Source organism: Microcaecilia unicolor, chromosome 12 (genome assembly GCF_901765095.1).
Source record: "Microcaecilia unicolor chromosome 12, aMicUni1.1, whole genome shotgun sequence".
Lineage (NCBI taxonomy): Eukaryota > Metazoa > Chordata > Amphibia > Gymnophiona > Siphonopidae > Microcaecilia > Microcaecilia unicolor.
In genome coordinates this window covers 3,990,435-4,047,715 of record NC_044042.1, presented here as the reverse complement: position 1 = coordinate 4,047,715, position 57,281 = coordinate 3,990,435, and the positions used below count along the sequence as shown (strand labels likewise).

General features: G+C 44.6%; 1 protein-coding gene across 1 annotated transcript; it reads right to left on the bottom strand.

The window, feature by feature from the left end:
* Positions 1 to 9,912: 9,912 nt before the first annotated feature.
* CNTN2 (contactin 2) lies at positions 9,913 to 51,976 on the bottom strand. Its single transcript, XM_030221013.1, has 22 exons — positions 51,847 to 51,976; positions 48,712 to 48,856; positions 41,926 to 42,098; positions 38,688 to 38,783; positions 37,785 to 37,994; positions 35,487 to 35,589; positions 34,982 to 35,157; positions 34,376 to 34,512; positions 32,855 to 32,984; positions 32,485 to 32,635; positions 32,088 to 32,215; positions 23,220 to 23,395; positions 22,779 to 22,899; positions 18,260 to 18,418; positions 18,016 to 18,165; positions 16,921 to 16,991; positions 14,212 to 14,446; positions 12,530 to 12,645; positions 11,768 to 11,954; positions 11,408 to 11,520; positions 10,874 to 11,042; positions 9,913 to 10,007 (listed from the first exon to the last, which is right to left on the bottom strand). The coding sequence occupies exons 1-22, from the start codon at positions 51,974 to 51,976 to the stop codon at positions 9,913 to 9,915; spliced, it is 3,171 nt and encodes a 1,056-aa protein (XP_030076873.1).
* Between the last annotated feature and the right edge of the window lie 5,305 nt (positions 51,977 to 57,281).

The following is a 57,281-nucleotide window of genomic DNA, read 5'->3' as shown; positions in this document are numbered from 1 at the left end:
ATGAGAGAGAGCCAATATTTATTTATTTATTGCACTTGTATCCCACATTTTCTCACCTATTTGCAGGCTCAATGTGGCTTACAGAAACCTGTTATGGAGTCACCATACAGGGTACATGATACAACTGGAGTTACAATGAGATCAAGGGATGACAAGAAGAATTATTCAAGTGATTATAGAAAGAAGACATTCAGAGTAAGGGCGGAGTGGAGGAGTGTTATAGTCAGGTTATGAGTTCTCGTGGTAGGCCTTGATGAAGAGAGAGGTTTTTAGTGATTTGCGAAAGTTTGCTATTTCGTTAATTGTTTTCAAGTTAGTTGGCAGGGAAATCTTGCCTCATCAACCTACTGTGGTAGATTATACCATGTAAAATGAATTTATCTTGTTGGGCAGACTGGATGGACCATACAGGTCTTTATCTGCCGCCATTTACTATGTTAAAGACTCACAAGGGCAGTCACATGAGTGGCGGTCATTTTCAACATTTAGTTTTACTAAAAGCAAAGTGGCTTGAATTGTAACAGAATAATGGCATTGTTGGGATAAAAATGCTAACAATAGTTGCATGGAGTGGAGGAGTGGCCTAGTGGTTAGGCTGGTGGACTTTGGTCCTGGGGAACTGAGGAACTGAGTTCGATTCCTGGCACAGGCAGCTCCTTGTGACTCTGGGCAAGTCACTTAACCCTCCATTGCCCGCCGCATTGAGCCTGCCATGAGTGGGAAAGCGCGGGGTACAAATGTAACAAAAATAAATAAATAAATTCACTGTAGTTACGGTACTCTGACCTTTTACTCAACAAGTGTTATATTAGGCAGTAACTTTTTTACTTAAGTAAACCAACACTGCTACCAACTGCCAGGGATGTGCATTTGTTGGAATGGGAACATTTCATATTTTTTCCCCTCTAAACAGTAACAATAAACCAAAAATGTATAGAGTTTTTTTTTAATGACATTAGTGGTGCATGTTTTTTGGAAAGATGGTGTTAGTCTTGCCCGGTAGTGAGCAAACCAATATGTAGACTTGAATAGAGCACACATCACACAATATCCGAACCGGTGTGCACTCATTGTGAAAAGTGTTCTGAAGATTGCACACTTAGTAATATTAATCCCATAATTAAAAAGAAAAAGCCCCTAACAAAACTTAAATTCCCAAAAATGACATGAAAAACAATACACACCCCTAGTTCATACTATGTAGAGAGATTTTATTTTTTTATTTTTTATTTGTATTTATTAACTGCCTTTATGAAGAGATTCACCCAAGATGGTGTACATATTGACAAATCAGCCTGTTAGTTCCTCCCTCCTTTCCCTACAGAAATGCTACAGTTACATCTCTCCCTCCCCTTCCCAGGAAAAATATTCACCTGCCCATTGTTGATTTTCAGGGGGTAGAACTTGTTCGGATACTTTGTAAACTCGGTGTCATGCCAGGCGTTACCGGTCTTCTCCTCGTACAGATTTAAAAAGTGATCGATTGCTTCCTTCTTGGAGGGCATCGTCTCTCGTTTGTTACTGCCAGTGTCTCTGCCAACATAGCCCCAGGATTGACTAACCCCATTATCTGTTCTCTTTGGGGGTTTTTTTTTTGTCAATTTCCCTTCTTAATTCATCCTGGACTGCTCTACAGTCCTATATCTGGGCTTGGGTTTCCTTGTGTTTGAAGTAGAGAGGTGTGGTAGCCGTGTTAGTCCACTCTTAAAGGTTATCAATAGAAATCAATCAAAAAATAAAACATGGAAAAGAAAATAAGATGATACCTTTTTTATTGGACATAACTTAATACATTTCTTGATTAGCTTTCGAAAGAAGGGCAACCTTCGAAAGCTAATCAAGAAATGTATTAAGTTATGTCCAATAAAAAAGGTATCATCTTATTTTCTTTTCCATGTTTTATTTTGTTTGATTTCTATTGATAACCTTGTCATTGAAAAAAATGTGCTTTTTATTAAAGGTCTTTTTGGTATTCATGTAAAATACCTTTTTATGCCACTAAGTACAGTAGTAAAGCATTCATTATTGAACTATCTCGTTTTTTTGTTTTTTTTGTAAGTTCTGGGGTGCGGGGGGGTGGGGGGGATGATTTTTCACAGAGCTCGGGGAGCAACTGTCTTTTGAAATCAGTCATCTACACTTTAACAGGCACAAGTCCCAGAACCCTGATTCCAGCTACTAGACTGATCTGCCACCCCCCCCCCCCCCACCAAGATAAAGTCCAGAAACTTGGAGGTGTATGGGGCTGGCTGCCTGCCTGCCTGCAAGCTAGAAGCAGCTGGCCCTGGGGGTTACATGTGGAAAGAGGGTTTTAGCTCCTGAGATCTGGTCAAGAAACTTTTTTAGATTAGTCCAATAAAAAGAGACATATAGTAGATGACGGCAGAAAAAGACCTGCATGGTCCATCCAGTCTGCCCAAGACAAACTCATATGTGTATACCTTACCTTGAATTTGTACCTGTCCTTTTCAGGGCACAGACCATATAAGTCTGCCCAGCAGTATTTCCCGCCTCCCAACCACCAGTCCCGCCTCCCATCAGCGGCTCTGGTACAGACCGTATAAGTCTGCCCTCCCCTATTCTCGCCTCCCAACCACCACCCCCTCTTCCCCCCAACTGCTCCGCCACCCAATTTCAGCTAAGCTTCTGAGGATCCATTCCTGCTGCACTGGATTCCTCTATGCATATCCCACGCATGGTTGAACTCCGTTACCGTTTTCATCTCCACCACCTCCCGCGGGAGGGCATTCCAAGCGTCTTGGGCCTTGTTTACTAAGGTGAGCTAGCATTTTTGGTGTGTGCTAAAAATGAGTGCATCTAACACTACAGACACCCATAGGAATATATAAGAAACTCAATCAGATCATCACATTCTTATTTAAATCTCTGCCACCCTAGTTGCAAAGGACTCAAATATAAATCAGTTCATGGATCCAGCTTCTCATATATAAGTATACAACTCTGGAATGCACTCCCAAAAACTGTGAAAATTATGTATGACCAACTCAACTTCCGGAAATCACTAAAGACTTACCTGTTCGAAAAGGCATATCCTAATGATCCAAATCACCTGAATCCCACGACTCAAGTAACCCAGGCTTGTTTTGATCTTAGTGAACTTTACATAACTTCCCTCTCTCCGTTTCCTAATGTGTCTGTACATATATATTTCATTTGTAATACATTGCTCTATATTTGTTTATTGACCGGAGGAGGCTTTCGCCCCACGGCGCTATGTAAGCCACATTGAGCCTGCAAATAGGTGGGAAAATGTGGGGTACAAATGTAACAAACGAATAGATAAGTGTGTTTAGCATTAGCGTGTGCTAAAACCGTTAGTAAACAGGACCCCTTATTTTTTTGTTAATTCTTATTCCTGTCCATTCAAGAGCATGACATCTGTGGTACTTTACCCAAGAAGACTCATCTACTATAATTTATATTCACCCTTCCTCATAATTTCTGGGGGTGGGTTTCTTAGCCTTCTCAGTTCATAGGTTAAACACAAACAGTGCAGTTAAGCCCAGCAGTAAATGTTAACTGGCGGTGCAGGTGTTGGTGATGGTTAGAGAACTAAGTTGCCTCACTGTATGTAGGTAATTGTATTTTTGCGTGATCTGCAGCGAGGTGTTTCCAGGTGTTTTGTAAAATGTGCACATAAGGACATTCTTCACCTGCTCCCCAGCAGGGCTAAATGAGGCTGTTTGTAAAGACACGTAGGTCCCTCCAAAATTCATGCCTGTTTGCACTTCTTCTATCTCTGTGACATGTTGTAAATTATCCTCTTAGAAAGGGAAAGGTGGTTTGATATACTGCTTCCAATCAAAGCGCTAACTTTATTTTGTACCTGGGGCAATAGAGGGTTAAGTGATTTGTCCAGAAGTTCTCAGGCCGCTGCACTAACCATTAGCCTAGTCCTCTCCAAGAAGTCACGGAGCCAACCAGTAAGCTGAAAAGGATAAGAACAGAGCTATCCAGTTACTACAGTGTTATACCTGCAACCAGGCGGCTGCTTGAGGGAGGGAGGTTGGATCTCTCTGTTACAGTGCTGGGGGCTGGGATGTATCCGATGCAACCGGTTCAAGCTCAGAAAGCTGTCATCCATCCTAACTTCCTTTGCTAATGCACTTGTCAGCATTCTGCTGGGTGCAGAGGGGGTGAGAAATGCAAGAAACAGAGCATGTGCCTGCTCTGAGCCTTCTGGAGTTTTTTTTTTGTTTTGTTACATTTGTACCCCGCGCTTTCCCACTCATGGCAGGCTCAATGCGGCTTACATGGGGCAATGAAGGGTTCCCTTGCACTCCGCTCCATGGATAAATCCTTCTCATCTGTTCCCTTCTCCACTACTGCCAACTCCAGACTTCGCGCCTTCTGTCTCGCTGCACCCTACGCCTGGAATAAACTTCCTGAGCCCCTACGTCTTGCCCCATCCTTGGCCACTTTTAAATCTAGACTGAAAGCCCACCTCTTTAACATTGCTTTTGACTCCTAACCACTTGCCTCCACCTACCCTCCTCCTTCCTGTACACATTAATTGATTTGATTACTTTATTTTCTATTAGATTGTAAGCTCTTTGAGCAGGGACTGTCTTTCTTCTATGTTTGTGCAGCGCTGCGTACACCTTGTAGCGCTATAGAAATGCTAAATAGTAGTAGTAGTAGTAGTAAGTGACTTGCCCAGAGTCACAAGGAGCTGCCTGTGCCTGAAGTGGGAATCGAACTCAGTTCCCCAGGACCAAAGTCCACCACCCTAACCACTAGGCCACTCCTCCACTGTTGCTACTATTTGAGATTCTACATGGAATGTTGCTATTCCACTAGCAACATTCCATGTAGAAGTCGGCCCTTGCAGATCACCAATGTGGCCGCGCAGGCTTCTGCTTCTGTACGTGCAGGACGTCAGACTCACAGAAACAGAAGCCTGCGCAGCCTTCTACATGGAATGTTGCAACATTCCATGTAGAATCTCCAATAGTAGCAACATTCCATGTAGAACCTCCAATAGTAGCAACATTCCATGTAGAATCTCCAATAGTATCTATTTTATTTTTGTTACATTTGTACCCCGCACTTCCCCACTCATGGCAGGCTCAATGCGGCTTACATGGGGCAATGGAGGGTTAAGTGACTTGCCCAGAGTCACAAGGAGCTGCCTGTGCTTGAAGTGCCTGAAGTGGGAATCAAACTCAGTTCCCCAGGACCAAAGTCCACCACCCTAAACACTAGGCCACTCCTCCACTCCTGCAAAATGTGTAGAAGTAATAAATCCTATTGTCTTCAAACTTCCAGTTTTCAGGGGTCTATAAGACAACAGTTATATGGTAAAGAGGGCGGGAGGAGGAAAATCCACAACTGTTCCTGTGCCATGATGTGAATCTTGGCTACTTCTCTTTGGCACTGGCTCAGCATATGTGAATCAGCGCTTTACTTTTCCTGGCACGCGTTTGTCTGGAATCCTCTCGATGTACCGTGTTCAGCTGTTCTGTCTTGTTTGTTGTGGAATGCTTTGCCCTGTTCTCTAAGGAGCAGAGTCGGTCGAGCCCACTTGAAAGTGGTCTAAAAACAGATTTATTCACTCGGGCATTTGGGGAGCTGTGATGCAGATGGTAGGGCTGGCTGGGGCTCTTTATTTATTTCTCTCTGTTTTTACTGGTGTAGCATGATGCAGTGGTATGTAAGTAAACGAATTCCTTCCCCCACAGCTCAGTGTTCAGGGACCAGGGCTGTCTGTCTGCCTCCATCTTTCCCTGAGTACCGTGTGCTGCCTGTTTTTTTTTTCTCTTGCAGAAGTTTTTCAGTCATTTGTTCCCTTTGGATAATTTCCGGGCTCACTCTTGTCCGATGGTCTCAATGTAATAATGTAGCATTGCTGGGCTGTGCAATAACAGGATAAAGGAAGGAGTTCTGTAGGCCTTAGACCAGTAGTTCTCAATCCAGCCCTTGGGACACAGCCATCCAGTCCAGTTTTCAGCATAGTCACAGTGAATGTGCCTGAGAGAGATTTGCATACACTGCTTCCTTGGTTATGTAAATCTCTCTCATGCATATTCATTGTGGATATCCTGAAAACCTGGGTTGAGACTCACAGAGAGAGAGAGAGCAGTGGTTGCTCGAAAGACTTGGGCCAGTGGAGAGGAGTTGATGGTGGTCTAATAATGGGAATTTTAATAATTTATTGTACTCAGCCAGCTGAAGTGGTAGAAAGCAGGGCAGACTCTATCAACCAGCTGGTCCTTGTCTTGGATTATTATGTTCAGTGCCCTCCCAGTGCTGGTTGGCTCTTTCAGTTCTCCCAGCTTTATACTTGCAATAATCAGAAACAGCAGGAGATGAATGGACAGCTCAGCTTTTTTTTTATGATAAATTTTTTTAACTGGGGCTGCTTCCTGCAGGTTATCTGTATCAGTGGCTGGTTCAGCTGCAGCTGTGTCGCCTCTCTCTGCCTGTTGACTAATATTCTCCCTTCTTTGCAGTGGCATACCAAGGGGGGCGGTGGGGGTGGTCTACCCCGGTTGCACGCCGATGAAGGGGTGCTGCACGCCGGTCAGCTTCGTTAGTTTCCATGCGCCCTCTGCCCCGGAACAGGAAGTAACCTGTTCCGGGGCAGAGGGAGCATGGAAACGAACGAAGCTGACCGGCGCACAGCACCCCCCCAGCGGCGTGCACCCAGGGGGGGTTCTTTCGCCGGGGGGGGGGGGGGGTCGCGCTGCACCCGGGGGGGGGCGCCCCGGGTGTCAGCCCCCCTAGGAACCCCTCCCTCATTTCTTCTACTTGCTATCCCCTTCTTTGCCTCTTAACTGGTGCTGCATCTGCCCCAGGCATGTTTAAATTCTGTCCTAGTGATTACCACATCCTCGGAGGACTCCTTTTCCTTGAATGTAATTTTCTATGGACTATCTCCTTTCCAAACGGAGAGGTTTCCATAAATATTTGAGTATTTGTATTCTAGCCTCACCCATTCTCTTCTTCTGTTTGTGACATTCAGGCAGCAGGTCTCTGTAGACCTATTCTAACTTGCTTTCATCCTCTGTATCCTTAGACAGTACCACCTCCAGCCCTAAACACACAGCTCAAGATGTGATTCTCACTGGTAACCAGTACAGAGGCAGTATTACCTCTTTGTTTTCCTACTGATTCCAGCTCTGTCTGCAGTGGTTATTGCCTTCCCTCTAGTAATCAGCGGAGCCGAAGTTTTCCAGCCTCACCCCATGCCCCCCGGAAGGTTCTGATTAATGTTTCGGATCAGGGCCATGGCAGCAATGGAGGTTAAAGGACACGGGCCCTATCCTGTGCTTCCAGAGATATAACGGGGCAAGGCTGGATCAATCTTTTAGGATTAGCTTGGATCAGGTGCCAGCTTTAGTTGTGATCCAGTCTTGGGTTCTAACTCGCAATTGGGTGTTAACAGAAAATCTGTTGGGCTGATATTTAACCGCAGTGGTAAGTGTTTAGGAAAAATACTGGCCTCCAAGGTTAAAATAAAGTTGGATATTTATGGCTGGCACTCATCTGGAAGTGCAGTCCAAGTTCTTGTTAGGAGAACCCTTTTGCTGTCCGGTAACCGCTGACTCCACCCCTGGATGGCACTGGCCAGATAGGGGCAAGGTGGGCAGAGGAAATGTTCTGTTATGTTCTTCAGATAGTATTGTTGCATCTGGCCAACTTGAGCAAGTCGCTTAGCCCTCCATTGCCCCAGGTACAATATATAACTTAGCTTTTGTGAGCCCTTTAGGGGCAGTGTAAAGTGCCTGTAACAGAAATTATAAACCACATGATCGCCTCCGTGATCAACTGCAGTATATCAAGTACTGAAAAATAAATATCTCCAGCACCTTCTCTCCCCATTGTTCTTTTGAATATTGTCTCCTTTATTTCTACTGACTACCCCCTGTAAGGCGCAGTTTCAAACCCAACGTCCCTACTAGGCCACCTTGTTCACACAAGCTTGGGATTGTGTTGTGCTTCTCATATGATAGATGAGCTCCGGAGAGGCTTTGAAACACCATCTGTCGCTCAGGAGAAACTGGATGATCCCAAATGACTCAGTTACCGGTGGAAATAATACGATGAAAAGTCTGTTAAAATCAGGTTATTGTTTATTTCTTAAGAACCTGGGTCAGACCAATGGTCCATCCAACCCAGTATCCTGTTTCCAAACAGTGGCCAAAATCCAGGTCACAAGTACCTGGAAGAAACCCAAATAGTGGCAACATTCTATGCTACAAATCCCAGTACTAGTTGTATTTGTTGAACTGAATTCAGATGTCATAAATTAGAAATACACTGCTTTTCTTCAGTCAGCCAGACCCTGACACTGTGCACAGACACCACAGGAATATACAGATGCTGACCTTTAAGTCACTGTTCTGCCCCACCCAACAGATGGGTTTAAAATATTTGGCTATGAGGCAAAGGTGTTTTCAGCACAGCCAGACTTCCAGTTCAGTTTCATAGAGAAAATTAATGTCCTGGGGCCTGAGAGTCATGTGGACAGTATGCTACGGTGGTGCCACAGGCCTGTTCGTCCGTGGCCTGGGGTGTGGTATGGAGATGGTGGTCATTACATGGACATAGAGACCCTGCAGCAGCCCTGTGTCGCAGCTTGGGTCCTTGTTTTACAGGAGGTTAATGTGCCAATAAACAAATAGGAATCTGGTGCATCCAAATTCTTTCCAGGAGCATAGCTGTCTCGTCCTCCCCCCCCCCCCCCCCCCCCCCCCCGGTGTTCACCCACTACTGCTGGCTTTCTGCTCCTTGAGCCTAAAGGATGAGAAGCTTTCTGTCTGCTTTCACCTCTTCTGTGTCCCTCAGTCGGGCTATGTGGCCCACCCAGGGACCCCTTTTCTACCTGCCCGCTGTTCTTGTCACTCTCACTCCACATGTGGCCGTCCCCTCCCTCATCCATCTGTAAGCTCCCTTTGGCCTTGCCTAAGCATGCCTGAACCCTGTCACTGTGTTGGTCCCTCTGACCTTCACTGGATTTTGTTCTTCCTTCAGATTCATCCAGGAAGACCCTGTCCAGGAGCCTTCTGTAGAAAATGCTTTTATTGAAGCTTGCTTGATATTTCAGTTTCGTATCGGATCCTGCCCTTTCTTCTAGAGTGTTCTGTTTTGCTCCGCTGTCTCTGTTTTGCTAATAGTGCAGGTGTTTAGGTGGCTCTGCTTTGATTGCCTTTAACTTTTCTATCTCCAGTCTAGAATGGGACATAATATGTCAGGAGGGGGTCTCGCTAGACGCACAAAGAGAGTTCATTCAAGTAGCTTCCTAACTGCTATGTCAGGCTGACTGACTACCTTGAGGTCATCAGAGAAAATCCTCCCCCCTCCCCCCACAATATCTCTTCCCCGCTTGGTGACCGTGAGCTGTTCCCCTCCTAAAATAATGCCTGGTCCTTGGAGTTCTCATCGTTGCTGTATCCACACTTAACGTTTTGCACTTAAATAAGTTTCTACTACCAGATTTTGAACCATTTCCTGCCCAAGCCCAGCTTCCATCTGTGCATTAACTGTTGAACTGGACTGAGCAGTCAGTGCAAAAGAAAAGAAAATATATATATATATAAAAAATTCCATCTCCACTTTAAAATTACTTTTATACATAGCTTAATAAGGCAGCTGCCTTCCCTCCTGGCCCTGGATTGTAAACATCTTACTCCACTCCTGTACTTTCCACAGAAAGTTCTTTCAGCCTTTTTTTTTTTTTTTTTTTTTTTTAAGAGTTTTGGATTTTGTAGTGATCACACCATCCGCTATGAATTCCCTATTTGCTACAAAATAAAAATGAGCCCTAGTCCATCAGAATGTTGCCATCCTTGTTGGCGCCCCCATGTGGTTTAGGAATGTAATAGCACCAATGAATGGTTCCCACAGGAGGAAGGTTTTCCTCGGGACCTTTCATGGCCTTGACCAGGGTTACAGCTCTAGGTAGCATATCAGGGCCAGCAATACCACAGCAATAGTGTCAGCTCCTAACCTCTGGGAAGAGTTTTCTACCATCATACTGGTGCCTGGAACAGAAATGACATGAAAGGGTTAGTTTGTTAATAAGCTGGAAGTACAGTGCACAGATGCAACAGGGTAAAACCAGGGCCGGCTCATCTTGTCTTCTGTGACCTGGAGCTAGCTGATAGAAATCAATCGTTAAAGACCATATAGGCCACCCAGTCTAGCTGTCCTCACCAACGGTCCAGTCTTTACGATCCCTTCCTTTCTGTGCTTATCCTATCTTGAATTCAGATACAGTCTTCATCTCCACTGGGAGACCGTTCCATGCATCCACCACCCCTTCCATATAGAAATACATCCTTAGATTACTCCCAAGACTTTTCCCCTTTCACTTTCATCCCAGAGCTGCTTTTCAATTGAAAGAGAACCAACTAGACATGAGGTATTTAAATGTCTCTTATTATACTTCCCCTCGTATTGAGATCTTTAAGTCTGTCCCCCATATGCTTTATGAAGACCCACCACCACCTGGGGCAATGGAGGGTTACAAGGAGCTGTAGTGGGAATTGAACCCAAGTCGCCAGGATCAAAGCCCTGCTGCACTAACCATTAGGCTACTCTTCCACTCCATTGACAACATGAGTGTCTAGACTGTAGAAGATTTTGGTATCATCTGCAAAAATGCAACCCTTTTCTTGATACCTTCCACAATAATACTTATAAAAAAAACATTGAAAAGAGAAATGGACTAAGAACTGATCCCTGTGGTACTCTGGTAATGCTCCTTTCCTCAGAGTGAACTTTGATATTACTGCTCAGTCACTTTTAACGTGATCTCCAACCAACCAATCAACCATATGCAGAATAATGTTAATGAAAGCAGATTAAGAATGTCCTGTTTTGGCTCTACGGGCCAGGGGTGGGGTACCTGTGTCTCTGGCTATATGAATCTCTGCAGGAATCCCATCGCCTCCCAGCCCTGTGGCTCTGATCTGCACCACCGCATGGCTGGCATCCTCAGGCATTGGGAATTCGATCTGAGTCTTGCTGGTTAAGTAGAGCGTAGGTGTAACTTGTGAATCCAAGTGGTACAGTATCTGGGAAGACATGAGGGCGACCATCAGTCATGTTCGCATGGCGCCAGAGTCCAGCAACATTTTATACCATGTAGCACCTCCCAAGCTGCATGACCTGGCAACACGCTTGTCATGAAGAGTTACATGAGGAAACCCAGAGGAGAGAGAGAACAAAATTGTAATTGTGTGCACTGTTGAAATATGCCCCAAATCCCTCCATTCTCTTTTCCCTTCATGGATGACAAGATTGAGGGATCCGTTCAAAAATGTTCTATTTATCTACCATGCCTCTTTATTATAGACCACCTTTCTATAAAAATACTCAAAACTGTGGGTTTATATGCTGCAAACTGCTCACCTATTTTCTCCCATCAGTCTGATCTTACCTTGTACCCAGTAACGGATGACTCATTCACCAGTGCCTCCACTGGGTCCCATTTAATGCCGATAGTGGTCCCAGATAACTTCCAGGAGATGTTTCCAGGAAGACGATGTGGTGCTGCAACACAAAGCAGTCAGGTAGGTTAGTGCAGTGAGAGTGACAATCTGTGCCGTGACTGAACAGTGTACCGTCAGGAGAGGTTAGAATCGAAGTTAGAATTTGCAAATAGGGCAGGCCAAGTCTAAGAAAAAAAAATGAGGAAAGGTAGGGTAATCTTCTGTCCATGGGATGGACAGCCTGGGTACAGCACCTAGACCTTACGTCTCTTGCTGTAGTATTTGTGAGTCACAGCGTAGCTACTCACGTGCTTTGGCGGTGGTCACGTTGGTGGTAGGACTGGGAGGCCCCGTCCCAGCATGGTTATATGCTCGGACTGCCACATAGTAAGTTGTATCAGGATTCAGACCCGTGACATGGGCAGAAACGTCCAGCCCTGGTGTCCTCACTCTGTCTGCTGCTGCTGCTTTATCACTGGCCCTCCAGTATCTGATCTGCTCACACAGAGAGGGGAAGTAGCTCATTACACCGACATGTAATTTATTACAGAAATAAATGAATGAGAGTCCTTCCATCTCCTTAACCATTTTGGTCGCTCTAATTCTGCTATATGTTTTTTGAGAAGTGGCGATTAGAATCACGCACAATACGCAAGCTGAGGTCACACCATGGAGCGAGACAGAGGTATTATGATATTCATTGTTTTCATAATTCCTAATATTCTCTTGTTTGGCTGCCGCCACACAGTTAGCAGAAGATTTCAATGTATTATCAATGAAGACATCTAAACTAATTCATAATGTGGAACCTATTTAATTTAATTCAGATCTTTATAGGATCATTTAGCTGTAAACTTGGGTTATTCTTTCCAGTGTGCATCACCACATTAGAAGGCCCAGTCTTCTAGTCTCCAGAGGTTCTCCGACAATTTCTCACAACCTTGAATAATTTTGTGTCTAAAATTTGATCATTTGTCTTTCCGAGTTCTCGCTCCTTGGGGCTAAAGGGGGGGGGGGGCCCTACGATGCAGTTTACAGTGGACTGCATCCGCTTCTTTTAACCGTCTTACCTCATACCCGAGGAGAACTCCACTGAGGTCTTGCTGCTGCACAGCATCCCAGGCCACCTGCACCTCTGAGGCCGACAGGGCTGTGGCTGTAATATGGGATGGAGCCAAGTGTGGTTCTGTGGAGAAAAGAGGAAACCAGCAGGACTTTGAATATTTTGTAATTACTGTAGAATGCCTCTAAGCAATGCGTCTTCCTTTCACATCCTGCCTCATCTACTGAGATTTTTAAATAAGGGATGTTATTTCCTTCTGTTCTCATGAACACTTCAAAGTGCACCTGGGACACACGGGGTCAAATAGGTATGTGAACTCCCCTTCAACACTATATCTGATCTTATCAAGGTTCTCTTATTTTACATCTGAGGAAAAAACCTTGAGCCCAATGTTCAAATCAATTTAACCAGGTAGGAGAGCCTTCCTACCTGTTAAATTGCTTGTGCCTGCCTATCTATCCACTGACGTTGAGCGGCACTTTCTTAGGACAGTCTTTTGCTATCTACTTTTATCTGCTAAGCTAACTAGGCAGTGGTCTTAATATTGTCTAATACCTACTTATATTCTGAGTAGCGGCCTGAAGGGTCTTCTGGTCCCCCTCTCTTCTGCTCTTTACCCAGCAAAATGACCACTCACTCCCTAATTTAGATGATCCCTCTCCCCCATTCAGATCTTCCTCCCTCCCTCCCTAAACCCTTACCAAGTGAAAATATGCTTAAGCCCCCCCCCCCCCCCAACTGCTGCTAGAAGTCCTGGAGGCTGCTTCTGCCTAGACTATCAGGGCCATTAAGGGTAGGCCGGGGGGGGGGGGGGGGGCTCTACAAAGGTTAGGGCAGAGGGAGAGAAATTGTTGGGCATATTTTTCAGGGTTAGAAGGATCAAAATTGGGATGGATAATGGACTCAGAGGAAGTGAGGGCACCTGCTTCCCCTTTTGGAGATTCCAGCTGAATATCGGGCATGGCCTCAGATATTCAATACTGAGGCCCAAACGTGACCCAACATTGAATATCAGAGCCTGATTCTGCCTGCGGTGGTCAGCATTAAAAATAAATGCTGACCTTGTTTAATGAAGCCCAGCGAGTTCTTACAATCTGTGTAGACTGTGAGATTTTTCAAAGGACGAGAAAAAGCTGTTGTAATCCCTTCTTCATACATACCAAAAACTCCTGGGCTACAATGGACTCCACAACCTACTAATACTCTCATGATCTCCAAGATCAGCTCCTAGACTTTAATTTATTCTTCTACCACTATGTACAGGTAAACTACGCCAAGATGGGGCATCATCTGCTCAGTGAGCCTTGCTCTTGGTGCATTCTGGAACTTGTAGTTTGGCCTTTTTAATTATAAATACAAACTCCCAAGTCCCATGGCACACTGATGTGGTGCTCATAGCCTGCTATACTTACTGCCTCTTCTTAGGTTACCTCTGTTTGGTGGTGGGGGGGGGGGGGGGCAGGGTGGTAGGTCTATTCGATGGTGCTCTCTGATCAGGACCAGGCAGAGCCAGAGCTGATTTTGCTCCATTGCAGCTTCTGTCCTGTAGTTTTCACTGTTCTTTCAGAAATTAAAACTACAAGTTCCCATGGTGCCTTGGGGGAAATACAGGACAGGCTTAGCCTGTGCCAGATGTTTTGGAGCCAACTGGTGGCCCCAGGGGATGGGGAAAGGACCGTTTCCATTTACCTTCCTCTGCTGAGTGTACCACAGTGATCAGGCTGAAGGGCCCTTCACCCTTCCGGTTATATGCTTTGATCTGCACCTCGAAGGGTGTGTAGGGTGCGATGCTCTTATTGAAGTAGACAAAGTGTGAAGACTCAGCCCCAGCTACTCTCTCCATCTGCCATGTCTTCATGCCCAGCCATCGGAATGCAAGCAGGTACCCAAAGCCATCTCCATTCTGGTACTCTCGTGTCATTGGCTGCCGTGTTATGAGGAGAAAAGCAGAGCATTTTAAGGGGATGCCCCAAAATGGTTTGTAAGCAGTGCACAAAAAGATTACAATAATTTACTGTTCCTTGGTCATCTGTCCAGTCAAATGGAGTGACAAAGCTCTTAACCCAACCACCGTGCCTGGAAGAGTTCCCTCAACACCACATATCTACTAGCATTAGGTAGATGGCCAAGTCCAGTTACAGTGGGGGAAATAAGTATTTGATCCCTTGCTGATTTTGTAAGTTTGCCCACTGACAAAGACATGAGCAGCCCATAATTGAAGGGTAGGTTATTGGTAACAGTGAGAGATAGCACATCACAAATTAAATCCGGAAAATCACATTGTGGAAAGTATATGAATTTATTTGCATTCTGCAGAGGGAAATAAGTATTTGATCCCCCACCAACCAGTAAGAGATCTGGCCCCTACAGACCAGGTAGATGCTCCAAATCAACTCGTTACCTGCATGACAGACAGCTGTCGGCAATGGTCACCTGTATGAAAGACACCTGTCCACAGACTCAGTGAATCAGTCAGACTCTAACCTCTACAAAATGGCCAAGAGCAAGGAGCTGTCTAAGGATGTCAGGGACAAGATCATACACCTGCACAAGGCTGGAATGGGCTACAAAACCATCAGTAAGACGCTGGGCGAGAAGGAGACAACTGTTGGTGCCATAGTAAGAAAATGGAAGAAGTACAAAATGACTGTCAATCGACAAAGATCTGGGGCTCCACGCAAAATCTCACCTCGTGGGGTATCCTTGATCATGAGGAAGGTTAGAAATCAGCCTACAACTACAAGGGGGGAACTTGTCAATGATCTCAAGGCAGCTGGGACCACTGTCACCACGAAAACCATTGGTAACACATTACGACATAACGGATTGCAATCCTGCAGTGCCTGCAAGGTCCCTCTGCTCCGGAAGGCACATGTGACGGCCCGTCTGAAGTTTGCCAGTGAACACCTGGATGATGCCGAGAGTGATTGGGAGAAGGTGCTGTGGTCAGATGAGACAAAAATTGAGCTCTTTGGCATGAACTCAACTCGCCGTGTTTGGAGGAAGAGAAATGCTGCCTATGACCCAAAGAACACCGTCCCCACTGTCAAGCATGGAGGTGGAAATGTTATGTTTTGGGGGTGTTTCTCTGCTAAGGGCACAGGACTACTTCACCGCATCAATGGGAGAATGGATGGGGCCATGTACCGTACAATTCTGAGTGACAACCTCCTTCCCTCCGCCAGGGCCTTAAAAATGGGTCGTGGCTGGGTCTTCCAGCACGACAATGACCCAAAACATACAGCCAAGGCAACAAAGGAGTGGCTCAGGAAGAAGCACATTAGGGTCATGGAGTGGCCTAGCCAGTCACCAGACCTTAATCCCATTGAAAACTTATGGAGGGAGCTGAAGCTGCGAGTTGCCAAGCGACAGCCCAGAACTCTTAATGATTTAGAGATGATCTGCAAAGAGGAGTGGACCAAAATTCCTCCTGACATGTGTGCAAACCTCATCATCAACTACAGAAGACGTCTGACCGCTGTGCTTGCCAACAAGGGTTTTGCCACCAAGTATTAGGTCTTGTTTGCCAGAGGGATTAAATACTTATTTCCCTCTGCAGAATGCAAATAAATTCATATACTTTCCACAATGTGATTTTCCGGATTTAATTTGTGATGTGCTATCTCTCACTGTTACCAATAACCTACCCTTCAATTATGGGCTGCTCATGTCTTTGTCAGTGGGCAAACTTACAAAATCAGCAAGGGATCAAATACTTATTTCCCCCACTGTATGTGGACAGCAAACTGGCCCCAGATGCCCATCCCATATTTTTTAGTTTTGATTTCAAAGATTTTTGTCAAGTAACTCCTGAAGCTGGAGTTGAAAATCCAGACTGACTCGGCTGTTCATTCCAACCTGGGACCTGAGGGTCCCTCACATCTTATGTTTTATAGTACTGAACAGTGGCGTAGCTACGTGGGGCCAGGGGGGCCTGGGCCCCCACAGATGTGGCCCTGGACCCCCCTGCCGACGACCCGCCCGACCCCCCCCCCTGCCGCCGCCAACCCGCCATCACCGTTGCCTGCCTTTGCTGGTGGGGGACCCCAACCCCCGCCAGCCGAGGTCCTCGTCTTCTCGCAAAAGGCTTTCTTCTGTTTCTGACGTCCTGCACGTACAACATGCAGGATGTTAGAAACACAAGGAAGCCTTTTGCGAGAAGAGGACCTCGGCTGGCGGGGGTTGGGGTCCCCCACCAGCAAAGGTAGGCGACGGCGGGTTGGCGGTGGGAGGGGGGAATCGGGTGGATCATCGGCAGGGTGGGGCAAAGTCTGCAATGGCAGGGGGGGCTAAAATGTGCCCCCTCACCTCGGGCTCTGGACCCCCCTCCCGCCGAAGTCTGGCTACGCCCTTTTTACTGAAATGATCATGTGTTCCTTTCAGCCCTGTGCCACTCACTGTCCATGTGATGATGAGCTCATTAGGGGCTCCTCCTCCTCCACTGAGTCCTGCTGGTGCTACGGTGGGGGCTGCGCACAAGAGAAGCAGATACCACTGGTTAGTAATACATGCATGAGAGATACCAACTATTACAGAAGAACGCAGAAAATTCTTACATAACTTTGGATCAGCAGAACCAGTACCATCCTAGTCTCGATTTCCTTGGGAGATGCTGAACCACAAGCCCCAGAATTCACTGGAAGCTGAATCATCTGTGAAATTCAGCACTGCCTGCTCTGCTCCTGATGATCCTGTACCTGCTGGGTGCACTGACTGTTTCTGGATCTGCACCTGCTGCAGCTCAGGTTACCTGGTGCTTGTACTCTCTTAGTACCAGAGCAGTTATCAGGCAGGCCATGAACTCAATTTGGACTCTAGATGCCAACCTCAAGAGCTGCTGGGTGGTTACTTGTATGCAGGGCTTTTTTTTGAGGGGGTACTTGGGGGTACTGAGTACCAGCACCTTTTCCATTGCTTGCTAAAATTGACCTATGGTCCCCAAGTGTTAATGAAAGATTTCAGGCTCTACAGAACAATTCTGCCTTGTCATAGATTCTGTGACTGGTTGCAGGGGGCCTGGGTATTGTAGGGTGGGTCTCTCAGTGATCACCCCATTCCTGAAGGGTGGCCTAGCATTTGAGTACCTGCACCTTTTTTGGTAGAAAAGATGCACTGGTTATTGAGAACTTATTCATAAAGAGTGGAGGTTTTTCACTCCAGTACTTTTATGAGAGATGTGGCAGCAGTTTTTGTCCTGTTTGTCTGTCCTAATTAGATCGTAAGCTCTGTCGAGCAGGGACTGTCTCTTCATGTTCAAGTGTACAGCGCTGCGTATGTCTAGTAGCGCTATAGAAATGATAAGTAGTAGTGGTAATTTGCATACTATTATTTAGATGCAGTTTATTGGGAAATGATGTATGTACAATTTACATTCCTCTAGAGCCCCAGACTATATCCTCCAAATCCTGGCCATCTTCTGCCCCTAAGTTCTGTTTCTCAGTACACTGCGGTGGTGTCCTGTGGGTTGTTTCAGTTGTATCGGGGTGTCCCTACCTGCTTCTTTAGTACGTATCTTGCTGGAAGGTACACTAGGATCTCCAGTTCCCAGGATGTTGCTGGCGAGGACCCGAAACTGGTAGTCCATCCATGGGATAAGGTTCACTACCTGCACACTCTCTGCATTCCCTTCCACAGAGGCTGGATCTACACAAAACAATAAGGGAAGGCAGCTAGAATAAAAGAGGCAGGAAAAGGTAAAGGGGAGGCAGACTGAGATGTGCTTGCTGGTGACTCTTACTGGTGCGGGCTTGCTTCCATACACTGGAAAGAAGGTTGCGTGCTTGAAAGGCGTATTTCGAAATTGGACTGTGGTTATCAAAGCCCCGGCTCCAGCTGAGCTGCACTGTTGTGTCTTTGATGTCCCTCACCACCACGCCTCCTGGGGGGCCGGGAGGACCTGTGTTAAGATAAGCATCAATATCAGAATAAGCTGGCACTCTCTCAGGGTCCATGCCTGCTGATTCTTCTGTACATCAAATAATGAAAGGTGGCTTTAGTTATATGTGAGACTGGAGAGTGCCTCTGTGCACAGCATACAATGACCTCTTCCGTTGGGATCCCAAGGGAAAGAAGATTGGCAGTCTTTTCTGGATTGCAGATATAATCCTCTCGTTTGACCTTGAGGGGGTTAGAGGAGTCCTCTCTATGTAAATATAAATAAATATTTTGCTACCATAGGGGTCCTTTTAATAAAGGGTGTTAAGCCCCAATGCATGCTTACTTTAAAACACGGTAGGTTTGCATTTTCCATGCACTATGGAAATATTTTTCGGAAGGGAATGTATCATGAGTGGGGAATGGGCAGGTCTGTGTGTTTGATTGGCATGCACTAACTAGTGGTGTAGCTATGTGGGGCCCTGGGCCTCCCCAAATTTCCTGTGGGCCCCTGGTTTTGCTGGCAGGGGTCCCCAACTCCACCAGCTGAAGCGTTGTCCAGCGCCGGTCTCCGCCACTGCCGCGTTGCCTGCCCTGCTCTGTCTTCCCCTACGTCCGGCATGCTCAATTTCACTAAAAGGAGAGTGCAGGACATAAGGGCAAGATAGATCAGGGCAGGCAACGCGGCGGCGCCGGAGACCGGCGCTGGACAACGACTCAGCTGGCGGGGATTGGGGACCCTGCCAGCCAAGGTATTTGCTGTGGCAGTGGATGGGGAGGGGCAGCAGACCAAAATGTGCCCTCCCCCCACCTCGGGCTCTGGCCCCCTCCCACTGCATGGTCTGGCTATGCCCCTGGCACTAACCGGTTAAATAGCGGTAAGTGCATCTCCCGTGTTAATTTTTTTGCAGGTCTTGTGCGCTATTTTATGGCAGCATTAAAAATGGGCTTAGCGTACAGGAAAGACTCACGTTAAAATGTACTAAGTCCATTTCTGAACACATTTTAGTGAAAGGGCCCCTTAGTTTTCTAATTAACACCTGCTTTTGATGAGGAGCAAATGAGCTATTCATCTATCTAAAACATTTATATACAGCCTTATCCAGTTTTAAAAAAATAACTGTCCAAAACAATTTACAATAACAACATTTCAAAGTTATATTTCATATATTTAAAAGCCTCTTAGAGCATCTTCTACTAAGGGTGAACATTTTGTGGTTTGTGGCATAAAGAATGCAATGAAAGAACTTCATTTCCAAACTAATCCAAGCAAAGCTGATTTAAAAAAAAATCAGATTTTATGGATTTTAATCAAATTATGCATTAGTAATTTTTCCTGAAGCACAAATGTCCAAAAATTGAAAAAAATATCCAACACTAATTAATAAATGACCTTAACATTTTGTCCACCTTTATTGCATCAAACCGGTGCCTTAAATTGACCAGTGTTTCTCTTATGTTAACTGGTGAATTAGGGTTTTCTGTAGGCATATTTCTGAATATGTTTATTTGTAGCATGTTAAACAATTTTCAATTAAAAAAAGTGACTGGTGCCAGCTACTGTCAGCCACTTAGAGGGAAATATTGATTTGAGAGAGAGAAAAAAAAGATATTTACACTGCCCTGTTTTGCAGTCCATAGTCTATATTATGGAACATTTTAACGGGACTACAGGTAACCTTTCCCATGGAGGTATCTTCTACGATGGACATATCTTCTACGAACTATTCGTGTTCTTTGGGCTTTTCCGTTGTATTCAGAAACAGTGGACCACCTTTTTGGGTGGGTTGGGGTGGGGTGGGGTGGGATAAACAAACCAGTCTCCTCTTCTAGACTCCAAACTCCCTAGTTGCAGAAGCTGTTTGAGGTAAAAAGTTGGTTGGGCTGTGACGACAACTCCTTTCCACTGCCTATGAGCATCTTGCACGGCCATGAATTGCCAAGTTAATATTGAGCTGTTCATATTTACTGTATAATTTGTGGATGTTTTGGGCCTTTTTATTTTGGGACTGTTGAAGACTCCCCAGTAGTGGCTGCTTGCATTTCTTCCGCCCTGCCTGCCAAAAGCTCTTGCTTTGGGTTGCTCCGATCAGATGTATTTCCTCAGGCTTAAGCTGATGTTTCTGTAGTTCTTTGTCAAAGCAAGGCCCTACACAGGGGTGTGCTGGTAAATTTTTAACAACAGGCTCTTTCTCCGGACGTAGCCAGCTCTGCAGTTGGAAGGGCCAAGGGTGGCCGGGGGGGGGAGGGGGGGAGCAACACTTGCCTCTCTCTCCTCCCTCCCTTCGTGCAGGCACGCTAGGCATACCTTTGCTGGCAGCCACCACTCCCAACGTCTTGCTCTGAGCAGCATGCTGGAACTTCTCTCACATGCTGGAGAAGTCCCAGCCTGCTGCCCAGAGCTGGAAACAAGGAGAGGGGAGCAGCAGTAGTCTATTTACTTGGCTGGCAGGGCTCAGCATCCCCACCAGCAGTAAAAGAGAATTCAGCAGGAGGCCCAAGCCCACATTTTGGGAGCCAGTTGTTAAAGTAGCCATGGAGGGCCCTACTTTAACAACCGGCTCCCAAAATTCTTATAAACTTAACAACCGGCTCTTGAGAGCCTGTGAGAGCCTGCTCCAGCACACCACTCGCCCTACATCTCTTGGGATTACTCCCCTGTGCAAGGATGTGCACAGGACAAACGTTTTCAGTTCATTTTGGTTCATTTGTGCCTTTTTCTACATTTCCAAACCTTTTTTTTGGGGGGGGGGGGGGGAGGGGGGTTCTTTATAATATTTAAAATGCTTGTTACAAGTTTTTGACATGGGCTAATCAACTTCTATATATTTAGTTTGTATGTTAAGAAGCATTAAATTGATTTACCACGCACTAAGTTTTATTAGGCTCACACCCATTTGCATTGGTAGCTCAAGATGAGTTATGTTCGGGTAGAATAGGTATTTTCCTGTCCCCAGAGGACTCACAATCTAACCCCCCCCCCCCTGTTTACAAAGCCACACTAGCGGTTGCCAGCGCAGTAATGCTGACTTAGTCCATTCATTGTGAATTGGCTGCTAGCGTGGATTTGTAAACTAGGGGGTAAGTTTGTACCTGAGCCAGCAGAGGGTTGAATGACTTGTCTGAGATCACATGGAGCAGCAGTGCAGTATTTGAACTGGGCTTCCCTGGGTCACTGTTCTAAACACTGATGGGTCCTTTTACTTAAGTACATAAGTAATGCCATACTGGGAAAAGACCAAGGGTCCATCGAGCCCAGCATCCTGTCCCCGACAGCGGCCAATCCAGGTCAAGGGCACCTGGCAAGCTACCCCAAACATACAAACATTTTATACGTTATTCCCAAAATTGTGGATTTTTCCCAAGTCCATTTAGTAGCAGTCTATGGACTTGTCCTTTAGGAAATCGTCCAACCCTTTTTTAAACTCTGCCAAGCTAACCACCTTCACTACGTTCTCCGGCAACAAATTCCAGAGTTTAATTACGCGTTGGGTGAAGAAAAATTTTCTCCTATTTGTTTTAAATTTACTACACTGTAGTTTCATCGCATGCCCCCTAGTCCTAGTATTTTTGGAAAGTGTGAACAGACGCTTCACATCCACCTGTTCCACTCCACTCATTATTTTATATACCTCTGTCATGTCTCCCCTAAGCTGTGTTAGGCAGTAACATGCTCCTAATGCAGCTTAAAAGGGCTTGGCGTGGGACGTGCTCAGGTGTCCTGTGGTAAGTCTGACATTTGTACGTGCAAAAGAAATGTTCTTTTTCTGGGAGGGGCTGTGTCGGGTGAAGAATGGGTGTTTTTGTGCTAATCAACGTGTGATAATGTAGATGCACTAACCGATTAGCACAGGATTAACCTATGAGACTTTTCCACCTACAAAATGGGTGGCGGTAACTGCTCTTGCAATAAGTTTTCCTAATGGTCGTACACTAAGGACAACATTCATGCATGGCCATTAATTGAGAAAATAGAATATCGGCCATTTTCTGACTGCGGGAGAAACAGCCTCAGCTTCTGCAAAACGCTCGCATACGGGCACGCTAAGGCCAACTTTTCCTGCAACGTGGTAAAAGAACTCATGAATTTTTTTAAGGCACATTAGTGAGCCAACAACCCTATTCTGTGTCCTGTGTCTTCCTCCCTTCCCTAACCGAGGCCATCGGATAGGAGCTGAGGGACCACCTCACCTTTTTAAAGAAGAAGATGAGAGAAAAACTATTTTTGGAAAATGTCGTTCCTGAGTTAGAATTCAGACTTCAAAGTAACTATGTCATGGTAAAATCTTTATGGAAAAAAACATTGTGATGGTTGAATAAGGAGAAGCTCGAGATATGAGTGGACCTTCTTGGGTATCTTCCATCATTAGAAGTGACATTACCTCTGACCACTACTGTGGCCGAAGCGGAGGTGCTGTCCACCACTGTCTGAGCTGTGCAGGTGTATCGTCCGGCATGTCGCAACTGGGCCCTGATGATAGTGAGGTCTCCCACGGCCTCCACCTCATGCAAGAGAAAGAAGATACGGCATCTTACTACAGATTGGAAATGCTAAGGGTTATTTAAACGAATAAATACAATCCATGTCTCTTAGTCCCTCATTGACCTGAATTGAAGCTCAGTTTAAGTATAGATTGTAGTTAGATTTAGGTTTTATTTTATATTTGTATATCCTACTTGTGCCTGGTTATGTTATTGTAATCCACCTTGACCCTTTGAGGTATAGACAGAAGTGAGCCAAGGATTCTTAAAGCATTTTCAGAGACGTTTGGGTGTTACTAAGTATGAAGGTAGAGTTGGTGAGCATTGGCCCTGATACTCACAGCTGACGCCCGCCGGTAATGCCCTTCTTCTTTAGCAAAGTCGATTAGCAGGCCGTTCAGTGCCCAGGTGAAAGTCAGGTCCATGCTGAGGTCATGAGTTGCCTGGCACTGCAGGGTGAGGTTGACATTGAGGTTGATGTCCGCACTGGCTGGTGCTAGTGTGATCTTGGTTGCATCTAGAACGAGATGTGGGAGAGGCTTTCTTAAAGAGAGGGTCCTGAGTCTCAAACTGAATAGAGAGCAGATTGTCAGCCCAGCAGGGACACAGAAAGTATTTGCATAGCATATGTAAATTGCTTGGCTTGTACCACAGAAAGACAGTATATGAACTAACTAACTTCTGCTAACTACCGAAGACCCAACTCTTTAACAAGGCTTATCACAAAGATCAACAAATGCGAATTCCTATACATATATCCAGAACTGTCTTACACTACTTGCTTGTTAAACTACTATCATGTTCTATCATTATCATGTTACCCAAGATCCTTCTGTAATACTAAATGTATATTTTCTTATATATCTCCATCATTCATGATGTATTGTAAGCCACATTGAGCCTGCAAAGAGGTGGGAAAATGCGGGACACAAATGCAACAAACAAACAAATAAATAAATATATCAAATCTTTATTTCTTCCCTGATCCTTTTTATCATGCTGCTCCTAAATGTCAAATATTCTCATGCTTTATTTTAATCTTTGTGTATTTTTGCACCCATCTATGTTATGATCAGTTTGACTGAGTACTTCTAAGGGAAACATCTCAATTAGATCCAGTGATAGGCTGCAGAGTACTTTGAGGAAGAATCAGGGACACAAGTGGGTGACGTCATCTGAGGGTGCCAGGATGGAACTGTTTAATAGAAAGTTGTGATCATAGAATGTGGCCCTCCCCGCTTGCAGCACTCTCCTCAGTCTCTTCAATTTGGTTTTTTCAGCTCTGCCGAACAGAAGTGAAACAAAGCTTTTCCACATTTTGTTGGTCTTTTTCTAGTTTTCATGTTCTTATTTATTTCTTTAATTTTTTTACTTACTTTTTTTTTTCTACACAAGGTGAAAAGTTTTCATACCTGGTGATTTCCGTACCTCAGTCTTGCTAGACCAGTGGGTTACACCACCCTATGGGCAGATGGAGGCAGAGACCCCGAGCTTTCCAGTTGCATCACTGGTATAAGGAGTGGTGGCAGCCTGGAACTCACCAGTATATAAATGACAAAACTGATGTGCAACAGAATTTAGAACAACTGAACCAAAAAACCCCAAGGGGAACCATCTACAATAATAAATTATCCTACCTTGCCCAGTCAAAGCGGGTAACACTGAAATGAGACTACCACACGTTGTCATCTTCCTGGGTGAAGCCTGGACTAGTCAAGGAGAATTCAAGCAAAGGAAATTATCAGGTAAGAACACATTTCACCTTCATTATCATTTTGCTAGACCAGTCCAGAATGAGGAATGTATCCAAGCTCTGGATGTGAGGAAAACATGGCCCTCTGCAAAACCACCTTCTCATAGGAGTTATCCTCCTGGCTTGGACATCAATTCTGTAATGTTTCTCAAACAAATGTAACAATGGCTAGGTTGCTGCTTTACAGATGTCCTTTGGGGCACCTGCAAGAGCTTCTGCCCAAAACGTTGATGAACAGATGGTTTTCTGGAATGATATATATATGGTCTGGCTTGAATAAAGTTGTTCCTATAAAAACACACCTTCATGCTGAAAAAGAAGGACCCATGGTATAATTATAATCTTCATCTTATGAGAAGCCAACTATGCCATCATGAACAGAGGTAGAGAAAATTACCCAAATTGTTTCATGCCTATAGAAATGTTGCTAAAGACTAAGAAAGTCTATTCAAACATCATTAAAAAAGCCCCTCACTCTGCTAGACTTTTGGGGATCATTAGATCCTTCACAAGCCCTGTACTCCTGAATCCGCCACCCGTAGTCTTAACTGCTTAGGAACTAGTCATCAGTTTTTCAGGGAAGATAGAAAATCTGCATGCCTCCTTGGATAATATCTGCTCAGCTGTATTCTTTTCCTCAAGTCAAGGAAGCCTTTTGTTATTATTGATCAGAGCTCTTCCAGGCAGTTCCCTAACAACTTTTATTTTGCTATCTACTTTCTCCCTCACTGAGGCCCCACCATTGCACCACACAATCCCATTCCCTCTACTTCAATAAAAAGATCCATCCCCTCCAGTCTCTGCTGCCTAGTCTCTGGAAAATCACTTCAATCTGCACTAGAATCTAAATCAAAATACATTGCAGAAATCAAATCTACCTTTTGTTTTGGATTATATGCGGGTTGTAAGGTCCAGCTTCTGAAAAAACTCCAGAATGCCCAGAACACAGCGGCCAGATTGATATTCAACAAAACACCTCTTCGACTGAAACTGCACTGGCTCCCTGTCATGGCCCGCATTGCCTTCAAACTTTGTACTCTGGTCCACAAGATAATCTAGGGTGCAGCCCCTGGTTATATGGTTGCCCTGATTGATCTTCCAGCCAGGAATAGTATCAGATCATCTTGTACCTATATGAATCTTCATTATCCTAATTGCATTGGTCTTAAATATAAATCGTCCTACGCGTCCAACTTCACCTACTTAAGTACTCAAATGTGGAATTCATTACCAAAAAGAGTGAAAGCGATACATGACCATCTAGAATTCTGGCGAACTTTAAAGACCTATTTATTTAGTAAGGCCTACCCTTCTGAATCTGCCTAGCTGCCTCAACCTTGCACTGATTTAAAAGACAATGTTATTTCTTATTTCCTTTGTCATTTATTGTTCCCATCTACCTCTACCTTCCCTTATCCTATTTCTGATTGTATTTAACATCGACCCAATATGGTGTCTTGTAAGCCACATTGAGCCTGCTAGCGTGTGGGAAAATGGGGGATACAAATACTGCAAATAAATAAATAAAGTAGCCGAGAACATATTATCCATTTAATTAATAAAACTTGTGTACCACATCTTCATTAGACAGGTTTTTGGATGCATTACAGTACTGAGACAAACCTCATTGGTATGACCACTTTTATTCAATCTAATCTGCACCAGGAGAATAAAATATTTACTTCATTAGACCTTTCTGCCAAATTTGACCTGATTGATTGAACTCTCCTATTGGGCAGACTAGCAGATATTGGATTATCTGGTACAGCTCTAAAATGGTTTCATTTCCTAGCTTATTAGGTCTTTTATTGTCCAATGACCAGATCTCATCTAATCTAATTGGGGTGCTTATAGTCTGCTAAATCCCATGAATGGTCCAAAGCAGTTTACAACCAAGATAATTACGGTAGCGGGATAAGAATTTTTGAAACAGGGAAGTTTTCAACAACTTGCAGAGTATCATATAGGAAGATGGCAATTTGAAAATGAGCCTCTCTATGTTCTATGCTTTGGCAGCCTGATATGAAGATGACTGTTCTAGTATTTTCTTGAATCACACCCTTTTAAACGAAGGAAAACTTAAGACTCGGCAATCTCTCTAGCCTAGTCCTCTGATCTGTTTCCTCTTCCATGTGGGTCCTCCAAGGCTCAGTATTGTCATTGATATATAATTGACTCTTTAGTAAGTCTGATCCAGACTCTGGAATCGATTTCTTTTATTGACCCTCAAAATCTGCAGCAGTGGCGTAGCCACAAGTGGGCCTGGGTGGGCCAGGGCCCATCCACTTAGGGCTCAGGCCCACCCAACAGCAGCACACGTTTAGCGGTAACTGGTGGAGATCCCAAGCGCTACCAGCTGAAGACTTCCCCCTGATGGTAATGAAAACGCTACTCTCCATGATACTGGCACCTGCGCATGTTCACTTTTCAGCGCATGCCTGCTGCAGACTGCCAAGGTGGAAAGAAGCATTTTCCTGCCAGCTGAGATGTCTTTTGGTGGTGGTGGAGGAGAACATTTGCTGCCCACCCGCTTCTTGCCTAGGCCCACCCAAAATCTGTTATCTGGCTACGCCCCTGATCTGCAGGCTATCTTGCTAATAATTCAGAAGGAAAAGGTCCTTATGATATTGCAGTGGCTGAATTCAAGTAAACCTAAACTGCACCCAGAGAAATCAAAATCATTTCTTTTCACTAGGAAAGATTAAGGTAAATCTCCCCACTGCACTCTGCGAGGCTGATAACCAAATTCCAATTGTATCAAGATTCTGGGTGTCACCATAGACAATGAATGTATTAAGCAGTGTATTAAGTAATTAAATCAAATCCAAATCAATCTGAATTTCCAGCTACACGTTTCAGATTTAAATAGGACCTGTTTTTTTCTTCTCAAATTGCTTCCTTTTTTCCGAGCGCTGTCTTATAATGCTATTCTCTTACACACTTTAAGCCGCTTGGCTTATTGTAATGCTCTTTATCAAGAGCTGTGAATAATTGATATCAGACATCTTCAAGGAATTCAGAATGTGGCCATTAAACTCCTCGAAGATGTGAAAAACTGAGCACATTACGCCAATCTTTAAAGGAAAGAAGAACATTGGTTTCCTATATTATCTCAAATCCTGTTTAAAATTCTGACAGTACATAAAGTATATTACTCAGGATTACCATGATTTCTCTCCTGATTCATTAGTCCTTATACCTTTCTCAGAACCCTTTGATCCACTTGGCAGAACTTACGATTCTTCCATCCAGACACATTCATTTAGATCACTATTTGCCAACCCAGTCCTGAAGAACATTCTTAGCCAGTCAAGTTTTCAGGATACCTACAATGAATATGCATGCGATAAAATTTGCAATCGCTGCTTCCCAGGGCTGCCGAGAGACTGAGCTGGGGCGGGTCGTCGCTGCTGCTGCTGCCACCATCACCCCCAGATCATTGCTGCCACCGCCCCCCCCCCCCCCCCCCAGGAGCACTGCCTTCCCTGCTCACCACAACTGTAAATACATAAGTATTGCCATACTGGGAAAGACCAAAGATCCATCGAGCCCAGCATCCTGTTTCCAACAGTGGCCAATCCACAGATACCCGGCAAGATCCCAAATACTTGGCTGTCAAGGATCCCAAGGCCCCACCAGCAGAAGAGTCTTCCTCCAGCACTGTTCTTCACTCTGCTGCATGGACTGCCCTTGTGGCTGCTTTTTCTCTCAGGTCCCGCATGCTCGGTTTCAAAATCGAGCATGCGCAGCCCGAGAGGAAAAGCAGCTGCTTGGCAGGCAGTGTGGCAGAATGAAGAAGACCAGCACTGGAGGAAGATCTCTTCTGCTGGAGGGGCCAGGGAGGGACCCCCGCCAGCCCTGCTGTGTTTGCTCCTCCGGGTCCTCTCCAGCCTCCAAGGGGGGCCTGGCGCTGGAGTTTTCTCTCTCCTGCTTCTGTTGGGACGTGATCACCCGGGTCCGGCAGGAGCAAGAAAGAGAGAGACGCCGGGCCCCCTTTGGAGACCCAGACCCGGGGAATTTTGCCTCCCCCCTTGGTGGCTGTGCTGCTTCCTCTGTATGCAAATCTACCTCATTCATATTCATTGTGAATATCCTGTAAATCTGACTGGCTAAACATTCCCCAAGGACTGGGTTGGGAACCCCTGGTTTAGATTCTATAAGAAACTCCATTTTTAGTGTTATGGCTACAACATTATTGAATAGGTTTACACTCTTTTGAAATTTTAAACTAGCTTAAAACATATCTTTTTACTATGGCATTTGACACCTGGGGAGATTTGGGACACTGGCTGCAGGAGGTTTTCCTCGGTTAGAAAATGTAACTTTGCCTCATTTTACTTTCTAATGGCTCTTTTTTTTTTAATTGTCCAGGTCATGGGGAATTTCCTGGCAGGATCTGGGAATTAGATACATCCCTTCCTGCTTGGGATAAACGGTGGTTTTCCCAAGTATACCTGGCTAATAATTATTTATAGACTTTTTTTTTCATTCAGGAATTTGTCCAAAGCCCATTTAAACCCAGCATCTCTGGCCGTCTTCAAATCTAAGCTAAGAGCCCACCTTTTTGATGCTGCTTTTAACTCCAAACCCTTATTCACTTGTTCAGAACCCTCATTTTATCATCCTCACTTTAATATTCCCTTATCTCTTGTTTGTCTGTCCTAATTAGATTGTAAGCTCAAGCAGGGACTGTCTCTTCATGTTCAAGTGTACAGCGTTGCGTACGTCTAGTAGCGCTATAGAAATGATAAGTAGTAGTAGTAATTGTCTGGGCCCTTGTGGAATGCATCCGAAGACCCACTGGAACATTGTTTCAATTAAAAATGTAGGCCACGCTGATCACCTCCTTGATCCACCATGCTAAGGAAGGCTTCAGAGCCGCCACACCCCTGCACAGGGCATAAAGCTGATTGGACCTTAGGAAGTTGTGATGTCTAAATAGGGCTTCAGGGCCCTACAACCATTGTTAGGATCCTAGCAACACCCGCTCTTTTTTCTCAAAAAGGCTTTAAGGGAAATTGATTTGCATAAAAAAGCAAAACGGTCTTAGGCAAAAAGGCTGGAACCTTGCACAGTGTCAACAAGTCCACTGCAAATGATAAATAAGGATGTCTGCAACTCCAACATACGCCCGGTACCGCAAGTGGCCACCAGAAGTACCACCTTCAAGCAATGTTCCTCTAAACTGTGTAGGAGTCCGCCAACCTCATTCCTGCCAGTAGTGGTGGTGGTAGTGCCTGTCTCTCACTACTAAAAATGTACTGAAACAGCGTCCCCCACTGGCAGGAGTGTAGGTGGAGGACTCCCGCACAGCTCAAAAGGAGAACCTGCCAAGGAATTCAGAACAAGGTTAAGGATCGGTGGCAGCACCGTTGGGTGAATGGCGGGTTGAAGATGCCAAACTCTCAGGAAAAGCAAGAAATGTCCAAATGCATTTCACTCTGCCCCTGCACCTTGAAGGAGCTCATTGCCAAACCATAGTTGACATCCACTTGCAAAAACACCAAAATGGTAAGAACATCTACTCTCCAGGTAGAGAGTCCTTGATCCTCACATAAGGACTCAAACATCAGGCCCAAACATATGCCAGCAAGGTGGAAGTCTTTTGGTCTTTTGCAGCATAGAATTGACTGAGGAGGGAGGTGGGGGGTTATCCCTTGCATCTCAACCGGATACTTTCAAGAACCAGACCATAAGCCAAATGGGATTTGGATCATCTGATGATCAGCCCTTGCCACAGAAGTCCCAGACATTGAGGCAACTGCAGTGGAGTCCCTAGATATTATCTGCATACCATGGCCTGCGAGGCCAATCTGGGGCTACCATGGCTATGATGTAGCTGCTGAGAGCAGGGTAAAGTCCACAGGGGAGCAGGAAGATACCCTCTATGAAATACAATGATGAGCATAGAGAAGAAGAGGGAGACACAACTCTCAGGCAGGGAGAATTCAAGTTGAGAGTTTCAACTTGAATTCTCCCTGCCTGAGAGTCATGTCTCCCTCATAAGTACATAAGTATTGCCATACTGGGACAGACCAAAGGTCCATCAAGCCCAGCATCCTGTTTCTAACAGTGGCCAATCCAGGTCACAAATACCTGGCAAGATCCCCCAAAAAGTACAAAACATTTTATACTGCTTATCCCAGAAATAAGCAGTGGATTTTCCCCAAGTCCATTTTAATAATGGTCAATGGACTTTTCCTTTAAGAAGCTGCCCAAACATTTTTTAAACCTCGCTGAGCTAACCGCCTTTACCACATTTTCTGGCAACGAATTCCAGAGCTTAATTATACATTGAGTGAAGAAAAATTTTCTCCAATTCGTTATAAATGTACTACTTTGTAGCTTCATCGCATGCCCCCTAGTCCTAGTATTTTTGGAAAGAGTAAACAGATGCTCCCTTTACTTCCTTGTGATCGTCGTAGTTGCTGAGCGGCCATGCAGGAAAATGTACAGTGGGCTGTTAGATGCAGTTACAACCTTGGCAACCCAACTCTAGCAAGCCAACCTTTCCGCAACTGAAGAACAGGGGCACCTTGGCATTCTGCTTAGATGCCATCAGACTGAACACCAGTGTGATAGGTTGAACCCCATCATCTTGAGGAGATTTGGGGGGAAATTCAAGTTCACGATCTTTATTCCTTGATATACCACCTATCAAAAATGATATCTAAGCAGTTTACAATCTAGTTACAATATTTAGTAAAGGAAATAAAAGGATAAAATTTGCTTCAATTGTGTTGCCAGGTTCGAAGTCTGTCCCCATCTTATCTAGTGCCCAAAGACTTTTTCAAACAAGTATGTTTTAAGGCCTAACTTGAATTTTTGATATGAAGCTTCTAAAGTAAGTGTAGTAGCAGCAAATTCCAATAACACTGGGCCCAAAGTTCTGAAGAGATCACATGAAAACCGAAATGGTAGGCCACCGGTCCAATTAGAGAAAAAATGTAATCTAATTTACAGACATAAAACTCAACATGACCATGTTTCGGTGGAGTCTGCTTCAGGGGTACAAACAAAAAGGAGCACCTGACAAGTATTTCCAGAATCACCCTGTGACACATACAGTCTATCCAGAAGACCTTTAGGTTGAGCTGAATCACCATGAAACTACACTTAGAAATCAAACGAACAGCTGGAAACACTGGGGAATACAGTTTCCACAGTCACTTGTCAGATATTCCTTCTTTGTTTGTACCCCTAATGCAGGCTCCGCTGATACCTGATCATGTCATGTTTTATATTTGTTTCCTTTAATTAAATTAGAGTCTAGTTTTATGCTCCGTGTACATGTTTAACACCCTTCCCCTCCCCCCTTGGAGGTCTGCTCTTTTTGGCGATCTTGTAATGCTCATATTTCAAAAAATCCTGTTCTCGTTTTAAAACCATCGTTACATTGCCCAGCCCCTGCCTTGTAATAACGAGACCCCGTATATGTGTGATGGAATCATCGTACCTCGCACAGAGAGGGTCCCTGTGCTGTTGGCTTTGCCCATGAAGTTTTCTGCAAAGCAGGTGTACTTGCCCTCATCCGAGCGGCTGATATTTTGAATGATGAGCGTGCCCTCCTCAGTGATAGTCACCCTGTAGAAGAAAGCAGCTCATTGTAACAACTTGGACTCGAAGGTCAGACATACCCAACGGCACCTCACGAACCTCAGGATCCACCGGTGCTGTTAGTAAGATTTGCAGAGAAAGTTCATTGTACTTTTCCAGATGCTGGATGTATTACTTTCTAGTTTTGAGACTGGTGGCTGCAAATGCAGGAATTCTCTACTAACTCCATTTGGGAAGTTGTTCCTGAGTAGCAGAGCTTGCTGGACAGCTGCCTAGCCCTAGGCTACTTGCTCTACCTGCTGCTGTTGGTCTGGAGTTCAGTGCCTTTGCTCCACTGAATGGTGGCTTTTGGGGCTGCTCTTGGTTGACACTGGATAAGGACCTCTCCTCCTCGTGCTGCTGGAATCCGTCGCTTCACTGGGTTCAGCCGGAAGTCTGGAGCCAGAGCTGTGGAAGGGTAAGGGAGGGAGGGGACAGATCAAAGCATCAGTAGACAGAAGGTTCTGAGGGGTAAAGGATGCCCATGTGACAGTTCCTTCTCCACTGCATCTTTCCTTTTACTAGTTCAGCAATTAGTAAGCCCATGCTCTCAGGCCTGTCCTGGTGTAACAGTAATAGGGACCCTGGCACACTCAGCTCTGTACTTGCACGGCAGTGATGGGTTACCTTGCACTATCAGCTCTGCACTGGTGTAAACTGAGCCATGTTTGTTTTCAGCAATGCACTGGTACATCCCCGAATCTTCTGCGGTTATCTTTGAGATCCTTAGCTCCCCGCTTGTGACTTCGATGCGGTCCTATGAGAGGGAAGAAGGAGCAGTGTCACAGGCAGCGGAATGGGGTGGCCGCTGGGGCCATAGCCCAGCACAGCATCAGCAACTTGGGAGCTGGGCTGAATATTTGTTTAGACTTCCAAGCAAAAAGATGTTCCGCTGCCCCTGGATTTTCTGAGTCCATTAAAATCTCTGCTGCAAGGATCTCTGGTTTCTTAGCTTTGTGTGTCTAATAAAACAGATCAGATTCGAGAAAGCCAAGTGTCCCAGGGCCCTGCACAAGCTTAGAAGGGAAGCAAACCTCAGTAGTAAGAACAGGGGAAATTTGGGGGCCAACGCAGTAACCTTGTATTACAGCTGTGCACCACAGCTCAGTGCACAACATCCAGGGCAGTAGGCAAATAATATGCAAATAGGCTTTGTGCAAAAGTGATCTGCACCAGTGCAAGAGCACACTGGGCACGTGCGCAAATAGGGCTCTGCTAGCAGCAGCTATATCTTGTGCACGCAAAAAATTGTTTTGGCACCTGGAGCTTCCTGCACACACGTCTCCAGATGTGCTGGAGTGCTGCTCTGTTCGTACGGATTTTGTAATACTGATATTTATATGAAGAATAGCATTGCAGTAACCTGCAGATGTATGTGCGTGCAACTCCGCATGCTGAGACAATTTCTCCAATATCAATTTGTCAACAGTGCAGCACTTTACTCTTTGTTCTAGCTCACCTCCCTTAGCTGGTCTCGTTTCTTTTTTAACCCTTGCTCTTCAGGAAAGCCAGAAGAAGTTGTGGGTCCCATGTGCTCGCAGTAAAATTAAGAAATGGGCATGAAATCCTGGCTAATGGTACCGCAGAGGAATGAGCTAACTTTTTACGCCTCCTGAGATTGTGCATTAAAGCACAGTGTTATAAAACTCTGCAGGCAGCCGCCTGGTCTTCTACTCCTCTGCATCTGCATTGAATAGCTAATATCGTCATTACCGCGGGATTTAAATTAGCCCTGTATTGATGTCAGGGAAAGGAATTTGAAACACTGCCTTTGGCAAGTCTTTGTACACAATTAAACTAGTGTGCAAAACTCATTTTAACATGGGATGCCCACAGCGGTGCACAAAATGATGTACCAAAGCTGAGCTAAGTTGTGTGCAAGTCTAGCACACTTGATTACATCAGTCCAGGTTACTGAAGCGACTGTCCGCTCATAGCTGCTAAGAGAGGTTTGGCTTCTGCCAGCTGTGGGGATAAGCTGCCCCTGCCAGGGTCCCCTGGGCCTGGTGGTGGTGAGGTAAGCTTTACCTCCTCCTCTCCACTTTGGGTCTGCTTCCCCTCTAGCATGTCAGTCAGTAGTGATCTAGAGACCAGCCCTCCCAGTGGGTTCCCTGTGATGCTCTTTTTCTGAGGGTGCTGAGACAGTACCTGGGAGTTCAGGGGCCGCCCATTCTTCAGCCACCTGACTGTCGGCCGTGGTTTGCCAGCTGCCGCACAGCTCCAGTGCAGATGAGATCCAATGTTGACACTGGTATCGCTGATCACTTTGAGCCATTCAGGCTGTGCTGCAGAGAAGAGGACAGGAGCAGATGAGAAGCTGACACAGGATGTTCAGGTTCTGGCATTCTGGGCGGGTTGTATCAGGAGTGGCTGAGGCATGGTGGGGGGGGGGGTTACTTTATTTTTTCTTGTATCTGTAGATGGTTTCTTGCTTTGAGGTGTGTTTTGACCATTGCTTTGTGACTTTTGGAGAAGCAATTTGCAAATGTAATTATTATGATTTATTATATTGTAGGGAAAGGTGACAACTCAAGTCAAAATAAAGAAATCATGACCCTCCTCTTTGTTTTATTAAAGGAGAAATGTAGGGTTTTTTTTTTTTAGATGTGTAGGGGGTCTCTGGTATTATGAAGGGTGATGCAGATACTCGCTGTGTACCTATGGTGCTGCAGGGGTAGAGGAGAAAAACAGAGCCCAATATCCCACCCACCCCTGCTCCATGCTTTCCCTCCCCCCTAGATATTGCCACCTTACCTTGCACTATGACCCTGCCCTGGAAGGAGTCCCGGCCTTTGGCATTTTCTGCCTCGCACTCGTAGGTCCCCTCATCTTCAAAGGCTACATTTGGGATCTGCAGAACAGGCTCCGTTGCAGTCAACTTCGAGGGCAATGGACCATCCACTTTCCGCCACTTAATGTGAGGGACAGGACTAGATAAGGTTAAAAGAGAGAGAGAAAGAGAGAGAGAGAGAGAAAAGAAGGGCAGTGGTGGGGAAAGGCGTGGCGCTGTTCCACGCTGCTGCAGACAGTGCCGTGGATGGTGTGATGGAGACAGAATATGTTCATTGCCTTTTCACAAGAGCTTCCCATATGCCAGGGATTAGGGTCAGGAAGCGGGCAGATGAATTTCTCTGTGACGGGTGTGCATCATTAAGGGACCTCCATCCCCTACAGCAGGCATGCAGGAGACCCCTATCACTCTCTCCATCCTCCTGTCCCTCCCTCCCTCCCTCCCTCCAACCAAAGCACCCCAACTCACTTTCCAAATGCAAAGCATTCCAGGGTCACCGTCTGTTCCTTCAGGACGTAGGTCTCTGCAGGGAACCGAGCCTTAACGCTGGCCGCAAACTGCCTTGGGTCTTCTGCAAGGAACCAGGAAACACTGAGAAGAAGCTCTGGCACGTCTGTGTCCTACCTGACTGGTCAGTGCTGCAGATATGATCATGTGACCCCCCCCCCCCCCCCACTTTAAAAAAGAACTGTTGAAAATGTAGGAGGAGTGGCCTAGTGGTTAGGGTGGTGGACTTTGGTCCTGGGAACTGAGGAACTGAGTTTGATTCCCACTTCAGGCACAGGCAGCTCCTTGTGACTCTGGGCAAGTCACTTAACCCTCCATTGCCCCATGTAAGCTGCATTGAGCCTGCCATCAGTGGGAAAGCGCAGGGTACAAATGTAACAAAAATAAAATAGATACTATTGGAGATTCTACATGGAATGTTGCTACTATTGGAGATTCTACATGGAATGTTGCTATTCCACTAGCAACATTCCATGTAGAAGGCTGCGCAGGCTTCTGTTTCTGTGAGTCTGACGTCCTGCACGTACATGCAGGACGTCAGACTCACGGCCACATTGGTGATCTGCAAGGGCCGACTTCTACATGGAATGTTGCTAGTGAAATAGCAACGTTCCATGTAGAATCTCAAATAGTAGCAACAGTGGAGGAGTGGCCTAGTGGTTCGGGTGGTGGACTTTGGTCCTGGGGAACTGAGTTGAATTCCCACTTCCTTGTGACTCTGGGCAAGTCACTTAACCCTCCATTGCCCCATGTAAGCTGCATTGAGCCTGCCATGAGTGGGAAAGCGTGGGGTACAAATGTAACAAAAATAAAATAAAATATAAAGATGGGGCATTGAGGTGGATACTGAAGAGAGAGGACTGGATGTACTATTGAGATGTGATATGTACAGTATGTGCAGTGTTATTTGCTTGTCTGTTTGTACATAAGTATTGCCATACTGGAAAAGACCAAAGGTCCATCAAGCCCAGCATCCTGTTTCCAACAGTGGCCAATCCAGGTCACAAATACCCGGCAAGATCCCAAAAATGTAGAAAACATTTTATACTGCTTATTCCAGAAATAGTAGATTTTCCCCAAGTCCATTTAATAACGGTCTATGGACTTTTCCTTTAGGAAGCCGTCCAAACCTTTTTTAAACTCTGCTAAGCTAACCGCCTTTACCACATTCTCTGGCAACGAATTCCAGAGTTTAATTACACGTTGAGTGAAGAAACATTTTCTCTGATTCATTTTAAATTTACTACATTGTAGCCTCCTCGCATGCTCCCTAGTTCTAGTATTTTTGGAAAGCATGAACAGACGCTTCACATCTACCCGTTCAACTCCACTCGTTATTTTATAGACCTCTATCATATCATAAAGTTACTAGATACTATGGGGCTCATTTTCAAAACACAAAGTTCCATAAATTACTAAAGTCTAAGTGCTTTGAAAATACACCTTCGTGTGTTATACTGCATTACCATGTTTGTTACTGATCTTCTCCACCTAGAAGACAGTTCGATAGAGCGGATTATAAGTTTTTACATAAATATATGAAATTGAGGCCGCAACCAGTCCTGGAGAAAACTGGGCTCATTCCAGGCTCTGGTAGCTTGAACTGCACCAAGAGAAGAATTCACTAGAGATAAATGTGAGCACTGGGGATCACCTGGATCTGCCTTTCACATGTGACTCATATGAACTCCCGTCTAGCACCCAAGCAGTGTCATGTTTGGAGAATTCTAGCATTGGGGCCACTACAAGCGATGGCAAACTGCAGAGTCCAGCTTTCCCCTGGACCAGTCCACATGCCAGTAATCTGCAGATGCTGTGCACTGGGAACTCTGGTAATGGCACTTTCTCAGGCCCTGATCACTGCTGTTCTCTCTATTGCATGGTGATGTCTTCAGAATGAGTTAGGCTAGAAGCTCAGTAAGAAAGTTGGATGAATTCATATAGTTCCTGAACCCTCAGGGTCTGCAATGCCAGTCAGGGGCAGGGCCTAACCTCTTACAGCCTCTCCTTCTGAGTCTGGGGCTTATGCATCAGACACATCTCAATTGCTTGACCTCACTCTGCCTCTGATATGCACCCATAGGCTATGGTTTCTCTAACAGACTTTCAGGGTTAATTACTAATTCAGGGTTTGTTATCCCTTACAGCCTGGCCACAGGAAGTCTCCTAGAGGTAGATACTTCCCCATTAACTTGGTAGGAAGTCAGAGTTTTCCATATGAAGAGACACTGAAGTGGGTGGATAGAGTCTGAGACTTACCATCTGTGGTCACATTTAACCAGGTGGGTGTACTGAAGACGCTTTTCGTGGCAAAATCGATGTGGCTAGTAGCAAAGCAAGAGTAAGTGCCCTGGTCAGTGGCCTCGCTCCTGGCAATGTACAGGTTCCCTGTCACTTGGGAGATAAAGTGCCTCCTGTCTGCTGCTATAAAGTTGGGAAACTCGTTCAGGAACCAGCGGAAGGATAAGCCTGGAAACAGAAGTGGAGACATCTATGGTTGAGCGTCACAGAACCTTAAACCGAGAGATGTCCAGTACATCTTCAGTAATGCAACTTCTTACAGCTACTAACAGAGCGGCAGGAGAGACACAAATATTAACAAATTTTAGGCAGTCATAGCCTCTCTTTCAACTTAACCCCCCCCCCCCCCCAACAATAAAATGCTTTAAAAACAAAAAACATGATAAAACCTAGTTCTTGAGCATCTTAAAACAGGTGGTCTGAGCCTGGGAGGAGTTGATGCAGCTGCAAACTGGGGGCAGGAGAGGCTATACAACAAAGAGGGAGAAATAAAAATAGAAAAAATATCAAATGTTAAAACCAAAATGTTAAAAAAAAATCAAGACATTAAAAACAAGATATTTAAAAAGTAGACAAAGCATAAAAGAGGTGAGAAGGAAGAAAATGTTTACCATGGGCTTCTAAAAAATTTTAGGTGGATATTTTTTCATCCCTGCTTGTCCTTAGAAGTGTTGCTATTTGTCACAATCGGTAAGGAACGTTTCTGCCTAGGCTGAATGGGAACAACCAGTAACTTTCTCAGTCCTGATCAGTGCGGTGGGAGAAAAGCTGACACCGCCTCGCCTCACCTGACACGTCTGTGCAAGAGCCCCATGTTTTTGAATTTTGCATTCTCCTTCACCACCCTCAGGCTTAGGTTACCTGGATAATGGGGGGGTGGTCTGCAAGGGATCATCACCCCCCATCCCTCCGTCACCCTTATGGCGTCTCGCTGTTCCGAAGAGAATTCCTGTAGGTCTGAGACACAAAGAGTGAGTATAATATGGAGAATAAAAGCCCCTTGTGTGGTAAGGAAGAGCTTTTATATTCTTAGACAACTGCAAGTGAGTTCGGTATTGTATTGAGTTTAAGGTGTTAAATTTGGAATATTACAGAAATTGCTTAAATTTTGGCACAGTTTATAGAACACACCAAGCGCCCATCTGCGTGACTAAATTTCGTTGCAGGCAGTTACGCCAAGTAAAACTTGGTATAAAATGGCAACACCTAAATTAGGCGCGGAACGGGTGTATTCTATAAGCACGTACATAGATTTTAGAAATGTCCATGACCTGCCCATTCCACGTCCATAGCCACACTCCCTTTTCAACTATGCCACTTAGAATTTACATGCATCACGTTACAGTTCTGTGCATAAATTCTAATTAATGCCAATTAGTCACTAATTGCTTGCTAATTGGCAATTATCGATGCTCATTGGCGTGTTAACTAATCACATTCCATTTGCAAATCCAGAATACAGCCGGAATTGCGCACGCAACTTAAGTAGAATCCAAGAGCATCGAGCATACAATTCCCACTTGAAAACTGATCATTATCTCCGCACTATCACATAATACAAATTGACAGACTGTCATATTATACTCAACTAATGTTCTTTCACTCAAGTTTTCTTTGTATTCTGGGCCTTCATGGGCCTCCCACAGCAGCTGTCCTACCCCCATTGCTCAGTGTGACAGCAGGAGGACAGAGGCAGTGTTGATGTCTTTGTAAGATGTAACAGCGGGTAAGCTTCCCCTCCTCAGACTCAAGACACACGCGTACACACACACACATACAAGGGTTGGAAAGAATTCCATGAGCCATACTCTGCATGCTTTCCTCACTTGTTTCGATTTGTGATACACTCAGGTCAGATAAAGACCTCTGCAGTCTGTACTTGACCGTTTGTTTTACGTTTACTTATATACAACTAAGAGTCCTCTGTACTTATATAGTAACATAACGGTCCATCCAGTCTGACCAACAGTCATACTCATTATCAATTCATAATTAAACCAACAATGAATGTGATATAAAATACTTGATCACAGTGGCGTAGCCAAGGGTGGGCTTGGGTGGGCCCGGGCCCACCCACTTTGGGCTCAGGCCCACCCAGTAGCAGCACACCTATGATGTGGCTGGCAAGGATTCTCAAGCCCCACCAGCCAAAAACTCCCAACAACTGTCCCTCCTGCATACAGTACCTTGTAAATAGTAGATCTTCGCCTGCTACATACATACTATTCACATCGGCCCCACAGCCTTCCCTCTGATATATTCCCGCCTATGCGGAAACAGGAAGTTGCATCAGAGGGAAGACTGTGGGGCCAACATGAGCAGTGTGTATTAGTTTCTGCTCGCTGCCAGTGAAAATCTGGTATTTAAAAGGTATTCAGGGGAGGGGGATGTTTAAAAGATCATATGGCATGCAGGCGAGAGAGGGAGAGACCAAATCACTTGTGGGACAGGGCGGAGTTCTTCTGCCCACCCATCTTGGGCCCAGGCCCACCCAAAATTGGGTGTCTGGCTACGCCCTTGCTTGATCATTGTGTTTCTTTGGCATTTCTGGCACATAGACATAGACCTGGCCCTGTCCTTACATTCCAACTACTGGAGTTGCCGTTGAAGCCCACTCCAGTCTATCCAAATTCGTCTTGTCATTTGCGGGACACAGGCCATAAAAGTCTACCTGGCACCAACCTTGGTTCTTCACAGCCAGAGTCACCATCTAAATGCCACTCGACACATCCACACACATGCAGCCATTTAAGTTTGGGGTTTTTTGTATCATCTATTTTCTAATTAGAGATCCTCTATGTTAATCCTACGGCTTTTTGAATGTACCTTCCTGTCTTCCTAGAATTGGTCATATCTCCAATAGAATGTAAAGAGAACAGGAAGTACCAAAATGGAACTAAAGCCCAGAGATAAGGCTAAAGAACCTACATGTGTTCCACTAGAGGAGGGGCTACAATAGAGGTATCCAAGTACTTCAAAGGTATAAATGCACAAGAGATATTGTGCACTGAACATTGAGTTCTAGAACAAGCAAAGAGGCTGAAAAGAGTGTGGACCAAGGAACAACATGAGCCTTAGAGGTTCCTCTGTTCCTATCCCTTAGCTCCAGCACTCTGCCTATCCCAGATTTTAACTTATCTAAGGCTCCTCTGCTGTGCCTAACCTAAGCTTTACCCTCCTATCTAAGACTCCTCTGCTGTGCCTAACCCAGGCTTTATTTACTTATTTAGATTTTTATTTAGATTCACACCTTTTTCAGTAGTAGCTCAAGGTGAGTTACATTCAGGTACTCTGGATATTTCTCTGTCCCAGGAGGGCTCACAATCTAAGTTTACCCTCCTATCTAAGACTCCTCCGCTGTGCCTAACCCAAGCTTTACCCTCCTATCTAAGACTCCTCCGCTGTGCCTAACCCAGGCTTTACCCTCCTATCTAAGACTCCTCCGCTGTGCCTAACCCAAGCTTTGCCCTCCTATCTAAGACTCCTCCGCTGTGCCTAACCCAGGCTTTACCTCCTAGCTAAGACTCCTCCGCTGTGCCTAACCCAGGCTTTACCTCCTAGCTAAGACTCCTCCGCTGTGCCTAACACAGGCTTTACCTCCTAGCTAAGCCTCCCCATCTATGTCTAACTCAGGCTTTACTCTTCCTTTCTAAGGCTCCTTAGCTATGCCTATCCCAGGCTATCCTAATGCTATTTTTACTTCTACCACCTTCCCAGGGAGACCATTCCCTATATCCAGAACCCTTTCTGTGAATATTTTCTCTTGTTCCTTGGTTCGCCTCCTTTTCAGCTTCTTACCTTATTCTGGAACTCAGTTTTTAGTGCACAATATCTCTTGTGCATGTATACCTTTGAAGTACTTGGATACCTCTATTGTAGCCCCTCCTCTAGTGTAACATGTGTAGGTTCTTTAGTCTTATCTCTGTGGCCTTTTGATACAGACCTTATGCTATCTTGGTAGCCCTTCTCTGGCCAACTTCTGTCCTACTTACATTCTATTGAGGATAAGACAAAGTCTGGAGACTACAGATCAGAGGCCCAGAACCTCTCATCCTCCCCTCCCTGCAGTTTTTATCACAGTCCTTAACTGGTGACCTACAGCCAAAACGGAAGAAGGCCTCCTTGCTGACAATGCTGCCTATACTGTTGGTGGCCACACACTGGTAGGAGCCGGCATCCTTGGCAGTCACCGGGTTTATAACCAGGTTTCCAGCAATCAGGCTGTAATGGGGATCAGCTTCAATCTTCAGATCTGTTCCATTCATCTTCCACCTGTAAGGAAAAAGTAGATCCTACTGACACCTTAGTCTTTGTACTTTTTAACAGAGTAAACAATAGATTTGTGTTTACTGGTTCCACTCCATTCTGGATGTTATAGACCCCTATCACATCCAGGGGCGTAGCTACAGGGGGGCTATGGGGGCCTGGGCCCCACAAATTTCATCCAGGTCCCTGGTTTGGCTGGCGGGGGTTCCCAACCCCTGCCAGCCGAAGCCTTCTTCAGTGTGGCCGCGTTCGCTGCTTGCCCCCTGCTCTTCTTGCTCCTCTTGACAGCATCAGTGTGCACAGGAGGAGCAGAAGAAAAAAGAGCAGGGGGCGCTGGAGACTGCGCTGAAGAAAGCTTCAGCTGGCGGGGGTTGGGGACCCCCTCCAGCAAAGGTATTTGTTTGTGAGGGGGCGAGGTGAGGTGGGGGGGGGCGAGGCGGTGGGGGGGACAAGGAGGCGGGGCAGCACTCAAAATGTGCCCCCAACTTCAGGCTCTGGCCCCTCCCACTGTGAGGTCTGGCTACGCCCCTGATCACATCTCCTCTCAGCAGTCTCTTCTCCAAGCTGAGGAGTCCTAACCTTTTTAGCTTCAGGCACAAACACATGTGCAGGAAATCATCTCACACCCCAGAAAGCCTTCAAGAAGGTCAACCTATCTGAGTGTCCCGTTTATGTGTATTCTCAGCAATAATCTTATCTGTGTGAGCCTCATTAATTTTGGTAGCTGTTAAGATTAGTAAAGAAATGGCTGGTATTCTGCAGGGCTGGGGAAGGGGGATGTGTGTTGGTTTGCTTCCAGCCCTGGTTGTATAGCCTGTAACTGGACCAGTTAGTTTCTGTTTCAATCTGGTATGCCCCCAGCTCTGGAAGATGTACTGTGATTGCTTTCAATAGAATGGAAACTTCTTTGCAAAGCACTTTGAATCAGCTCTGCAAATACACGGAGGTATCCTCTGTGAAGTTTGCTGAGCATGACCAGAAAATTAACTTTTTGGAGCAAAGGGCTATTAATACTGACTCTCAATTAGCACAGATGCAATCAGTTACTACTTGGACTGTGAAGGATAGTTTGACTGTTCACACCAGATTGGAAATAATGGAGAATAGGTCGCAGGCTAGAAATTTATGAATGTTGAATTTTCCTGTAACCCATTACCTTGCTCCCCGAGATGTATTTGAAAGAGATTCTTTCATTCACTCACCTGGATTCTATGGCTTTAGTGAATGCTATTTACCTCCCCAGGAATAGCAAAAGTAATTAACGAAGAAGGAGCTCATGACAGCATTAGTTCTCCTGATAGCTGGGATTTATCTAGATTTTTAGAATCTTCACAGGATTTGATAACTATAAGGAGGAACAGAAACAGGCTGAGGGGTCCTTTTACTAAGGTGCGCTGAAAAATGGCCTGCGGTAGTGTAGGACGTGTGTTGTGGGCGCACACAGAATTATTTTTCAGCGCACCTACAAAAAAATGCCTTTTTAAAGTTTTTACCGAAAATGGATGTGCGGCAAAATGAAAATTGCCGCGCGTCCATTTTCTGTTTGGGTCTGGAGGGGCACATGGGGCACATGGGAGACCCGTAATGGCTGAAACCTGCATGCGAGCATCCTGTAATTCTCTGATTAGATGCTTCAAGCCTGGAACCTGGCTGGCCTGCATTTCTAAAGCTAAAATTCGGGTCTTCATTTTAGTCTCCTGTGCTGCCTGCCATTGTACCTGTTGCCTAAGGGAATCAAATTGTTCATTTAGGCAACTAGCCATTGTGATTAGAAAATCCTTTTCTGTGTCTATCTGCATGCATTCTTTCTCTTTGGTTAGTAACTTCTTTTCCTCAAAATAAGCTCCAAAATCGTTTTTTATCTTATGCCAGAGCATGAGTAAAGATTTGATTATAAAGTACATAGAGTACATGAGTGCATAAGTACCTATATATTGCCATACTGGCAGAGCCCAAATATCCATCCAGCATAACATTCTGAATACCCTGAAAACCTTATCAATGTATCAATTGGAAATTTAATTAATGAAACCTGATATTCAGTTCTCTATTATAAAACAGCAAAATACAAAAATATAATTTAAGAACACTGTTACCTTACTCGCACAGTATCTCTGCCCACGTTTTCCACCATTTAAAATGTAATATTACCACAAGGGCCATGCGGTAACTGGGCGGTAACTTCAATTTGGCGCATGTAGGCACCTCCTACGCGGCTTAGTAAAAGGGTCCCTTATTTTTCTAAAGAAAAAAACATTTATTGTTTTGAGGACAGACTGTACAACTGTTTTCTGAGGTGGCAACTATGTAGGATGGTGATTCTACAGCTGAAGCCTAAAACTTTGGCTGTGGATCCCACTTTTTATCTTCAATTTCCTTGTAAATGCCTTGTCACATAAAAGGAAAATCAATATACTTTTTTGGATCCTTCCTTTTCGGAAACTTTTCTTAAAGATAAAGAGTGACTAATTTAGTGGTTATGATTTTGAAAATGATAATAGACCAGAAACTTTGAATAATAAAATGAATATTATTATAGATGATTAATATTGAGATTATTGTTTTTCCCAGGGTTCCGGGTATGACTCCTAAAGTTTTCCTCAGAAATATTTCCTCAATTATTACTTTAAAAGGAGTGAAGCCTGTGAAAACTGGGATTGCTTTAATCAGTGGGATTGGAATTAGAGACATGAGTATATGTATCGTTAAATAATTTCTGGTTTTTAAAAGAGAGAGAATGTAATTAGATGTATTATTTCTAACTACTATTGGACAATAAGTATGTTTTCAATGAAATGATTTGACTATACACCGTATTGGCCTTGAAGAAGCCAACCAGATGATCCATGTGGAATAATGAATTAGACGAGTAATATCTGGGGATAATCAGGTTAATACCACGTTTTCTTTCTATTTACTGTTTAATTGATCTCCTTGTCTTGTCTCACTCTCCCTATTTAGTGGTCTAAGGAAGAGAATAGAATTACCTGACTGAAATAATTCCTATATATTACTTTCTCTGTATTTCCGGCAAGTTGTTTTATCACTTGTAAAAATTTAAATGGTTATAAATAAAAATAAAAAAAAATTTTAAGCGTGACTAATTTTCTTTTTTGTTTGTCTGATACCCAGGTGAGGAGAGTTAAATTGTTTTCTATCAATGTTGGCGACGCATCTCTACTTTTTTCTTTTAGATTAGCGTAGTTAATTAAATTAGTTATTTTCTTTTGCTTGCTGGATTGTATAATGGGCATCTCCGTTATGTGGGCATGTTGCTATTGATTTTATTTATTCCTGGAATTTCTTTCCTGCATTTTCTTGAATATTGTTCTGAGTTGTACAATATATAAATTACTAATTAAAAAAAAAAAAGATTTGGACAAATTCCTGGAGGAAAAGTCCATATAAACCATTATTAAGGTAGACCTGGGGAAAAGCCACTCCTTATCCTTAGGGTAAGTAGCCTGGGATCTTACTACTTTTTGGAAATCTACAAAAGTACTTGTGACACTGTCAGAAGCGGGATACTGGGCTCAGAAGCACAGCCAGGATGAGCCAGGTTGACGGCATGGGGGGAGCGACAGCGGACTTCCGTCGGCGCACATTTTCAGTGCAACAGGACGAAAAAAAATAGGCACCGGCAGAACTCTCTTTGGGGGAGCGGCCTCTCCCCTGGCGCCCCACCTAGCTACGCCACTGACTGGGCTAGATGGGTGCTTGGTCTGACCCAATAGGCCAAATCTTATATTGATTGCTTATTATTGGCTACTAAGGGCCTCTTTCACTAAACTACACTAGTGATCCCGGTGCAGCACTGCTGACAAAGCCCATTTACTTTGAATGGACTTTGTCGGCATTGTCGCGCGGGAATCGCTAGCGTGATTCCATTTTGGAAAAAGATGTGCCCTACCCTCAGAAACAGAAGGGCTGGTGAAGGTGTAGGATGGCTGTCAGATGGAGCAGCTCACTTATGAGATGAGAAATATTGATCTGGGGCCCAGTCAAAATTTGGGCTTCCCACCCCTAAGATCTTAAATACAAACAAGTCAGACATTCACTTTCTTTTGTCCGTCTTGAACCAACAAGTACAAGGAAAAGAGTTGGGGGAGGGGGAAACAGATTTTCTGTTAGTTCACTGAGAAGGTGAGGAGTTATAAGAAGTCTGAGAATTACTGGTGTATTTCAGTTTGCTTTTGACTGTGCCTGGATGCCGTGGTGAGAAGTACGTGACTTTGAACTGTTGGCAATATGCTTGTTTCAATTTTTCTCTATGTTGGTATATAGGGCATGATTGTAATACTTCCTCTAGCAAGATTTTGAACCCTAATAACGAAATAAAATTAAGAGTGGAGTTGAACGGGTAGATGTGAAGCGTCTGTTCACGCTTTCCAAAAATACTAGGACTAGGGGGCATGCGATGAAGCAACAACGTAGTAAGAATCAGAGAAAATTTTTCTTCACTCAACGTGTAATTAAACTCTGGAATTCGTTGCCAGAGAATGTGGTAAGGCGGTTAGCTTAGCGGAGTTTAAAAAAGGTTTGGACGGCTTCCTAAAGGAAAAGTCCATAGACCGTTATTAAATGGACTTGGGGAAAATCCACTATTTCTGGGATAAGCAGTATAAAATGTTTTGTACTTTTTGGGGATCTTGCCGGGTATTTGTGACCTGGATTGGCCACTGTTGGAAACAGGATACTAGGCTCGATGGACCTTTGGTCTTTCCCAGTATGGCAATACTTATGTACTTATGTCCCTTATGTCTCCCTGGTCTAGCACTGACCTGCTGATCCACTTGTTTTCTGGAGCTTTGTCAGCTGCTGGTATCAACCCGGTTACCCAGTGCCTGCAGTACCACTGGATTTTGCTCACTTTCTCTGCCTTTTTTTTTTTCATTTACCACCTCTCCTCTTGCCTCCACTCTTGAGGGAGTCTATAGGACGCTGCTACCTTCTTCTCTTACAGTGTCAGAACCACCTTAAACTCATAGTCCTGCCCAAAGGGGAAATGACATTTAAATACTTATGTGGCATAAACACACAGGAAACGAGTCTCAATTGAAAGAAAGTTCTGGAACGAGGGGGAACAGGATGAAGGTGAAAGGACACAGACTCAGAAGTAACCTGAGGAAATACATAGTAACATAACATAGTAGATGACGGCAGAAAAAGACCTGCATGGTCCATCCAGTCTGCCCAAGACAAACTCATATGTGTATACCTTACCTTGAATTTGTACCTGTCCTTTTCAGGGCACAGACCATATAAGTCTGCCCAGCAGTATTTCCCGCCTCCCAACCACCAGTCCCACCTCCCATCACCGGCTCTGGTACAGACTGTATAAGTCTGCCCTCCCCTATCCTCGCCTCCCAACCACCACCCCCTCTTCCCCCCACCTGCTCCGCCACCCAATTTCAGCTAAGCTTCTGAGGATCCATTCCTTCTGCACAGGATTCCTCTATGCATATCCCACGCATGTTTGAACTCCTTTACCGTTTTCATCTCCACCACCTCCCGCGGGAGGGCATTCCAAGCGTCCACCACCCTCTCCGTGAAAAAATACTTCCTGACATCTTTCCTGAGTCTGCCCCCCTTCAGTCTCAATACTTCTTCATGGAAAGGGGGTGAATTCGTGGAACAGCCTCCCAGAGGAAGTGGTGGAGATGAAAACAGTATCTGAACTCAAGAGAGCTTGGGACAAGTCCATAGGATCTGTAAGGGAGTGATAGGGAGAATAGATGGCATGGGTGGCAAGACTGGATAGGCCAAATGTCTTTATCTGCCTACACTTTTCTCTGTTTCTATGTATCTATGAACTGCAACAGGCAGGCCAAGGTCAACTTGGAACCTTGCAAAGTGGTATCTTTAACCCAGCTGGATGCAGGCTGGCCTATGTGAACTGCTGACAACTGTACTGGTAATTCTGGGGAGACATACCATGACCCAGCAATCTATGCTACCTTGCTGAGAGACTTTAGTACACACCGTGGCCCAGCAGGACCAGGCCACAAAAGGACATTCTTCTATCTAAGGACTAATTTTTATGTTTATTTTTCTTCACCTACCTGACACCTTAAATAAATATTATTTTGTTCACTTTACCCCCTGTGTGGCTCCGGTTTATCCAGGCTCCAAGGCCTACCCTCGTTCATATTACCACAACTGGCTTGTTCGCAGCCCTGCAACCTCTGAACTGTGTTCTTGCCACTGTCAGGACAAAACAGTACATAAAGGATCCTTTCCTGACTGCTACAATGCCAGAGGCCCCACTTCATCTCTTTGCTTTTTTCTTCATATGCCTGATTTATATTGTTAAACATCTGTCTTTATCATATCCCCCTCACCCTGTCTCTCCTATTATTAAGCTGGAGTTCCTTTCTGTTTTCTGATTTTAGATTGTGCACTGCCCAGTTCTGCCTGTCCATTAGGGGCAGTATAGAAAATAACCTTCACTATTTTGGTCGACTTTCCCTGGACTTCCTCCAACTTGTCTATGGTCCTTTCAGAAGTAAGGCCTCATCATTTGGTTCTAAGTGATGTCTCACCAGTGGCGTCTGGCCATCGCTTTTTTTTTGTTCCATTTTACTACCCTGAAATCATCTGACGGTGGGATCAGCCTCACCTGTAGGTTGCAGAAGGATTAGCTCTAGCACGGCAGGAGAAGCTGACCCTTTCTTCTTTCGAGCCTTCAGGAAAGAGGGTATTGACAGGCTGTTCTTCGAACACGGGACCGTAACTGCTTGTAACGCATTCTGTTGGGCACCAAACTGGAGAAGAGTAAAGCATTTGTGATTATGGTAGTGTTTCCCAATCTTTTTGTGACCGTGACCCCATGATTGCGGCCACATAAAAGTGTGTGACCTCCCCAGAAGTGCAGAATAACGATGCACCTACACAGAACCCACCTAGATCATGACCCCTAAAGGCAAATTTTGTCTTGCATTAGGAAGTTAGAACTATTATGTTCTCCACGTGGTATTAAACTCAATAAGGATAAAGCCAAGTTCAGATTTAACGTTCCCTGATAGCTCTATATTAAAGGTTGACAGGATGGACTATTGCAATGCACTTTTTCTAGGGCTGTGTTCTAAACATCTTAAAAAGCTTCAACTTATTCAGAAAACAGCTCTAAGCTTAATAATCTTTAGGTTTAATAGATTCAGTAGTGTCTCAGGGTTCATGGTTAAGCTGCACTCGCATCCAATGTTTAAAGCATTCTGCTTAATGTTCCAGATTGTTTATGGCTCAGCTTCTTAGCTATTAATAGATACGGTTTTCTAAAACACTGTTCGGTCATTCTCCCTGACTGCGAGATCAGCTTATTCTTTGTCCTCCCTCATTTAGAAAAACGTGCTTTTTGAGGATTGTTAGTACAATTTTTTTCTGTTGTTTTATCATTCCTGAATGGAATTCTCTTCCATGAGTTATCCAGATCGAAAAGAATTATCTGAAATTTTGTAAGCTGTTGAAAACATTCCTCTTTGGTTGTGACTAATTATTTCACTGTCATTAATAGTTTTTGGCATGACATATTGGTATAACTTATTTATGTAATACTGTGATATTTTTCTTTTTTTTCTTCTTGCACACCACGTTGAATCCTATTTTCGGGGAAACAGTAGTTAAGACATATTGCATTGATATTGACTTGCTCAGATACTTCATCATCTTTAAAGTTTCGTGTTGATGCAGTTGTAAAATCTACTTTTTCTAAGTTATATTGTGTAAGAAAAAGCCATTCTTGCTTTGTGATGAAACATTTTTTGATTTTGGTTCAAGCAGTGATCCTGTCTAAATTAGACTATTGCAATGGCCTACATTTGTCTTCTTTCAGCTAACTTGACTGCTAGACTGCAAATATTGCAAAACACTGCAGCTAAGATGATCATGGGGCGAAAGAGATCGAATCACGTTACACCTATGTTGATCAATTTCCATTGGTTACCCATTAAAGCCCACATTATTTTTAAGCTTGAACGTTGGGTATTTAAGATGTTCTATAGGCTATGTCCAGAATACTTATTTTCTTTATTTTCATTTCCATTATATCCTATTTCATCATGTGCTATAGATTCAGGGCTTCTTTATTTTCCATCATTTGTAAAAGTAAGATTTAAGAAATCTCTATCGGCATCATTTCCGTATCAGGCAGTCTCAACATGGTGTTCATTCCCAGTTGATATTAGAAAGATGAATTCTTTCCTACTGTTTTGTTGAGTGAAAAAATATTTCCTTCTATTTGTTTTAAAAGTATATCCGAGGATGTTACATGGAAATACTTTTAAAACAAATAGGAGGAAATATCTTTTCACTCAATGAACAGTTAAGCTCTGGAACTCTTTGCCAGAGGATGTGGTAACAGTGGTTAGCGTTTCTGGGTTTTAAAAAAGGCTTGGACAAATTTCTGGAAGAAAAGTCCATAGTTTGCTATTGAGGCAGACATAGGGAGGCAGCTTCTTGCCCCTGGATTGGTAGCAAGGAATGTTGTTAATAATTGAGTTTCTGTCAGGTACTCGTTACCTGGATTGGCTACTGTTGGAAACAGGATACTGGGCTAGATGGACCATTGGTCTGTCCCAGTATGGCTTTTCTTATGAAAACCATTGAAAACTTTTCTATTTAAAAAAAAATGTCTGCTTCATTGATAACGATCTTGTTTGGTATCTGTTTCTTTATTGTGTAATAGTTAATTCTTGTGTTATCTGCTTTGAACCTTTGACTGAGAGTTGGCAGACTTGAAGCACTGTTTCATTACCAGGTTTTCTGACCCCACCGTTTGGGACGCACTGGTTTATGGGGCACCTGATAGGGATAAGCTGTTGTCTGCAACAACACTGAAAATGTTGACAACACAATCCATGTTGTTGTATGTCGTTAACAAATGAAAATGAGCAGAACAAATCAAGACATTATAGTGGCAGTTCTATGACTCAGTGCCTGATTTTACGCAGTCCAGTGCTTCGCCATGAGTGCCAGTTCTATAAGAGCTTCTGGGCACCAGGATGCCATTATGCAATACTAGTGTAAGTCGGCATTGGTGGCCTAAATGTTGATGCCAGTTGCTCCACCATATCTGTGGCAGGCATAACTGTTGGTGTCTAACTGCAGCAAGTGATGCTCGTAAGTTGCACGTGTAACTGGAGATCCGCCCATGGGTACGAACCCCTCACATTTACTCACAAGCGATTTGTGCACATAAGAACAGTGCCTAGGACTTATGCACATAACAGCTCATTATACGTATTGTAGAAATTATGAGCTAACTTCAGATACCTGGTTATAGAATGGGGGGAGGGGGTTGTGTTTTGTCACTTGCCGATAACAGTGTGCACTCTTTGCAAAGAGTATGCACCCTTCCTAAATAGCAAAAAGAGCATGCACTTTTTTTGAAATAGCGTGTCCCGGTTTAGAGGATGCGCACTCTTGACAATATTCACCCCGGAATGCAAAAAACCCAGATAAAAAAAACAACCAAACATTTACGTAAATGAGACAGGAATCAACACATTTTCTGACTCTCCATTCTCAGTGCCTGAAAGAGCTTCCACTGACTCTCTTACTACAGCGTCAGTGCAAACTCCCTTCGTGCACCCTTGAGGTGGCTGCAATGTGTTTCTCTCCTCTCCTGAAGCTGGTGTAAGAATAAAAAAAAACACTTCAGATTACCTACATGGGAATACACCTCTTCGAATTCCCTTTCTCTCTTCACCCCCCCCCCCCCCCCCCCCCCATCATACAGGGATCCCACATCAGTTACCTGAAATGGAGAAGACGGCAGAGGATAACAGAAGGAAAGCCAAGGGAAGTCCCATTCTGAATACAGCCAAGGGTGTCTCTGGCAAGGTGAAGAGGAAGAAAGGACCTGGAGAAGAGAGGAGACAGACCATTATTTCAGTTGAGGTTTCGGGACAGGCTGGAGCTCTGCTTCTTTCCCTGGTCCCAAGGCAGCAGCTCCTCAGCTTTGTCTCTTTCAGCGTTTGCAACCTTGGGAAATGCTGATTCTGCACCTTAAAGCAGCAGCTGATTTTCACAGACATCGGCCTCCCTGCTTCTTGGCTCTTTTCCCTTTCTTTTTTGTACTAACAGAATTTATTCCTCAGGCCTGCTGTCTTTTTGAAATAAGTTGTGCAACTTTATATCAGGGACACACCCATTTCATCAATCTCCTTTCCCCGGAATCTAAGCTTGAGCTTGGGTTGTCGTCCTGCTTTACATGTAGTCTGAGTAATTAACAGCTCTGTTACATCTGCCTGCTGGGAGAGGAGGGTTTGTGTATGAAAAGCTCAACACAGTTGTGAGATGCTAATCCTCATTACAGGGCCCAGGGGAGCCCATGAAGGGCTCCATTAGAGTCTGTTTGAGGTTGGAGAGACAGTGTTCCCCAGCCATGTTCTCTAGGGCAGACCGCCTAATGGACAGGAGGTTGGGGGTCGTAGACGGGTCACTTGTAAGCTGGACCAAAGTTTGGGAGAACAAAGACAAGTGGCTTACCCAGACATGCAGTGATGTGTCTATATAGCACACAGAAAGGGGAGAGAGTGATTTCTGAGTGGCTCTGAAGAGTTACAGGTTGGTTGTAGAACTTACTTACCATGTTCCCCTACCTACCACTCTGTTATAATGACTTATATTACACATGTGATCAACATAAATTGCATGTGAAATTTGGAAGCTGTAATGGACCTTGTGGAATGGATTGAATAAGGTCACTGGGATGCTGCTCTGAGCTCTCTCCCTGCAACTGATCCTGGGGTTCCAGCAAACCGACACTGAGCCCCGCTTTCCCTTTGACGCCTTCAATTCCAGCTTCGTTTGTATAACTATCCCTGTCTTCCCCACTTTCACTACACCTGGATGATATTCCCAATCACAGTGTTAGACTGCAGACAGTTATTAGGAAACTTTACTACCCTGCTTTTACCAAAGCATTTCATAAATACAGGACATTTTTGGTGTAGAAAATGATATGCAAGCATGTTGCTAAGCAGAAGTAGTATATTTAAAAAAAATCAGAGAAATCAAAGCTCTGGAACTCATTGCCTGAGGATGTGGTAAAAGCAGTTAATGTAGCTGGATTTTAAAAAGGGTCGGACAAATTCCTGGAAGAAAAATCCATAAATGGCTATTAGGATAGACCTGAGGAGAGTCACTGCTTATCCCTGAGGGCATCGGAGCCAACTTTTCAAAATTACTGGGGGTGTTAAACCCAATGGAAATTCTCTCTCCCTGGACACAGCCAAGGAATTTGTATAATATTAGGTAATAAAGAGAAATAAATCAAAATATATAAAAGAAAATAAGATGATACCTTTTTTATTGGGCTAAATACATTTTTCAATTAGCTTTCAAAGGTAACCCCTCTTCAGATCAGAAATAAGCAAATGTTGACAAGTATTAGAATATATGTGAAACACAAAAGCATTCCAATGACAGTCTCACAGGAAGAGGGTGGGCTGGGTTGGGTGAGAGACAGAGAGAGATGGATGGCTGATAAGAGAGCGACAAAGCAGTAGAATTTGGTGATTTAGCCCAGATCTTTGTTGTGCTGTCTGGTGGGTTTCAAAATATTTCATCAATTTGACTTCAAAGGTCCTACGTTCCTGGATTGCCTTGAAATTTCCTTTTAGTATTCTCACCATAAGATCCCACAGAGGTGACATCCTGGTTGGGCATTGGAATGTTTAATATGAAGTCTTCGTAAACTGAGCCCTGTCTTTAGTATCTGGCTTGTTTCTCCAATATAGCTCCTCTCTCCACACCTTTTACGTTGAATGATATATACCACATTTGAAGATAAGAACTCAGCACCAGTGGGAGGGCACCAAAACCAGAAGTTGGCTCAGGGCGCTGTAGGGCTATTTCCCTAATTGGCCCTGACAATTTCCCAGAGATTTCTGCTGTGACATCACAGAGCCTGAGAGCGACAAGGAGCCCGAGGGATGGTGTGACATGCCAGAGCCCTGAGCCATAGTGTGAAATTAGGGTGTTTTACAGGTGAAACATGAAATTTGCACTCCTCTGCTAAATAATTTTATGCAATTTTTGTAAACATAAAGCCCAGAAAAGAAGAACAATTAGAGACTAAGATAACATGGAAGGGCCTAGCTTCTTCCCAGATTAAGATTTAGGTAAGGAAATCCCCCCCCCCCCCAATTTGTACTGTGAACTGAAGCCTCTGTCCTTCCTCCCCCAGGTTATGTGATATCTATAATTCATACAGTTTTTGACTATAATTGCTTTGATTTATTTTTGCAAATTTTAGGCTGCAAGTTGACATGAAACAATCATTGTCTCATGTCATGACATCTTGTGATTGCAATGACCATCCTCGAGGAGGAGGAAGTTCAACCGCCCAGGGAGCTTCAATACAATGTCCCAGAAGGTCTAGAGACCGCTTCCTGGGGGGGGGGGGGGGGGGGGGGGGTCATACACATCCCCTTTAGGTTGTTAACTCAAATGTGAATCCAATAATATATAATTTATAGTTTAATTTTGCGCTGTCCAGTGGCAGTGATGGTATAGGTGGGACTTTGCACAAGAGAGTGAGTGTCACCCTGTCTGTCTGGCTACACTCCCTTGTAGACTCAGGACCTGGCTCTGTTCCTTCAGTGCCTCAGCTCTGACTGTGTTTATCTCTTGCCAGTGCCACCTCCATCCATTGTATCCAAACAGTGCAGCATTCATTTGGCAGAGCTCTGGAGACGGATACAAACAGTTCTGACACTGTGCCATGAGGTGACGGACTCAGAAGGCCCAGTAATGCTCTGAGCAGGCCTTCCCAAGCAAAATTTACAGCTAACAAACGACTAGTTATTTATTAGGATTTATTTACTGCCATTTTGAAGGAATTCAGTCAAGGCAGTGTATAATAAGAATAAATCAAACCTGAGCAATAGACAATTACAGGAAGTTGACATGAAGCAATCCTAGCCAGACTATCACAGTATGCCTTTCCATCCCACCCCTTCGTCTCTACTCTTCAGACATAATACAGAGGTACCTCAACAGTCTCAGCTCCATGAGGTCTAAAGCTCAGCTTCCCCTGATCATTGCGCTAAGAAATCACCTGCACCCCTAGTTCCTCTGCTCTCTGCCTTCCCCGGAGCACAGTAGAGAAGGCAGCCTGCAGCTAAGGCTTGTCCCTGGTCTGTTGTGCCCCAAACTTCATCTCATAATTGTTTCTGCTGCATTCAGGTCATTGCAGAGCCAGCCCAAAACCCGCCTCCAGGAGAAGGGAGGCAACCCAGGCCCTTAGCAGCTACCTAAATTCCAGGCTGTCACCCTTGAAAGCAAGAATCTTGTCTGTGGACTTCATCATCCCCAGCGCTATCCTTGGTGCTGAAAGACTGGCTGGCTCACCCTCTCTCCCTCAGTTGCTCCAGCCTGCCTGATGCCTGCCTGTCTGCCACATCCCAGTTCTGAGCCATGCTAGCACTAGCAGGTTGAAAAGCCAGAACATTAGAGGACTTACTGCAGGGGTGCACGGAGATGGCTAATCCAGATGATTTGGGAAGGTTGCTCGCACCAGAATCCCCATTTCCCACAAAGTTCTCTCCCGGTGCACTGATGTGGCAGGATTGCAGCTATGCAGAGGAACAGGGAGGGATCGGCACCTACCTCACGGATGCTGCTGTGCTGAAAAACTGGCAGAGGAGCGCTGGACCGGCACGTGTGAGATACAAGAGAAGGAAGAGGGAATCCTCTCGTCCTTGCTAGTCTCTGCAATGACAGCCCTTTTCTCCCCCTGGCTCTCCCCCTGCTCAGGCTGATGGTGGCTCTGCTGTTGCTCAGCTGACGGGGCTTGTGTGTATGTGTGTGCTCTTTCAAGCACTGCATTAGGGTGAGCTCCTCCCTTCCCCCTCCCTCCTTTCCTCCCCTTAAGTGGGTCTTTGACTCCATCTCCCCTCTTCCTCCTTTGCAAACAGCTAAACTCAGGGAACTGGCACATCACATCATGCATAACTCCTGACCTGTAGCTGCCTCCTTACCTGCTGGAATCTATTCTGGGAGCTGGAGGGAAATCGGCAGCAGCTTCAAGCACTGGACAAGTTCAAATCCAACCTTCACAATAGCATAGTAAAATACTAGATGACGGCAGATAAAAACCTGTACGATCCATCCAGTCTGCCCAACAAGATAAACTCATAGCATAAGGTTTATACTTTATTTGAAATTTGCCATACCACACAGCTTTACAAGAAAGAACAATTCAAAATGTAAAAAGAAATTAAAATAAAGATGATGTGATAGTACATATGCATGCTTGGTCCAGGAATAACATGTATAGAATGTTTGTACTTTGGGAAGCTCACCAGGTGCCCTTGGCCTGGATTGGCCGCTGTCGTGGACAGGATGCTGGTGGGCTTGATGGACCCTTGGTCTTTTCCCAGTGTGGCATTACTTATGTACTTATGTACTTGATTTGTCCCATCTTTTCTGCGACTGAGATTCTGGCATTTCGGGCACATTTTCAGAGGTCTTGTTGGGAAATATATGAATATAAAAAATATGACCTGCTGAGTGAAAAGGTACCAAAAGTGGGGTATGTGACTTATTTATAGCACAAGATACAGGGAATCAGCACTGATACCTTCCCTTATGTTTAATTTGTGCTCTCACAAGACCCACAGTCACACTGCTATATCATCATGTCCCAATGTAGCAAACGCCTACCCTAGATCAGGTCAATTGTTCTTTGTTCACTGTGAGATGTGTCGATTGTTTCTTTGTTACACTGTAAGCCACATTGAACTGAACTTGCTTTGGAAAATGCGTGATAGAAGACCAAATAAATGGAGATTGAAATGGATATTAGCTGCATAATCCTGCAAAATTTCAGTCTCAGATATGGACTATTTATGTCTTTAAAAAAATGAGAAACATTTATTAATTAAAAAAAAGTAATTAACTTCTGACATCACATACCCCACTTGTTTTTAGGCTGTAGAACATGAAAATCATCAAAGCTGTGAAAAATAATCACTATGGATAGTTTCATTCTAGTAACACAAAACTTTCAAAAATCAAAGTTGCCCAAATTTACTCCTCCAGACTTTTCTAGCCTTCATCTCTGTTATCTGTAACCCCACTTTTGTACATTTTCCTCATCAGCGAGTCATATATAATTACACAGATTGGCTGAATCACCTAAGTGAATTTTCAGCTTGCTAAAAGTACTTTCCCACTGCATGC

Bases quoted from the DNA above. Each gene is read 5' to 3' on its own strand.
- CNTN2 (XM_030221013.1), bottom strand. From the start codon at position 51,976: ATGGTCTGTCTCCTCTCTTCTCCAGGTCCTTTCTTCCTCTTCACCTTG. The intron at 11,521-11,767 runs GTGAGTAGCTAC...TTTGTGTTGCAG, and splicing joins CGTGACCACCGCCAAAGCAC to CACCACATCGTCTTCCTGGA. The intron at 10,008-10,873 runs GTACCCCACCCC...TTTCTGTTCCAG, and splicing joins TCATATAGCCAGAGACACAG to GCACCAGTATGATGGTAGAA.